Genomic DNA, 60,948 nt, shown 5'->3' on the forward strand with positions numbered 1-60,948 from the left:
ACATCACTAAAGGGGCTGAGTAATGGCTGCCCTCCCCTTCTCTCAGAGTACTGACTTGGTTCTGAAAACTTCTAATAATCATAACTGGGCTTGAGAACCTAGCAGAATATCGGCAGAACCATCATTCATCTTATATTGAAGTTAGCTTTCTAAGGACTCCAGACACTGGCTGTCAAGTCACCTTGGTTTAGGAGTAATCCATTTCTCTGGTTCTGTTGGCACTGGAACCGTGAAAAAACATGGGCTATGAAGCTCAGTCGACGCACGTCCCAAATATGTGGTTTTCATATATCTGTCACAACCTCATACTATTTTATGACCAAATGATTAGATTCTCATTATTGTCTATGGGGAGTGAGAGCACATGAGAGGACAAAGAAGCCCCCTGCTATGAGGCGGGAATTCAGTCACTGGTACTTGAGGTTACACTGATTGTGTGTGTGAGCTGAGGGGGGAGGCACAAAGGGAGTGAGTGGCTGTAGTCTCATGTTACAGGCTGCGAGTGAGCTGAAATTTGCAGGCAAAGGGAAAAGAACAGGGGGGTCAGACCCTCACCACTGACATAGCAGAGTTCAGTGTATGAATAGAAGAGTCTTGACTGTTCCAGAAAATGTGATCATCAGGGAAATCTTACGTCATATTTTACATTATCGTTACAGTGACGACACGGAAGTGTTGCCTGTTAGCAGTCTGATATGCATTGGGCTAACTTTATGTTGCGCTGTTTCCCGTGACCATCTCATAATAAACATTTTCGGTGACAGTCATTATTGGTTGGTGACACTACTAGACCCATGCTACAAGGAGAACTTTCAATCTCTTCTTCCAGAGGCAGAGAGGTGTACAAAAATGTTGCTGTACCATAAGGCCCTTGTAGCGGAATTAGTGAAAAAATTCCCATGTGAGAACGCTGGCAGCAGACGTCAGAGTTTGTTATACAACCAAACAGTCCAAGCGAGAGAGACAGAAGTACAATCCAGCTCAGGCAGGGGAACAATGGCAAAGTTCTGGGCCACTTTTCTCAGACACTCACATCGTGCTGGCACAGAGACAAGGGGTGCTGGCACAAGAAGTGCAATGTTTGGGAAGATGCTGAGGGAGTACCTTGCAGATCGTACAAATATCCTCTGGGATTCCTCTGTGCCTTTTAATTATTGGGTATCCAAGCTGGACACATGGCATCAACGGGCTCTCTATGTCTTGGAGGTCCTAGCCTGCCCTTCTGCTAGCGTTCTGTCAGACGGGGTTTTTAGTGCCGCTGGTAGAATTATAACAGATAAGTGCATCCACCTGTCATCTGACAATGCTGACAGGCTGACTTTTATAAAAATGAACAAGGTCTGAGTTGGGAAAGACTTCTGTACACCACCAAATTTAAACAGCGAAATATAACCTCAAATACATTGTCTTTTTTGTGGAGGTGTATTCTCATGCACCTCTTGACAACCACACATGGGTGTCCGCTTCATGATTTGGTCTGTTTGGTGTTATCCTCCTCCTTATCCTCATCATCCACAATCAGTAGAACACCAGGGTGAACGTATTCCGTGATGCAAAAGTCACTCAATTTTTGTGCAAGGATGTTCTTATGATGCCTGTAAATAATTTGAAACCAAAACAAATGTTACTCCCCCAAGGGGAACTGTCATAAAAATGAGATGTACGTATATTCTACCCATTTATTCTTATATTTTCCAGTTTTACTATCTCTAGACCATCCTCTTAGGACGTAGTGTATACCTCTCCAATAGAAAAATATTGAAATACTATTATATTTTAATTTATATCCCTGTCTCTGAGCTGTTGCTAGGGACAAACATACCTTGTTGGACACATTCTGGCTTTGCATCTATGAACCTCCCTTTTGTTCTTTTCTTTCATAGGTGGATTCACATTTTTTATCTATTTGTTTGATTTCAGTATGATTTATCATTATGCCTCCTCATTCTCCCCCACAAGATCACCAGGATTAATGTGTTCTGTGCAGCTACAGGCAGTTCAATTTTTGGCAAGGGTGTCTATGATGTCCATAGTATATTTTTTTAAAATGTACCCCCCATGGGGAAATGTTTGTCAGCCTAGGCACTGCGTATATATAACGAGAGTGGCAGACTGGCCAAAAAAGGGAATTTAGGCCTAAAATGCCACAATTTTTGGAACACGGATGTATGAGGCGTGTCAGAGATAGACCCCACTCTAAAATGTGGCCTGTTTTTTAAATAATGCAACATAGTGCTGTATATAACTTGAGTACCAGACAGGAAATGACTGGAATACCGGTCTAAAATCCACAAATTTTTATCACACAGACATATGAGGCGTGTCACAGATAAACAACACTGTCAATTATGTTTGCTTTTGGGTGGATGCAAAAGACTGCTGGATATAACGAGAGTGACAGACTTCCAAAAAAAGGGAATTTAGGCCTAAAATGCCTCAATTTTTGGCACACGGATGTATGAGGCGTGTCAGAGATAGACACCACTCTAAAATGTGGCCAGTTTTTTTAAATCATGCAACATAGTGCTGTATATAAGTAATTTCACCCAGGAAAAATAAAGAAAAGTGCTGCAAACGGGAAAGACTTTGAGCACATAGAGCCGCCACGGAGATACCACTATGATGAATTTTTAAAAAATTTTTGGCCTAACTAGTGCTATATATAAGTACAGTTTGACCCAGGAAAAATAAAGAAAAGTGCTGTAAACTGGTAAAACTTTGAGCACACATAGATATGAGCTGCCACGGAGATACCACGACAAATGGTTTTTTTTTTTTGGCCTAACTATTGCTGAATATAAGTACAGTTTCACCCATGAAAAATAAAGAAATGAGCCGTAAACTGGCAAAACTTTGAGCACACACAAATATGGGCTAACACTACAATAAATGTGTGGCCTGTATTTTTTGGGGGGCTAAATACTGCTGTATTTCACCAAAAGTGACAGCCAACCCCCTGAAAAAACAGCCGTAAACTGGCCAAACTTTGAGCATGCACAGATATGAGCTGGCATGGAGATTCTACACCAATAAATGTGGCCTGTATTCCAATTACACCTGGGGCTAGCTATATATGGATAATATATCCCACAGGTAGCAGCAGCAGCACCAGAACACAGGAAGGGAATGGACCCTCTTGATATATTCAATGATCTATATACTCACATACAGTGCCTGCAGGCCTTGCACTGATGTGTATACAGTGACACACACTACCCTGCCTGCCTAACGCTGGAACCTATATACTCCAGAATTAGTCCTTAGAAAGACTGTTGGTTTAGCTGGATGTGAGTATTTAGGACGGTAGACCCCACACTAACTAAGAAAATTCTGACCCTATCAAGGCAGTCGCTCTACCTACACTCTCTCAATCCGGAGCTGAATGCGCCTAGCAGGGCTGTGTCCGGTCTCATACCTCTGATGATGCTGTGCAGCTAGCCAATCACTTCTCGACCACAGTAAAGATGGCTGCGGTGTTTCAAGGCCTGGCAGACAATCCCTGCATCATGATTTGGTCTCTAAAGTCCACCAAAAATGCTGGTTGGAGACCAGAGTTCCGTCCGAGTAATCCCGGAAATGCTCGGTGCTCGCCGAGTATACTGAGTTCAGTGATACTCGGGTGAGTACCAAGTAGTGGTGAGCACGTTTGCTCATCACTAGTTACCATGGCAGCGATCGGGACCCCAAGTCACGCCACAGGGTCTCCGATTCAAAGGCAAAGGGGCTGTCAGCCCTCTGCCTGCTACAGGAATGCTGTGATCATGTTCAATCGCAGCATTTTGGGGGTTAAAGTGCCAGGAGCGGTCTGTGACTGCATTGGCCAGAGCATGGCTGATATTGTGTAACACGTGCTTCTGTATCATGGGGATGGTACACCGGGAAAAATAGTGGCAGCTGGTAAGCGAGTTCCATGGGACTGCAACCGCCAAGAGCCTGCGGAAAGACTCAGTTCCCACAAGCCAAAACGGCAACATTTCCAGGGCTAGCAATCTGGCGTTTAGCATTTGGGCCTGTGGGTGGATATTTCTGCTTCCTGATAAACATCTGGGGCACGGACAACTTGAACGGGGCACTAGGACAATGAACTGGACATGGTTGTTGACTGTTGTCTCTGTGCAACTGCAGGTTGTGGGTAGGAGGCATCAACGCCTGGACATCAGACTGGGAAGGTCATAACACAGGGCAAGGGGCTGTGGTTACACCCTCAGACAGATTTTGTACCCAGGCATTCCACCAACCTACTGGGGTGCATGGCTGCCATGTGATTCTGCATGCTGGAGATGCTCAGGTTGGCAGTGTTCTTGCCTCTTCTCAGCTGGGTAAGGCAGATGCTGCAAATTACTTGTTTTGTGTGAAGGACTTTTAGAACAAAACTGCCATGCAGAGGGACAATGTACCCTTGGCCTGTTATATAGCCAATTGGGGGGGCACTGTAAAACAGTTGACCGAGTTCTCCCTCTGATCATACTGCCTGTTTTCATGCTACGGATCCATCCCTTGCACTGCTCTTCTCGCTATGCGTGCCACAGTGCCAGATTGGATCAGTAGCCTCATCATCGATTATGTTGTCTTCCAATTCATCAATCTGATCGTCCTTCTGTGTTGAGAATTTAGGTTGACCTGATGGCAACTGTGTGTCATCATTATACTCCACCTCTTCAGACATGAATTGATGCTCCAAACAGAGGCGTATCTAGGGGGGACAGGCAGGGTATTTGCCCCGGGCTCAGCCGGCAGGGAAATGCAGTCTGGCCGCCTAATGTGGTGATCTGCAGTGTCTCCCCTGGTGGCTGCATTCTGCCCCCCCAGACTGTGAGTCAGCTGTTCTCTATGTCGGCTGTCAAACTGACAGCCGATGCAGGGAAGCTGCTGCGCGTTGGCTCCCAGGAATCAATTGTACTTGCGTTTGTACAGATGAGATTACAATTGAAGCTCTGACCACAGCAGCATGATCAGGTCATGTGATCACACTACTGACATCACTTGCCGGTGCCCAGAAGCTTCGGTGTTAAGTTTGCTCCACTCTAGAGCTGAAGAAACCACCGAGGATTAAGGGGGGAGATTTAGAGTGGGTAATATGTTAAAACCTTGTTTAAAAGAGCAGTTCCTTCCCTGACTGAGCTCCAACTTACCGTGGATAGGATCCACAGGTTGCCTCGTCCAAGAGGCATCCCCGCTGACAAACCAAGAGATACGATTCTGTGTCTCCACTTTTTCCAAACAAAAGAACAAATTCTGAAATTCATAAGACAGGAGGGCTCATTTCCGCCTCCTCATAAGAACATTAAAATTTTTTCAGACTTCTCAAAGGTTACGATGGACGTAAGGAAAGCTTTTAGAGAAGTCACATTTAAATATAGAGATATGGGAACCCCATATAGATGGAGTTTTCTTACCAAATTGTTAGTCATGCACAAGGGTAAAAATATCTCGTTGCTGACGGTGGCAGAGGGCGTGGACTTGGCGCACTTTCTTAGAGAACAACGGCCTCATAAAGATAAGGGTTGATTATTTGGTATGACCTGAAAATTTACTTTTCAGGACTCAATTCTCTGCTTCAGCTACCTTACATGTTGAGGTGGTTGTGTGGGTCCTTTGTCACAATTTTTTTTCATCCCTCACAGAAAGGTGAGATTTCACAGTTGGTGAGATCCTTCAGGGGAACTCTGTTAAGTCTATTGGATTAAACTTATTATTGTCTTATTTGCTAAACCTGGTTATTTAGATTTGAAGTTCTAATAATTAATATAGACTATCAGTATCCAGATTAGAGGTTAAAGTTTGCAAGGACTAATTAGAATGAAAATTAAAATGTTATCATTTAATGTTTTGGGGCTTAAATAGCCCATACAAAAGATATGCCACATGGAAAGAGATAAAACAAACACAGGCCGATGTTATCTGTCTGTAAGAAGTTAAATTGACTAGAGAGGGCTACCCTTTTTTTCAGCATAAAAATTACCCCATATGTACAAGTCACTTAGGGACAAAAAAGAAGACAGGGGTCATTACTATTGTACACAAGGACGTTCCATTTCAATTAATTAGTGAGGAGATTGATCCTCAAGGAAGGTTTCACGCATTGGTCTGCAAGCTAAACTTCAAAATATGCACAATTGTCAACATACATGCTCCTAACAAGAGACAATTCCCTTTTTTTAACAAGATTATAAAAAAATAGATGAGGTGAAGGGAGAATTGGTGATAGTGGGTGACTTTAATATAGTACCAGACGGACATATGGATTCATCGTCTTCTGTACGTCATTTAGCCCATACCCTAAACAATTTGATTAATCAACACAAACTATTCGACATTTTTCGCTGCCTCAATTAAACATCAAAATAATTTGCACACTACTCAGATGTGCACAAAACGTCATCTAGGATCAATTTATTTATGACCAATTTTTTCCTTGCCTATATTTAAAAAAATAGAAATATGAAATAAATCATTTTCGGACCACTCCCCGGTTATGGTGGAATTTATACTAGGGGCCCCAACAGAAAATACGTTTCTCTGGAGAACAAATTTAACTCTCCTTAAAATACCTGAATAAAAAGAGATAATTGGGAACACTATAAACAATTATTTCAAAGAAAATTCCTCACATGATACTGACCCATTTACATTATGGCAAGCACACAAGGTGGTTTTAAGAAGATGTTTGATACAACTTTTGGCCAGATACAAGAAAGGGAAAAGAGCTAAAATTCTAGACTTACAATCCCAGATTAAAATCAAGGAAGACCAACAAAATAAGCTAAGACCACCCATCACACGAGATCCACCTAGAATTACTAAAATTAAGACAGGCACTTAACGAAGAAATCATAACTGAATACGACTCAATTATTCGAGCCTCAAAATCTAATGCGTACTCGTCAACAAACAAACCGACTAAATATATGCTATCTAAACTAAAACAGAAATGGGTACATAGAAGGATAATTAAAATTAGAAATGCCTTAGGTGATCCTAAATATCATCCTTCTGATATCGCGGAGGTTTTTGCAGATTTCTTCAGCAAACTATATAATTTAAAACAAGACCCTGTCACTTTAACTCCAAATCAATCAGACAGACTCTTTTCTTTTTGATCTGGACCTTCTGCGTATAGACTCTCTGGATCTGGAGATATTAAACTCACCTTTCACTACCAAGGAAATTTCAGATACAATAAATAAGATGGGATAATTAATGAATATTTTAAGATTTTTTCAGATTCCATTTTCCCACATTTAAAGAATTTTTTTGATTATGCCTCATCTATAGGCACATTTCCCAAGGACATGCTGGAAGCGTCCATTATAATGATACCAAAAGAAAAGGGAGACAATGAAAAAGTTCAGGACTACAGGCCCATTTCACTCACAAACAGTGACATCAAAATATACTCAAAAATACTCGCAGAACGACTAAAGAATATCATGCCCTGTTTATTTAGTTAAGGATGACCAGATTGGATTTATATCAGGAAGACAGGCTTCAGACGGGACTAGGCGGGTTGTAAATATCATTAATCTAATCAAATCATCTAATATTCCCTCTCTACTGGTGAGTTCAGATGCAGAGAAAGCCTTTGACAGGCTAAATTGGCAGTATCTCAAAACCGTCCTATCGAAATTTGGCTTTGACAATAAATCTATTTCCTCCATTTTCTCCCTATATTCGGAACCCAACGCAAAAATTTACCTGAATAATCATCTCTCTAAACATTTCTGCATATAAAACGGCACTAGACAAGGCTGCCCCTTGTGACCCTTACTATTTGCCCTTGCAGTCGAACCACTAGCTGAAAAAATTAGAGCAAATGTTTCTATATCTGGGATTAAAACGCAACAACACCAGCACAAGATAAATTTGTTCGCTGATGATCTTGTTGTGACAATATCTGATCCAGTAGTATCACTTAAGGCCTTGACATTGGTATTAGACCAATTCTCAACAGTTTCTTACTTCAAAATTAATGCCAATAAATCCAAAATAATGCAGTTTAATCTAAGCAATGCAATGATAGCAGAAACCGAAAAACAAACAAACTTCATATGGGAACAAAAAGAGATCAATTATCTGGGTATTACTTTAACTAGTAAGTTGCAATCAATTATCCCTGTCAATATAGATAAACTTATCAGAGATATTACCAAAGATTTCCTTAGATTCAAAACATTAAGGCCCCGTCACACTAAGCGATCTCGGTAGCGAGATTGCTGCTGAGTCACAACTTTTGTGACGTAACAGCGATCTCACCAGCGAGATCGCTGTGTATGACAGCGATCAGCGAGCGGCCCCCCTGCCGGTATCACTGATCGCTGGAAGAAACCTCTGGACATTTCTTTGGTCGCTGGTCTCCCGCTGGCCAGCACGCATCGCTGCGTTTGACAGGCGGGAGACCAGCGATCAGCTGTAAAAAATAATAAAAAAATAAAAAATATAGTTATTCTCACCTTCCGATGTCCCGTTCAGCCATCCTGCCTCTCTCCACGCTCCGGTCCCAGTGATCCTTTGCACGAATGACCGCGAGACTTCGCGCTCCCGCGAGACCGTGACATCTCGCGGTCATTCGTGCAAAGGATCACTATAGGATAGAAAATACCCAAAAGTGACACCATTCTAAAAACTGCACCCCTTAAGGTGCTCAAAACCACATTCAAGAAGTTTATTAACCCTTTAGGTGCGTCACAGGAATTTTTTTGAATATTTAAAAAAAAAATGAACATCTAACTTTTTTTCACAAAAAAAGTACTTCAGGTTCAATTTTTTTTATTTTACCAAGGGTAACAGGAGAAATTGGACTGCAAAAGTTATTGTGCAATTTGTCCTGCGGTACAATTAAAAAATCATATTTTTTCCACAAAAATGATCTTTTCACCCCAATTTTTATTTTCCCAAGGGTAACAGGACCCTAAAAGTTATTGTGCAATTTGTCCTGAGTATGCTGATACCCCACATGTGGGGGTAAACCACTATTTGGGCACATGGCAGAGCTCGGAAGGGAAGCAGCGCCATTTGACGTTTTTGGCTGGAATTGAGATCGGACATCATGTCGCGATTGGAAAACCTCTGATGTACCAAAACAGTGGAAACCCCCCACAAAAGACACCATTTTGGAAACTAGACCCCCTAAGGAACTTATCTAGATGTGTGGTGAGAACTTTGAACCCCCAAGGACTTCACAGAAGTTTATAACATAAAGCCGTACAATTAAAAAATCATATTTTTTCCACAAAAATGATCTTTTCACCCTCAATTCTTATTTTTACAAGGGTAACAGCACCCTAAAAGTTATTGTGCAATTTGTTCTGAGTACGCTGATACCCCACATGTGGGGGTAAACCACTATTTGGACGCATGGCAGAGCTCGGAAGGGAAGCAGCGCCATTTGACGTTTTAGGCTGGAATTGAGATCGGACACCAGATCGCGATTGGAAAACCCCTGATGTACCTAAACAGTGGAAACCCCCCACAAATGACACCATTTTGGAAACTAGACCCCCTAAGGAACTTATCTAGATGTGTCGTGAGAACTTTGAACCCCCCAGTGCTTCACAGAAGTTTATAACGCCCGGGCGTGAAAATAAAAAATTCGTATTTTTTCCACAAACATGATCTTTTAGTCACCATTTTTTTATTTTCCCAAGGGTAACAGGAGAAATTAGACCCCAAAAGTTGTTGTCCAATTTGTCCTGAGTATGCTGATACCCCATATGTGGGAGAAAACTACTGTATGGGCACACGTCGGGGCTCGGAAGGGAAGTAGTGATGTTTTGGAATACAGACATTGATGGAATGGTCTGCGGGTGTCATGTTGCCTTTGGAGAGCCCCTAATGTACCTAAACAGTGGAAACCCCCCACAAATGACCCCATTTTGAAAACTAGACCCCCTAAGGAACTTATCTAGATGTGAGGTGAGCACTTTGAACCCCCAAGGGCTTCACAGAAGTTTATAATGCCAGGGCATGAAAATAAAAAAATCATATTTTTTCCACAAACATGATCAATTAGTCCCCAATTTTTTTATTTTCCCAAGGGTAACAGGAGAAATTGAACCCCAAAAGTTGTTGTCCAATTTGTCCTGAGTAAGCTGACACCCCATATGTGGGAGAAAACTACTGTATGGACACACGTCAGGGCTCGGAAGGGAAGTAGTGACGTTTTGGAATGCAGACATTGATGGAATGGTCTGCGGGTGTCATGTTGCCTTTGGAGAGCCCCTAATGTACCTAAACAGTGGAAACCCCCCACAAATGACCCCATTTTGAAAACTAGACCCCCTAAGGAACTTATCTAGATGTGAGGTGAGCACTCTGAACCCCCAAGGGCTTCACAGAAGTTTATAATGCCAGGGCATGGAAATAAAAAAATCGTATTTTTTCCACAAACATGATCAATTAGTCCCCAATTTTTTTATTTTCCCAAGGGTAACAGGAGAAATTGAACCCCAAAAGTTGTTGTCCAATTTGTCCTGAGTAAGCTGACACCCCATATGTGGGAGAAAACTACTGTATGGACACACGTCAGGGCTCGGAAGGGAAGTAGTGACGTTTTGGAATGCAGACATTGATGGAATGGTCTGCGGGTGTCATGTTGCCTTTGGAGAGCCCCTAATGTACCTAAACAGTGGAAACCCCCCACAAATGACCCCATTTTGAAAACTAGACCCCCTAAGGAACTTATCTAGATGTGAGGTGAGCACTCTGAACCCCCAAGGGCTTCACAGAAGTTTATAATGCCAGGGCATGGAAATAAAAAAATCGTATTTTTTCCACAAACATGATCAATTAGTCCCCAATTTTTTTATTTTCCCAAGGGTAACAGGAGAAATTGAACCCCAAAAGTTGTTGTCCAATTTGTCCTGAGTAAGCTGATGCCCCATATGTGGGAGAAAACTACTGTATGGACACACGTCAGGGCTCGGAAGGGAAGTAGTGACGTTTTGGAATGCAGACATTGATGGAATGGTCTGCGGGTGTCATGTTGCCTTTGGAGAGCCCCTAATGTACCTAAACAGTGGAAACCCCCCACAAATGACCCCATTTTGAAAACTAGACCCCCTAAGGAACTTATTTAGATGTGAGGTGAGCACTTTGAACCCCCAAGGGCTTCACAGAAGTTTATAATGCCAGGGCATGAAAATAAAAAAATCGTATTTTTTCCACAAACATGATCAATTAGTCCCCAATTTTTTTATTTTCCCAAGGGTAACAGGAGAAATTGAACCCCAAAAGTTGTTGTCCAATTTGTCCTGAGTAGGCTGATTCCCCACATGTGGGAGAAAACTACTGTATGGACACACGTCAGGGCTCGGAAGGGAAGTACTGACGTTTTGGAATGCAGACATTGATGGAATGGTCTGTGGGTGTCATGTTGCCTTTGGAGAGCCCCTAATGTACCTAAACAGTGGAAACCCCCCACAAATGACCCCATTTTGAAAACTAGACCCCCTAAGGAACTTATCTAGATGTGTGGTGAGCACTTTGAACCCCCAAGGGCTTCACAGAAGTTTATAATGCCCGGGCATGAAAATAAAAAAAATCGTATTTTTTCCACAAACATGATCAATTAGTCCCCAATTTTTTCATTTTCCTAAGGGTAACAGGAGAAATTGGACCCCAAAAGTTGTTGTCCAATTTGTCATGAGTACGCTGACACCCCATATGTGGGAGAAAACTACTGTATGGACACACGTCGGGGCTCGGAAGTGAAGCAGTGCCATTTTGGAATGCAGACTTTGATGGAATGGTCTGCGGGTGTCATGTGCGTTTGGAGAGCCCCTGATGTACCTAAACTATTGAAACTCCCCACAAGTGACCCCATTTTGGACACTAGACCCCCCCACGGAACTTATCTAGATGTGTGGTGAGCACTTTGAACCCCCAAGTGCTTCACAGAAGTTTATAACGCTCGGACGTGAAAATAAAAAAATCATTTTTTTCCACAAAAATGATATTTTTGCCCCCAAGTTTTTATTTTCCCAAGGGTAACAGGAGAAATTGGACCCCAAAAATTGGTTTGCAATTTGTCCTGAGTAGGCTGATACCCTACATGTGGGGGTAAAACACTGTTTGGGCGCATGGCAGAGCTTGGAAGGGAAGGAGCACCATATGACTTTTTCAACTAAGAATTGGCTGGAATTGAGATCAGACGCAATGTTGCATTTGGAGAGCCCCTGATGTGCCCAAACAGTGGAAACCCCCAATTCTAACTCCAACCCGAACCCCAACACACCCCTAACCCTAATCTCAGCCCTAACCCTAACCCTAGCCCTAACCCTAACCCTAACCCTAACCCTAGCCCTAACCCTAACCCTAACCCTAATGGAAAAATGGAAATAAATACATTTTTTTAATTTTATTATTTTTCCCTAACTAAGGGGGTGATAACGGGGGTTTTGATTTACTATTTATGGCGGTTTTTATGTTTGGCGGCTGTCGCACGCTGAAAGACGCTTTTTATTGTAAAAATAGTTTTTGCATCACCACATATTGAGAGCTATAATTTTTCCGTATTTTGACCCACCGAGTCATGTGAGGTCTTATTTTTTGCAGGACAAGTTGACGTTTTTATCGGTACCATTTTCGGGCACGTGACATTTTTTGATCGCTTTTTATTCCGATTTTTGGGACGCAGAATGAACAAAAACCAGCGTTTCATGAATTTCTTTTGGGGGGGTGCGTTTACACCGTTCCGCGTGTGGTAAAATTGATAAAGCGGTTTTATTCTTTGGGTCAGTACGGTTACAGCCATACCTCATTTAGGTCGTTTTTTTATGTTTTGTCGGTTTTATGCAATGAAAACTATTTTATATAAAAAATAATTATTTTTGCATCGCTTTATTCTGCGAGCTATAACTTTTTTATTTTTTCGCTGATGATGCTGTGTGGCAGCTTGTTTTTTGCGGGACAAGATGACGTTTTCAGCGGTACCATGGATATTTATATGCGTCTTTTTGATCGCGCGTTATTACACTTTTTGTTTGGCGGTATGATAATAAATCATTATTTTTTGCTTCGTTTTTTATTTTTATTTTTTAAGGGGTTTGCTAAAGGGGTTAACTAATGGGACAGTTTTATAGGGCGGGTCGTTACGGACGCGGCGATACCTAATATGTGTACTTTTATTGTTTTGGGTTTTTTTTATTTTCAAAAAATGAATTTATTGGGGAATATTTTTTTTTTTTTTACTAATTTATTTGGCGATTTTTTTTAAATTATTTTTACACTTTTTTTTAATTTTTTTTTACTTTATTACATAGTCCCAGGTGGGACATCACTGTATCTTCTGTGGCTACTGCTATACCAGTGTGCAAACGGCCTTCTTGGTCTGCATACCTTGGTCTATCCACAAAGAGCATCAGGTCAGGATCTTCCAGGTGTTCTCTTGCCTCATGACAGCAAGACAATCGCGTTCAGCCATTTCAGAGTCGACTACCTCTTCCACTAATGTGTCAGAGATGTGGTTTTCATCCTCCATCTTCCTCCCCCCTTTGGCAGAGGTAGAAGAGTAGCTGGATTATGGACAGCACATCTGGAGATGGTGACGTTGTCCGGGAGCAGAGTAGGGCTTTGGGCCAGGATCTTCAACTGGTGACCCATAAAAATATCAGAAGCTTTGTCCAGCACAGGTGGGTTGCAAACACGGTTCTCATGCAGGTTTGGACTTCATGAGTCACTTGGTCAAGTCTTGGAGAGTAGAAGCCAGGAGGGCATTGTCTTCCTCCGTGAAGCTGTGTTAGGACTCCATTTACATGGTCAGGCTTCTTCATGACAAACAGACAAAACAGTTCGGTATAGCCTGGCAGTCCTAGAGCTGTGAAAATGTGATTGCAATTTAGTATATAAAACACACTGATTACCTTCTTGGAAAGTCTTGAAATAATTATAAAAAGGTTGCATGTGTAGAAGAGCAGTATTGGCTTGGCTGCCTTCAGTCAGGGGAAGAGGTCATCCATATATATTGTAAAACGAAGTGGCTGTGGGATGTATCCTCTTCCAGGGCTCCAGGACCGTGGTCATGGCTCGGGTGAACATAGAGAGGCTATACTGTGCCCCTTGAGGCATCATAGTCCAAATATATTGCTGGCCCTCGTGTGAAAACAAACAGGTACTGGCTTGCAGCATGTAGAAATAAACTGAAGAAAGCATTGGCCAGGTCAATCACCGTGAACCATAGAAAAATAAATAGAATTGATAAAAACAAAACATAGTGTGTGGGTTTGATACCATAGATGTGTTCAGTACTATAACTTCATTGACAGCACATAAGTCATGTATTATCCATATCTTCATAGAAATAATTGCAAATTATGAAATGGAGGGTGAAATAGGATGAATATTGCAATTTCCTTGGCAGCAGGGCTACTGGCTTCGGCCCCACCTTTACAAACTGGATTTTCAGCCTGCCAATATTGAGTCTGGGATCAGTGCCATTAGTTCAACGCCCACATGATCTACAGATGTGTCCTGTAAAAAAGAAAAGACTACATACTTCTTCAGCAAGTAGATCAATATCCCTGATTACTCTTCTGATTGCATGAGGACCCACCAGGAATTTGAGAGGAGTATCCTCAACCTCTGTCTGGGTGAGAGATGTTGTTTCTCTACTGTATTTTTGTGGGGGGCGGGCTGTAAGAGCATGTACTTTCATGGGTTGTGGAATCAGTATGCCAATACCCTATTAAAATCTGGAGCTCGATGTTGGTGGGTGTCAAGCTTCTTCCAACTTGGAACTAATTTGCATTTCAAATCTGAGATCCAGAAACTTTTTGTTACATCGGTGGAAGAAACTATCCACAGGTTCTCCTTTTCCCTGCATGACATCCTGGAGAATGGGGGGTCTGGCAAGCTGCTTACTAGGGTATCTGTCTCCTGGTATTTCCAGGAGTCCTTGCATGTAGTAGATTGTGTACAAAAGTATGAGCTTTGAGGCTTAAAAGATGATGATGATGATAATTATGTCCCCTCACCATATAACGATAAATACTGTAGATTATCAGTCTGAGCTATTTATTTCCTGTCTCCTCCGGTTCTATTTACTTATATACCTCCATGTCATATTCATCTTTTTCTTCATTATTCTTTTCATAAACTACATTAATTAATAAAACTATAATGGATGCTGGACAGGATGTAGCATAAGACGTGCCGTCTATATAAATAGTTGGAAAGAAGGTACGGCTCTTTGGGTTGGTCATCTGACAGTCAGAACAAGTCTCACGATATTCTGCATTCTGCGTTTGACAGCTGGCACACGTCCAGTCATCGGGAATGTATATAGAAGTATAAATGAATGTAATGCAGGTATTGCAACTGACATCTTCCTGTGTAAATATTTGTTTTGCACAAAATTCAGCAATCTTGTTATATTCCTCTCCTCATGCCCTTTTTTCCTAACTTCCTCTGCCATCTTTATAAAATGCTTCAGTGTCCTGTAACACCTCATAATACCTGAGGCTGGGACGCTGCTCTCCACTCATTAACACATTCTTCTATCCCTTCTTATCTAATGCTCCTCCCCTCGTGATCAGAGGGTTTCTTAACGTACATTTTCTTTCTCACTCCACTATGGGTCATATCTGTCTTATAGATATTGACTGACTGCTCCCACCCATTCTATCATCTGAATTCTGAGTATATCTGAAAAACATATGTATGTGGGCGTCTTGAAACAAATTCTCACGGGGTTATGAACAGTTGGATATGTGACTGTAAAAGCTGTATGTACTCCTTATGTCTGAGTAAAGGGGTCTTCAATGAACATAGTGATGTCTAGCTATCTTGAACACAGTAATATAGGGAATTAACCAACAACTAACACCAGAGAATTTCACAAATCTTGTGTATCCAGAAACTGCGTAGTATAAAAATACCTTAGAAATTGTTAAAATTTCTGTTCCCTCAAAACTTTCGCTCTAAAACATTGCAAAGAAAACATCTCACAGAGAAATGTAGTGACATTAGTAAAACAATAACTAAAAAGTAACAATAGACCTCGGATCTCACAGAGATATCTGTATCAAGCAATTACCATTCAAGTAATTCTCTTTCTACCTGAAAAAATTTTTTTAACAACTAACCTTATAATTATAGTATACAGAACAAAACTAGTTTATCCAATTCTCTAATTTCACAACTTATATATATGTATACACACATAGAATGTATTCAAAAAATTTTAACCACATGCTAGTACGCCTCCTGCCGGCAAATCATACACACTACAAAAGACAAAAGACAATGAATTTAAAACTGGTACTGACATCAAATACTGTGAATCCTTGACACCAAAACAATTCACAATTTACCTATCCATATGCCAGCCTGATTTGTAGAGGTGAAAAATCTACACCTGGGCAAACCATACTTTTCAGGGAGAGAGCAATCACTGTCACATCAACACGGTAATTGTAATTAGTATAATTACCCTTCCACCCGTATAACTTATGAACCTATGCTGCAGCTAAAACACCATCATCTTAGCCAGATGATGTCCGGTGGGAAACCCGCAAGAAGTCACCAACCACTTAGAGGTTGGAAAATCACTCAGAGTAATCAAGCCCCTACTCCCACTTGCCCACTGGGAGAGACACAGTTCAGACTTCTGCGATCATCGGTCAAGCCGAGAGCAGGACCGGAACCAGAGTGACAGTGAATTTGCTCAGTACGTCTCCCTATCTATATTTTTTTCCTTTTCAGGCTGGCTGAAGTAACAATCACGTATGCAAACAGCCAAAACAGCAAAGCAGAGAGGCAAAGCAGATAAGGCAGACAATTAAACTTTTAGATTACCGTAATTATAAATATGCTTGAAGGGTTACTGTGTGTATACTATAAAACAACTTATTACACTCTATATTTTATATCCTCCGGACTGAATACAGATAATGTAGCGTGATTGTTAAACACTTTGGATTCAGGAAATGCAGCTGAAATAGCAGTCTAACCAGTATGGCAGTATATTCAATATGAGAGCTGCGGACAGGCGTGTCTCAACAATGCATCAATACTTCAAAACATAAAAACTATTATGAATGTATTCCTTATCCCTTTCACTGTTCTTTGTTACCAAGGCAACTAGGGCTAGGCTTTTTGTCACTTTAGGTGTAGTAAATAGTGGTAATCACCTATAAATAGGTGGTTGATATTTCAGCAGAGGGGGAAAAATTAGTAATCACCTCTTTCCTTAAAAATATATATACCGTGTCATTCACGTCACCGGGCCCAGTTTATACCGTGGGCGTATGGCCGGACGTGAGCACCTATATGTATATATCTGATATATATACCTATATATAACTTCTTCGACCGTCTAAGGTCGGAACCAGGGTGATAACCCAGTGTGAACACCCCCTTTGTACTCTGCTCTGTTTTGTTTCTAGTAGCCCTAGTGCAGTATGAAATAGTTTTTATCAGATACTAGATGAATTCTAGATACACCCTCCGAATTGGTTAGACCGGATAATACACACAGACAATTAAGGAATTATATACCTGACCGGGTCCGTAGGCTCAGGACTTTCAAACGTGGTCAGTTTAAGGGTTCAGAGAAGACAGCCAACTATCTCCTCCCAGCCGGACGTGAATACAGAAGGGTAGGTAAGATGATATATTTTCTCACCAGGTCTCGAGCTGCAGCCTCGTCCTGCTGGAAAGACGTCCGTCCTGGGGGAGATTTTGTTGCGGCTGTGATCGTCTGGTATCGTCCTGAGCCCCACTGTTTGAGCGCCAACTGTTGATTCTGCCGCACTAGGGTGTGGCCCGTCTTAATTGTCTGTGGCCAAATTGGATCTTTGGTAGAGATTTTACGTGCACGGAGAAAAGAATACACAAGACAAGGTGTATCATGTCAATATGATTCTTCTCTGTCTTTAATTCAGAGTGCGCAGCTTTTATAACAGAAATTATGTTATCTCATCGTGTTACATCATGGGTACATTTCTAAGTTACTATTTACCGTTCCCATGTCACTACATATCACTATGTACGTTTCTGAGTTACTGTTTACTGTTCCCATATGCTACATAATCACCGTGTACATAAGTATTGTTCTTTAGCCCGATCCACCCTAGTCCACCCAGTATTGCGGTTTTACATGAAGCCTAGGTGGGTCATGCACAGAAATAACTCAGCAGAAAATCAGAAGTATCTTAAAGCAACATGGTCCTATTATTCAGCAAAGCGTCTATATAATGGTACAATTTTGATTCTTGTATATATTCATGTGCCATACATATTCATGTGCCATATATTCTCCCCTTAACACCCCAAGGGCTTCACAGAAGTTTATAATGCCCGGGCATGAAAATAAAAAAATCGTATTTTTTCCACAAACATGATCAATTAGTCCCCAATTTTTTCATTTTCCTAAGGGTAACAGGAGAAATTGGACCCCAAAAGTTGTTGTCCAATTTGTCATGAGTATGCTGACACCCCATATGTGGGAGAAAACTACTGTATGGACACACGTCGGGGCTCGGAAGTGAAGCAGTGCCATTTTGGAATGCAGACTTTGATGGAATGGTCTGCGGGTGTCATGTGCGTTTGGAGAGCCCCTGATGTACCTAAACTATTGAAACTCCCCACAAGTGACCCCATTTTGGACACTAGACCCCCCCACGGAACTTATCTAGATGTGTGGTGAGCACTTTGAACCCCCAAGTGCTTCACAGAAGTTTATAACGCTCGGACGTGAAAATAAAAAAATCATTTTTTTCCACAAAAATGATATTTTTGCCCCCAATTTTTTATTTTCCCAAGGGTAACAGGAGAAATTGGACCCTAAAAATTGTTTTGCAATTTGTCCTGAGTAGGCTGATACCCTACATGTGGGGGTAAAACACTGTTTGGGCGCATGGCAGAGCTTGGAAGGGAAGGAGCACCATATGACTTTTTCAACTCAGAATTGGCTGGAATTGAGATCAGACGCAATGTTGCATTTGGAGAGCCCCTGATGTGCCCAAACAGTGAAAACCCCCAATTCTAACTCCAACCCGAACCCCAACACACCCCTAACCCTAATATCAGCCCTAACCCTAACCCTAGCCCTAACCCTAGCCCTAACCCTAACCCTAACCCTAGCCCTAACCCTAACCCTAATGGAAAAATGGAAATAAATACATTTTTTTAATTTTATTATTTTTTCCTAACTAAAGGGGTGATAACGGGGGGTTTGATTTACTATTTATGGCGGTTTTTATGTTTGGCGGCTGTCGCACGCTGAAAGACGCTTTTTATTGTAAAAATAGTTTTTGCATCACCACATATTGAGAGCTATAATTTTTCCGTATTTTGACCCACCGAGTCATGTGAGGTCTTATTTTTTGCAGGCCAAGTTGACGTATTTATCGGTACCATTTTCGGGCACGTGACATTTTTTGATCGCTTTTTATTCCGATTTTTGGGACGCAGAATGAACAAAAACCAACGTTTCATGAATTTCTTTTGGGAGGGTGCGTTTACACCGTTCCGCGTGTGGTAAAATTGATAAAGCGGTTTTATTCTTCGGGTCAGTACGGTTACAGCGATACCTCATTTAGGTCGTTTTTTTATGTTTTGTCGGTTTCATGCAATGAAAACTATTTTATATAAAAAATAATTATTTTTGCATCGCTTTATTCTGCAAGCTATAACTTTTTTATTTTTTCGCTGATGATGCTGTGTGGCAGCTCGTTTTTTGCGGGACAAGATGACGTTTTCAGCGGTACCATGGATATTTATATGCGTCTTTTTGATCGCGCGTTATTACACTTTTTGTTTGGCGGTATGATAATAAATTATTATTTTTTGCTTCGTTTTTTATTTTTATTTTTTAAGAGGTTCGCTAAAGGGGTTAACTAATGGGACAGTTTTATAGGGCGGGTCGTTACGGACGCGGCGATACCTAATATGTGTACTTTTATTGTTTTGGGGTTTTTTTATTTTCAAAAAATGAATTTATTGGGGAATATATTTTTTTTTTTTTACTAATTTATTTGGCGATTTTTTTAAAATTATTTTTACACTTTTTTTTAATTTTTTTTTTACTTTATTACATAGTCCCAGGTGGGACATCACTGTCCTGTGACAGATCGCTGATCTGTCACATCACAGATCACTGTGACAGATCAGCAATCTGTCACAGGCATTGAAGAAGACTTCCTCTTGCCTGCGCTTTGCAGGCACTGAGGAAGCCAGCTTCCTGCAGGCCCCCGAAGGCCCCCGTCGCCATCTTGGATTCGGGGGCCTGGAGGAAAGGAGTCCCCCGCAGCAGCGCTGCACATTGCGCTGCCGTGGGGGGCTCAGGGAAGCACGGAGGGAGCCCCCTCCCTGCCGATGCTTCCCTTTAACCCCCGGTACACCGCGATCGTGTTTGACCGCGGTGTGCAAGGGGTTAACGTGTCCGGGGCGGTCCGTGACCGCCCCTGACACATTGTGCCGGGTGTCAGCTGTGATAATCAGCTGACACCCGACCGCGATCAGCGGCGCTCACCACGTGGGCGCCGCTGATCGCGGTAGACGTACTCTCCCGTCCATGGGCATAGGGGCCCGGGTCCCATGGACGGGATAGTACGTCTCATGTAAGGAAGGGGTTAAAAGAATCTCTTTATAAGGTTCTCAATAGGTGGTATTACACACCAACGAGATTATCACATATTAATTCTGAAATCTCCTCCAGATGCTGGAGAGGTTGTGGGCAAATGGGGAATCAACATCATATATTCTGGAGCTGCCCTATGCTAAAAACTCTTTGGAGGGAGGTTAAATCACATATTTAACTGACAATTATAATCACTCCTCAGATGGCGCTCCTGTCTCTAGACCTTGAAGGCACCATCCGTTCGATTAAATATATTCTGATACACATCTTCTGAGTGGTCAAAATTTCATTAGCACAATGGTGGAAAAAATCTGATGTTTCCGACTTCACAGATATATTAGAAAAATTACGCACTCATAGTTCAATTGAAAGACTAGCTTTCAATAACAATTCTTTATCCAAATATCATATGAAACACTTGGAATACAAAATCTGCATTAGTGTAAAACCCGTTCTATGTTCTTGCAAGACTGAGTTGGAATCTAGTTCTGGATCGGCAGGAATATTCAGTTTAATTTAATACTGTAATTGTGACATCGGCGGCCGTGGCCGCCAACGTCCCATCTGCGGCGGCACCCAGAGCAGCCTCCCCTCACCTGCGCGCCTCCGTCCGTCCGCACGCCCGCTCTGTCTTCCTTCCTGCTGCAACTACTCATGCCGGTCTTAGGTCGCGGGCGCGCGCCCGCCCGTCCTCTTCATCCAACGGTGGGCGTCGCTAGGGGCAGGGTCTGGGGCGCACTTCCGTGTACTAAGGTATTTCAGGCGTCTTCCCTATGAGGAAGACACCTGGTGATTGTGTGGAATTCACGCACTGCTTTGGCCTGTATTCTACCCTGCTGCGCTACCTGTTGGCTCCCAGTTCTTGGGCTCTTGCCGCTTTCCTGGTCTGTCCCCACTTCTCCTTGTCTCCCGGGCTCCTCCGGCCTGTCACCTGCCATACTTCCTCCTGGTCATTCCCCTCTTGGTTTCCCTGTCATTATCCTTCTGTATATATATATATTTCTCCCTGGGGCTGTCATCTGCTCTCTCTCGCCTTCGGTGCCTTCTCCTGCAGCCTCTACGTATATAACTGCCTGGTTCCTCTCCTCTTAGTTGGTCTTTGGGTAGGGAACCTGGTCTCTGTCCGTTTTTCCGGTCCTACCTCTTGCCTTGCTTGTCCTACGAGCCGTCCCTCTTGGTACCGGCTGTCGCGGTTCTGTCCTCTGTGGTCTTGCCCCTAAAGATCCCTGTATAGGGGTCGGTCATCACCTGGCGCGCTCGACCCAGGGGCTCCAGATTCGCGACCCAGAGGGTCCACTCTCTGACGTAGTCCGCCCTGAGCATCACAGTAATATACTGACTTGTTAAAATGTATGTAGCAGACTAATATGTTTTTTTCATTCTAATACTAAAGAATGGAGCTCTATAAATTTTAATGTATTTACCTTTCTTTCCCCCTACTTCTCCTGTTAAAAATTTGAAAAATTCATTAAAAATATTTGAAAGAAAAAAAATATGAAGGTCTTCCCCACCTTAAAAGTGAATACACGTCAGCTGACAGAATTAACCCATAGAAGCGTCAGTCAAAACGCGAAACGGCCACAGTCTGTTTCTTCTCTCCCCTACTTGCCATGAACAATTATGTCTGTGTGTGTGGAATACAGGAATTTTAATTCACAAGGATATGGGTGAGTGCTGCATTTCTATTACTACATTTTGAATTTATGCTATACTTTTAGCTGAGCACCACCCAGACATATCCTATAATTTGAATATGGACAGCCATCCAAACCAATATTTGCAGATCAAAAAGTTGGTGCCTCTTTACTCCTCTGCGTGATCAATATAAGCAGAACCAACTTGATGAGGTGTTAATATTATCTCTTATATGAACCAAATAATTATGTGTGTGCTAGAGGAATGTAAAGAAGAAAGGATGAGGACTGAAAGAGAAAGAATAAACGAAAAGGAAGTGGGGGGGACAAAAAAACCCACAAAACCACAAATTATTGAAACCAGCACTTCAGAGGAGTCCACATCTACCACAACATTCTATATTAAACATTTTCTGAGAAACAGATTGCCAGGTCATTCCCTTCACTGAATAATGTCCATCATGTCCATTGGTGACACTGTTCTACAGTACATATTTTCAAAAGATGTCAGGTTCAGTTATGAAATGGGCCATTTTGTAATTATTACGAGCTCCTGAATTCAAATCTGACAATGTACATTTTTATTTCGCTCTTGTTGCTTTGATAGAGTTTTTCTTTTATTATTACATATAATTTATGTTTTGTTACTTTGAAATATTTTTGCAAAAGTAAAGATGCAGAATATTTTATTATGCCAATTTTCGATATTTATTTAGAAGAAACTTAGCAATGATTCAAATAACTAAAACATATCTAAACTCTACTGCAAATTATATCTAGTTACTGAAATTGCACTACAAGATTTCGTACTCATCAATGACCACTCATTTTTGCTTTTCTCTTGTATTCCTGCATTGGATGAGGCTGGTTTCACATTAGCGCTTTTTAAGCGCACGCACGGCCGGGGGTAGCTCCGCCCCCGAGCCGGCTCTCTGCCCGGCGTGCCCGCCCCTTGCTTGTAGCGCCGCCTCCTAGCGCACAGCGGCGCCTGCGATCGGCGCACCCTATCTTTAGCATAGGGTGCGCAGATCGTGCGCAGGACGTGCGCTAGTTGCGCTTTGACCTGCGCTGCGCACTTTTGACGGTGCGACGTGCGCGCCAAAATCAAACTTTTCGGATTTTGGCGCGCACAGCGCACCGTCAAAAGTGCGCAGCGCAGGTCAAAGCGCAACTAGCGCACGGCCTGCGCACGATCTGCGCACCCCATGCTAAAGATAGGGTGCGCCGATCGCAGGCGCCGCTGTGCGCTAGGAGGCGGCGCTACAAGCAAGGGGCGGGCACGCCGGGCAGAGAGCCGGCTCGGGGGCGGAGCTACCCCGGCCGTGCGTGCGCTTAAAAAGCGCTAATGTGAAACCAGCCTAATCTCTTACAATTGTCAAACAGTAGTCTGCAAGCATTGATGGATTCCATTTTCCATGATATCTTTTCTCCATAGCCACAATATCTTGGTGAAATCTGACACTGTGCTCGCTGCTCACTGCTCTGCAGTTTGTCGGAAATAAATCTAGATGCCAGTGTAAGAAATTAATCTTTAAGGACATGTTACATCTAAGATCCTTATATGTTTTGAGGTGATTTTCCACCAGCTCGTCACAGTTATCTACTTTTGAGTGTCCTAAAAAATTAATGTGAATGCTTCCCATGCAGCCTTTTCCTTGCCCGTCAACAAACTGAGAAACTGCTCATCTTGAGGAAGCTTATGAATCTGAGATCCAATAAAGATCCTTCATTTATTTTATTCACTTATATAGCGGCATTAATTCCAAAGTGTTTTACAGACATCACTGGCACTGTCCCTAATGGGGCTCACAATCTAGATTCCCGATCACTATATTTTTGGCATGTGGAAGGAAACTGGTGAACCTGGATGAAACCCACAAAAACACAGGGATAACATACAAATTTCTTGCAGATGTTGTCCTTGGTGTGATTTGAACCCAGGACTCCAGGGCTGCAAAACTGCAATGCAACCACTTAGCCACCTGTGCTGCCCTTTATCTTTGCTTCATTCAACCTTGGAAATGTATCAATGAGATACTTGAAAGCTTTTGAATTTTTATCCACTGCATTTATAGATATTTTAATGTGCCTGCTAAAGCTTTGGTATAATTCATTTGTGCACTGTATTTAATACTTACTGCTTATATCCGTGACTGGGGCCTCTCTAGATCTATAGAAGGTGCTATAGCATATAGATGCAACCTGGTCTTGTGCCTTTGATCATCTAACCACCCCCTGGTGTGCTGGCCCCAGCTGCCAAATGATTCCAAACCAGCTCCCACAATCCCTCTCTCCTGACCCTGTAGTGTGGCCTATATATGTAGTAGTTCCTAAGGGGAAGCTCGCAGTGTGGGGTGCATGCAGGCATCCCATAAGCAAAGCATCACAGAAGCTAAGCATCAAGCAAACAACAGTTATCCATGGCAGTTAATCAGGGCAGGAGTCAGGTAACCCACACTTTGCATTCCCTTTTAACCATGTGCTTTATTTCTATCCTCCTGTGCTCCCTTGCCATCCACATTCACCACCCCATACCCCCTCCATCAAGACTCATACACATCAGCCACTCTATACTTCCCTCTCCCATGTATAGCTCCCATGCACTCCTCACCTTCCTGAGAAACCTCAGCCCATCTTGCCCAAACACATCGCAGAAAAAACTACTTACAATTCCAACAACTAAATGCTCTTTATCTGCCTACTCCGACTGATTTCAGATGACATCTCTCTAACCCTGGTCCACCATCCCCCAACCTCAACCCCTACCCTACCTCATATCGAAACCATAATCTTATTAATATTACTTGCACTCCCTCATCTCCATCTTTTAATTGTGCCCTCTGGAATCCATGGTCTGTTTGTAACAAGCTTCCTTTCCTGCACAACAACTCTCTTGATCTGTTGGCCCTCACTGAAACCTGGATTCAGGATTCTGACACTGTCTCTCTTGCCGGCATTTCCTATGGTGGCTTACAATTCTCTCATTCCCCAAGACCCACAAACAGACATGGTGGTGGAGTCGGCATACTCCTGTCCCAACAATGCACTTTCCAAGTCATCCCCCAGTTCCATCACTCTCATTCCCTTCTTTTGAGGTCCACACCATTAGGCTTTTCCGTCCCCTCTCACTCAGAGTAGCGGTCATATATCGGCCCCCAGGCTTACCCACCCACTTCCTTGACCACTTTTCAGCCTGGCTGCTGCACTTCATGTCCTCAGAACTACCAACTCTTATCCTGGAAGACTTCAACATCCCCATTAACAGCCCTACTTCCACATCTGCATCCCAGCTTCTATCACTAACCACCTCTCTAGGCCTCTCGCAGCTTTCAACTTCTGAGACACACAAGGATGGTAACACCCTTGGATCTGGTCTTTGTCTGGCTCTGTTCAATCTCCCACCTAAATAACTCACCACTTCCACTCTCTGACCACAACATACTCTCCTTCACGCTCACAAATCCTCACCCACCCAAGCTCACTCCTACCTACCACACAATCAGAAATCTACAAGCCATTAACCCTCAGACACTTTCAGACTGCCTACACATCACTGTCCCCAATCTCCTCTTTTACCTGTCCTGATCTAGCTGTTCATCACTACAACACTCTAAGGCCTCTTTCACACATCAGGTTTTCGCCGTCAGGCGCGATCCGGCGCTTTTGACAGAAACCGGATCCGGCGAAATGCAATGCCGGATCCGGTTTCCCCCCATTGACTTGCATTTGCGCCGGATCGCGCCGGATGGCCATGCGTTTCATCCGGTTTTCGCCGGATCCGGCAATGTGTCGCGATCCGGCGTCTGGAAAAAACGGCTACTGTAACGTTTTTTGTCTCCGGCGAAAAAGCCGGACACGCCGGATCCGGCGCGTCCGGCTTTTTCACACAATGAAAGCCTATGAGCGCCGCAATGCGCCTGATCCGGCGAAAGCCGGATCCGGTGGCCGGATCCGTTTTTTTTGGTCTGAGCATGCTCAGTAGCTCTGCCCACAAGACATATATAAAAGCAAGACAGTGGGACCCACAGCCACACCCAACATGCCACCCAAGCCAAGAACCAGGAGAAGGCAGCAGACATCTGCAGCACCATCAGCACCACCACCACCACCCCAAATGGAGCAGCAAATGGAACATGCTGAGGAGGGGAGTCCAGAAGCAGATGAGAGACGGTAATTATCAAATCCCCCATTCCTCCAAACTAGGGCCATGGAATATCAAGATATTCATTGGCCCTTTGTTTCTCTTTATTCAACAGCCGCCAAAGAGATGCAGCAGCAGCAGCAGCAGAAATGGCATCACTGGCAGCAGCAACAGCAGCAGCAATACCCACAGCCATGGAGTCTGGCCATCAACAGGACAGCACATCTTCTTCTGGGAGCCCTCCCTCGCATTGTCAGCGTTTGACGGTAAGTTTTTATTTCCAAAATCCATCATCTCTGAAATATATGTCTATTCATTGCCTTTTATTTCAAAACAGGAATCACAAGATGAAGAGGAGCTCCCAGAAGAAGAAGGAAGGGGTGGACAGACACCTGGAGTGGGCTCACAATTGGTAAGTTTTTTGCATCAAACGCAGAAACACAACATCACACTACACACAACACATAGAAAACAATGTTCTGCAGACCACACACAGCAAACAAATACCTACATCCAAAGACATAACATTTTTTGTTTTCTTCTCTAGTCTTCCCAATCTGGTGCTCGGCCAAGAGGTCCTCGCAGTGCCTCCCAGGGTCGTCGGCGACAGCAACGCGGCGGTCACCAGCGTGTAAGTATAAATATTTTTGCTTTGTTTTTTTGCACTTTTTATTTCATTTCTTTTGTGGAGGCTAATTATGTTATTTTTGTCTTTTTCTTTAACAGCCTTCACAGCGTGCTCCCGACTCTGACGGTGAGGATGGAGGACTCGATGTGGACCACCTCATCGATCTCGTCAGAGAAAGGGAGCCGCTCTGGAATATGGCTGACCACCGCCACGCTGACCTTATCGTTACCCGACGACTCTGGGAGGAAATCTGTTCACTCCTTGTGGGCCGCTGGGAGGACCTCGATGTTCGGGCCCAGATTAAAGAGCGTAAGTATATACAGTACCGGTTGCTTGATGTAAACCAGTGTTTCCCGAACTCCAGTCCTCGTGGTCCCCACGGATCATGTGTTCAGGATTTCTATTTACTATGGAAATCCTGAAAACATGACCCCTGGGGACCATGAGGACTGGAGTTTGGGAAACACTGATGTTGTATACTAACCACTCCTTTCTCGTTTCAGGGAACAGAATTGTGAATCGGTGGTGGTCTGTGAGGGATCGTTTCAAGAAGGAGTTCAATAAAGAGATGCGGGCCCCGAGTGGATCTGGAGGACGCAGGAGCAAGTACAAGTACGCACAAGCCCTGTCGTTCCTCCGGGAGACAATGCTCACCAGAAGGTAAATATTACACACCACATGTGACAAAAAAATGTTTAGATGTAACTTTTTTTTTCAGCCAGGGCCATACCATGTCACTGTTTTAATTGTTTTTTTTTCTCTTTATTCCACAGCACGGTGAGCAGCACTCGGGAGCCTGCACGATTGGACCCTTCTGAGGCGATCCCTGAGGAGACCGGCACCGAGGGACACTTCGACCGCCCCGGTACATCTGCACCTTCCCAGCCTTCCCACACATTCGACCCATCTGTCCCATCCACCAGCACAGGAGCATCGTGGCTGCCTACATTACATGAAGCTGATGGTGAGGAGATCGCTTTCCCTTTACCCCACCCTTCTGCCCCTGCCACCTCTAGTACACCTGCGGGTACTGGGCGACAGCGGCAGAGGGGTCAGGAAAAGAGTTATGCGCAAGAGTTCTTGCATCTGAATGCATCTTTCCAGAACTGTCTAAAAGTCTTGTCAGAGCAAATCTCCGCAGGCTTTCAGCAGATCAACTCCAGCATTCTGGAGGTGAAGACACTTCTGCAAACCATGCATTCAGAAGCAAGATCTTCGCCAAACCACACCTTTTTCAGGTCTGTTGTGGAGCGCATGGCAACACTATCTCCAACCCAGCAGATGCATGTAATGCATTCGTGCCACGGTGCTCTACAGCAGGTTACCTCCCAACCTCCACCTCCCACCACTGTAGTTCCTCCACCTGCACCCCCTCCAGCCACTTTCCATCCTCCCCCTATTACATCTGCACCCCCTCCAGCCACTTTCCATCCTCCCCCTCCTATTACATACCAGCAACCTCCCCAGTACCAGACATCTCCCCACTTCCAGCAACCTGCCCCGTACCAAACTCCTTCCCCGTACCAAACTCCTTCCCCGTACCAAACTCCTTCCCCATACAACTTTCCATCAACATCATCTGCTCCTACAGTCCCTGCCCAACCCTCCACTCCACCGCCCACCACCTCTTCTGCCTCCCACATGTCCACCCATTCTGTAGATTTTTCCACACCTTCACCTCTAACTGTTCCTTCCCCACCACGATCCCAGTCCTCTCTCCACACACCCAGTGTCGAAGTGTCCCGCAGCCCCTCCAGCAGTATTTCCACCCCACACTACACAGATTTGTAATGTGTGTTTTTAAATAAAAATGCCCATTGGGTTTAAAACCTTTATTAAAAAAGTTTTTTTGCACTTTAAAAACATTTTACAAAAAAAAAAATGTTAAATAAAAGTTAAATTATCGTTTCACAATGGTTGTCTGTCATTTCTTTCTGCGGCGAACTATGTTTAAAAAAAAGGTTAAATACAGGGTATTTCAAAGGTAAAAAGGTATTCAAAACCAGGTATATAACTGTGGGTAAATTTTAGCTTTTTGCCACAGTTGTGTTCCTGGTTGTGTTTGAAGCAAAGTATTTCACCTAAAAAGTTGTGTTTATTGTTGGTGATTTCCTAACAATGTACACAACTTTTGTTAAAAGGTGAAATACTTTGCATAAAACACAACCAGGTACACACCTGTGGCCTAAAGCTAAAAATAGTAAGACCATGACAAGATAGCCAACTTTGGTTGGCAAAGGTATATACTGTTGGTCCAGAAGGTACACAAGTTTGGTTAGGGCACAAATCTTTCACACTCTGTCATCCTGCCAGTGTACTCTGCCTTGAGGTGACATAAAGTATAGTGCAAAATTGTCCCTCATTACTGAAACCATCACAGAACTTCTAGTGGTAATGTCATGGTAATCTTGCAAGGTGGTTTCTTCAGAGGTGTCCTCAATGGAAATGGGTTCCTTGCAGATAACAAAATTGTGGAGTACCACGCACGCTTTGATCACCTCGTCCACAGTTTCTGTCTTGAGGTTGATCGCAGTCAATAGGACCCGCCATTTGGCTGTCAGAATACCAAAGGTACATTCAACCATTCTTCTTGCTCTTGTGAGGCGGTAATTAAAAATGCGTTTTGGTCTTGTCAATCCTCTGCTAGAGTACGGTTTCAAAAGGTGTTCTGACAGCTGGAAGGCTTCATCCCCTACACAGACAAATGGCATAGGTGGACCAGATGTTTGCGGCAGCGGTCTAGGTGATGGGAACTGGAAGGTGTTTCCATACAGTTTACGCCCCATGGCAGACAGTTTGAAAACTTGAGAGTCATTGGAGCGGCCATAGGCCCCAATATCAACCGCAATAAATTTGTATTCCGCGTCAGCGATGGCCATGAGGACAATTGAAAAATATTTCTTGTAATTGAAATATTCCGATCCCGATCCAGCTGGCTTTACAATGTGGATATGTTTCCCGTCCACAGCGCCCAAGCAGTTTGGAAACTGACATATCTGTTGAAACTTGTCAGCAATTTCAATCCACCTCTCTGTTGTGGGCTCTGGTAAAAACTCTTCAGCTAAGGAGTCCCACAGCGCACGGCATGTGTACTTCACAATTCCAGATATGGTGGAAATCCCGAGTCTGTACTGGAAATGCAGTGACGAAAGGGATTCTCCAGTTGCAAGAAATCTGTGGGGAATTAAAAAACAATAAATTAGTTTTATATCACAGCATTACATACCAAAACTGAGCTATAACACTTGGAGATACAAACTACCACCAACAAGATTGCAGTGAAAGTGTGCTCTGATGCGATCACATCCAATAAATGTGGCTTACCTTAAAGTCACCATCAGACGCTCTGCGGGTGAAACAGAGAAGCGGCAATAGGTGTCCGCTTTTCTTATGAGGTGTGCAATGCGCTCCACCAAGTAATCAAAATTCTCCATTTTCATCCGAACATATCCAAAAAATTTATCCGGGTTTCGTCGAAGGTCCATGCAGAGTGTAGAATAGACCCCACGCGTCATTCTCTTGGCTGTGATGGGGTGGATCCACAAACGTCGTCTACGATGCCTGATGCGCTGCTGTCTCGCTCTCTCCTTCTCCAGAACAATCACCCTCAAACGATTCGCCTCCGCTATAAAATCCGCCAAATTCTTCAAAATATTTCCAATGACAACATCCATCTTCGCCAGTAACTTGCTCTTCTCTCCAACCTGCACTTTCTCCTCTACAACCTGTCAAAGAAGGGCTGTAGGAACATGCTATATATAGTTTTCCAGTAGCCAATCCCGTTCGGAAGGCCACAAGGGTCAATTTTAAAAACCGGATCCGGCGTAATCCGTCGAAAAACGGATAGAAAAACGGATGTACCGGATGAGACGGATCCGGTTTTGTCTGTCAAGAAAAAGACGGATCCGGCAGAAAACCGGATCCGTCACATCCGGTTTTACGAAACATTTGCCGGATCCGGCGTTCCGGCACGACGCTGGATCGCGCCTGACGCCGAAAACCTGATGTGTGAAAGTAAAGGCACCCTTGACATAGTAGCTCCCCTCACCCTCAGAACCTCCAAGCACAGAGTAAAACAGCCATGGCTCACACCGCAAACTCAATTTCTCCAGCCATGCTCTTGGAGTGCTGAACACCTATGGAGAAAAACCCGCACACCAGAAGACTTCATCCACTTCAAATTTATGTTAAGAACCTATAACGCTGCCCTTCACCTTGCAAAACAGACCTACTTCACCACCCTGATCTCCTCACTAGCCAACAACCCCAAGAAACTTTTTGACACCTTTCACTCCCTCCTCAGGCCAAAAGCACAAGCCCCTATCACAGACATTTGTGCTGATGACCTGGCCTCCCACTTTACAGAAAAAATAGATAATATCCATCAGGAATATGCTCCCAACACCAAGTGCTGTGACTCCCATCCCTTCCTGCATCTCCCCTGGCTCACTTTCCACATTTGATCCCAACACAGAAGTCTCCAGACTCCTCTCTTCCTCTCGTTCGACCACATGCACTACCGACCCCATTCCCTCACATATCCTCCAGTCTCTCTCTCCAGTCGTCACAACTCACCTAACTGCAATCTTTAATCTCTCCCTCTCCTTTGGCATTTTCCCATCCTCCTTCAAACACGCCATCATTACTCCATTACTAAAGAAACTCACTCTCGACCCATCCTGCATAAACAACTACAGACCAGTCTCCAATCTCCCCTTCATCTCTAAACTTTTGGAGCGCCTAGTTTACTCCTGCCTTACCCGTTACCTCTCCACTCACTCCCTTCTAGACCCATCACAGTCCGGCTTCCGATCCCTACATTCGACTGAGACTGCACTCATCAAAGTTAACAATGACCTTCTGACAGCAAAACGTAACAGTGACCACTCTCTGCTCATTCTTCTTCACCTATCTGCAGCTTTCGACACTGTTGACCACCATCTCTTACTCTCTAGGCTCTAGTCACTAGGCATTAAGGACACTGCTCTCTCCTGCTTCTCTTGCTATCTTTCTGACTGCTCCTTCAGTGTTTTGTTCTCTGGCTCCACATCATCTCCTCTTCCTCTCGCTGTCAGGGTACCTCAGGGCTCAGTCCTTGGCCCCCTTCTCTTCTCTCTCTACACAGCCCCAATTGGACAGACCATCAGCAGATTTGGCTTTCAGTACCATCTTTATGCTGATGACACACAACAATATACGTCATTCCCCGACCTTACCCCCGCTGTACTACAGAATGCCAGTCACTGTCTGACCACAGTCTCCAACATCATGTCCGCTCTGTATCTGAAATTCAACCTCTCCAAAACTGAACTTCTTCTGCTCCCGCCGTCTACTAACCTCCCTAAATCTGACATTTCCCTCTGTGGGTGGCACCATAATAATACCCCGTCAGCAGGCGTGCTGTCTGGGTGTTGTTTGACACCAATTTCTCCTTCACATCCCATATACAATCTCTTACCTGCTCTTGCCGCTTACACCTAAAGAACATCTCTAGAATCTGCCCTTTTCTCACCATGGAAACAACATGATTACTGTAACGCTCTATTAATTGGTCACCCCGTTACTCGACTATCCACTCTCCAGTCCATACTTAATGCAGCAGCCAGGGTCATCTATCTGGCTAATCGGTACTCGGATGCAGACGATCTTCGCCAGTCCTTACATTGGCTGCCCATTCACTATAGGTTCCAATTCAAAGTACTTGTTCTCACCTACAAAGCTATCCACAGTGCAGCACCCTCTACATCTCATCCCTCATTTCTGTCTATAGTACTAACCGATGTCTGCGCTCTGCAAACGACTTTCGGTTAACCTTTGCACTAAACCGTACCTCCCACTCCTGACTCCAAGACTTCTCCCGCACTGTGCCAATCCTGTGGAATGCTCTACCCCAAGAAATTAGGACGATCCACAATTTGCATATTTTAGGCGCTCCCTCAAAACACATTTGTTCCGTGCGGCCTATCACACTCACTAATCAAAATCATTCTATGTGTAAGTGTGCATGAGTAGCCCATTCACTATTTCCATCCATTCCTCACTCCCTCAAGATGGCTGGACCATCATTGTAAATACACCATTGTAAATACACACCTGTACTTTGTATCTTCCCCACCGCATTGTAGATTGTAAGCTCTCACGAGCAGGGTTGTCTATTTTGCTTTAATTAATTATTGTATTGTCAACGTTGTTACTTATGACTTGTGTTTTGAAACTGTTAAACTGTAAAGCGCTGCAAAATTTGTTGACGCTATATAAATAAAGATTATTATTATTATTATTACAGAGTTCCTCATTAGGCCCAATATGAAATGCACTGGTAACAAAATCTTATGTGGGTCAAGAAGTGCTAAATGCAGGAGAGACAAGTCTCTTATTGTAGTGATATTCTCCTGCATGACTATCCTACTCAATTAGAGCCAATCAGAAAATGTAAGAATATTCGTTTTCAGCACCACAAAGTTAGTTAAGTTGAATGGTTTTATGCACATGTAATCGAAGTACATGTATCAAAGTACTGGCAGTTACAACATGGATGAATGGGACACGCATCTCTATTCTCTTCATACAGGTAACCAGCTCTTTCAGTCTCTGCTCTGAATCAACTCCTGTGTTTCTCCACTCCATTCAATGTCAGCAAGCAGTTAATCCTGGATGCTATATACAGTTTGGTCCATATATATTTGGACAGCGACCACATTTTTCTAATTTTGGTTCTAGACATTACCACAATGAATTTTAAACAAAACAATTCAGATGCAGTTGAAGTTCAGACTTTCAGCTTTCATTTGAGGGTATCCACATTAAAATTGGATGAAGGGTTTAGGCGTTTCAGCTCCTTAACATGTGCCACCCTGTTTTTAAAGGGACCAAAAGTAATTGGACAATTGACTCCAATGCTATTTCATGGACAGGTGTGGGCAATCCCTTCGTTATGTTATTATCAATTAAGCAGATAAAAGGCCTGGAGTTGATTTGAGGTGTGGTGCTTGCACTTGGAAGGTTTTGTTGTGAAGGAAACATGCGGTCAAAGGAGCTCTCCATGCAGGTGAAAAAAGCCTTCCTTAAGCTGCAAAAACAGAAAAAACCCATCCGAGAAATTGCTACATTAGGAGTGGCAAAATCTACAGTTTGGTACATCCTGAGAAAGAAAGCAAGCACTGGTGAACTCATCAATGCAAAAAGACCTGGGCTCCCACAGAAGACAACAGTGGTGGATGATCGCAGAATAATCTCCATGGTGAAGAGAAACCCCTTCACAACAGCCAACCAAGTGAACAACACTCTCCCGGAGGTAGGCGTATCAATATCCAAATCTACCATAAAGAGAAGACTGCATGAAAGTAAATACAGAGGCTTCACTGCACGGTGCAAGCCACTCATAAGCATCAAGAATAAAAAGGCTAGATTGGACTTTGCTAAAAAAAATCTAAAAAAGCCAGCACAGTTCTGGAAGAGCATTCTTTGGACAGATGAAACCAAGATCAACCTCTACCAGAATGATGGAAAGAGAAAAGTATGGCGAAGGCATGGTACAGCTCATGATCCAAATCATACCACATCATCTGTAAAACATGGCGGAGGCAGTGTGATGGCTTGGGCATGCATGGTTGCCAGTGGCACTGGGTCACTAGTGATTATTGATGATGTGACACAGGACAGAAGCATCCGAATGAATTCTGAGGTATTCAGAGCCAAACTGTGTGCTCAGATCCAGCCAAATGCAGCCAAACTGATTGGTCATTGTTTCATACTACAGATGGACAATGACCCAAAACATAAAGCCAAAGAAACCCAGGAGTTTATTAAAGCAAAGAAGTGGAATATTCTTGAATGACCAAGTCAGTCACCTGATCTCAACCCAATTGAGCATGCATTTCACTTGTTAAAGACTAAACTTCAGACAGAAAGGCCCAGAAACTGAAAACCACTGCAGTGAAGGCCTGGCAGAGCATCAAAAAGGAGGAAACACAGCGTCTGGTAATGTCCATGAGTTCAAGACTTCAGGCAGTCATTGCCAACAAAGGGTTTTCAACCAAGTACTAGAAATGAACATTTTATTTACAATTATTTAATCTGTCCAATTACTTTTCGTCCCTTTTAAAAACAGGGTGGCGCATGTTAAGAAGCTGAAACTCCTAAACCCTTCATCCAATTTTAATGTGGATCCCTCAAATGAAAGCTGAAAGTCTGAATTTCAACTGCATCTGAATTGTTTTGTTTAAAATTCATTGTGGTAATGTCTAGAACCAAAATTAGAAAATTGTTGTGTCTGTCCAAATATATATGGACCTAACTGTATGTGTTTTCAACTATGCAAGCTTATATCTGGTATAAAGTTATTTCAACTTACTCTGCTTGTCCCCTTGTTGTGAGGTCAAGAAACTTTTCAAAGTGCTTTATGATCCATGTAGTGATGGACATCTGTTTATCTGACCACAACATTTTATTGGGTCCTGCTGTCTCAATTTAGTTTGATTGATTAACGAGAAGAGAGAGAGCAAAAAAAAAAATCTAAGCCTTAGCCTCCTATATATTCAGACATAGCTTGGGGAAGGCATTTATGCAGGGAGCATTTATGCACATGTAATCGAAGTGCATGTATCAAAGTACTGGCAGTTATAACATGGATGAGTGTGAAACGCATCTCTATTCTCTTCATACAGGTAACCAGCTCTTTCAATCTCTGCTCTGAATCAACTCCTGTGTTTCTCCACTCCATTCAATGTCAGCAAGCAGTTAATCCTGAATGCTATATACAGTTGTGGCCAAAAGAATTGACACCCCTGCAATTCTGTCAGATAATACTCAATTTCTTCCTGAAAATAATTGAAAACACAAATTCTTTGGCATTATTATCTTCATTTAATTTGTCTTAAATGAAAAAACACAAAAAGAATTGTCCTAAAGCCAAATTGGATATAATTCCACACCAAACATAAAAAAGAGGGTGGACAAACGTATTGGCACTGTTTGAAAAATCATGTGATGCTTCTCTAATTTGTGTAATTAACAGCACCTGTAACTTACCTGTGGCACCTAACAGGTGTTGGCAATAACTAAATTACACTTGCAGCCAGTTGACATGGATTAAAGTTGACTCAACCTCTTTCCTGTGTCATTGTGTGTACCACATTGAGCATGGAGAAAAGAAAGAAGACCAAAGAACTGTCTGAGGACTTGAGAAACCAAATTGTGAGGAAGCATGAGCAATCTCAAGGCTACAAGTCCATCTCCAAAGACCTGAATGTTCCAGTGTCGACCGTGCGCAGTGTCATCAAGAAGTTTAAAGCCCATGGCACTGTGGCTAACCTCCCTAGATGTGGAAGGAAAAGAAAAATTGACAAGAGATTTCAACGCAAGATTGTGCGGATGTTGGATAAAGAACTTCGACTAACATCCAAACAAGTTCAAGCTGCCCTGCAGTTCGAGGGTACAACAGTGTCAACCCGTACTATCCGTCGGCGTCTGAATGAAAAGGGACTCTATGGTAGGAGACCCAGGAAGACCCCACTTCTTACCCCAAGACATAAAAAAGCCAGGCTGGAGTTTGCCAAAACTTACCTTAAAAAGCCTAAAACGTTTTGGAAAAATGTTCTCTGGTCAGATGAGACAAAAGTAGAGCTTTTTGGGCAAACGCATCAACATAGAGTTTACAGGAGAAAAAAAGAGGCATTCAAAGAAAAGAACATGTCCCTACAGTCAAACATGGCGGAGCTTCCCTGATGTTTTGGGGTTGCTTTGCTGCCTCTGGCACTGGACTGCTTGACCGTGTGCATGGCATTATGAAGTCTGAAGACTACCAACAAATTTTGCAGCATAATGTAGGGCCCAGTGTGAGAAAGCTGGGTCTCCCTCAGAGATTATGGGTCTTCCAGCAGGACAATGACCCAAGACACACTTCAAAAAGTACTAGAAAATGGTTTGAGAGAAAGCACTGGAGACTTCTAAGGTGGCCAGCAATGAGTCCAGACATGAATCCCATAGAACACCTGTGGAGAGATCTAAAAATGGCAGTTTGGAGAAGGCACCCTTCAAATATCAGGGACCTGGAGCAGTTTGCCAAAGAAGAATGGTCTAAAATTCCAGCAGAGCATTGTAAGAAACTCATTGATGGTTACCGGAAGCGGTTGGTCACAGTTATTTTGGCTAAAGGTTGTGCAACCAAGTATTAGGCTGAGGGTGCCAATACTTTTGTCTGGCCCATTTTTGGAGTTTTGTGTGAAATGATCAATGTTTTGCTTTTTGCCTCATTCTCTTTTGTGTTTTTTCCTTTAAGACAAATTAAATGAAGATAATAATACCAAAGAATTTGTGTTTGCAATCATTTTCAGGAAGAAACTGAGTATTATCTGACAGAATTGCAGGGGTGTCAATACTTTTGGCCACAACTGTATGTGTTTTCAACTATGCAAGCTTATATCTGGTATATAGTTATTTCAACTTACTCTGCTTGTCCCCTTATGTTGTGAGGTCAAGAAACTTTTCAAAGTGCTTTATGATCCATGAAGTGCTGGACATCTGTTTATCTGACCACAACATTTTATTGGGTCCTGCTGTCTCAATTTAGTTTGATTGATGAACGAGAAGAGAAAGAGCAAAAAAAAATCTAAGCCTTAGCCTCCAAGACATAGCTTGGGGAAGGCATTTATGCACATGTAATCGAACTACATGTATCAAGGTACTGGCAGTTATAACATGGCAGTTAGACAGGTAAGACATTTATATACATCTATTATATACATCTACTCACCTCCGCCTCAAAACTGTTCCTTAACATACAATCCTCTGTCTCCAAACACAGACAGCCCCCTCATGCCCTCTCCTGCTCCCACCTGCTAACACTTTCTCTGCTCCTTCTCACTGCTGGTGATATCTCTCCAAATCCTGGTCCTCCTCACCACATTCCCACAGTCATTTCTACCTCCCATCCACGCTCTATCACAACCTTCCGTAACCTCTCCAACCTTATACCCATTCACCCAGCCCCCACTTCACCAGTCCCACTAACATGAGCTCTGTGGAACGCTCGCTCTGTCTGCAACAAGCTTTCCTACATCCATGATCTTTTTGTTACTACCAAGCTTTCCTTCCTCGCCATCACCGAAACCTGGCTCACCCCTTCTGACACAGCCTCTCCTGCTGCACTTTCGTATGGCGGCTTCCACCTTTCTCACACCCCCCGCCCCAGCAGCAAACATGGCGGAGGAGTTGGTTTTTTCCTGTCAGATACCTGCTCCTTCACCCCAATCCCACTGCCACCCTCTATTACCCTCCCTTCCTTTGAGGTGCACTATGTGCGCATCTACTCCCCCTCCAACCTCCCACTGGCTGTCATCTACCGCCCCCCAGGGCCAGCCACCACCTTCTTTGACCACTTCACCACCTGGTTACTTTATTTCCTTTCCGCGGACATCCCTACTATCATCATGGGCGACTTCAACATCCCCATTGACACTTCCCTCTCAGCTGCCACTAAACTTCCATCTCTCACTTCCTCCTTCGGCCTCACTCAATGGTCTTCTACATCCACCCATAAAGATGGCCACACACTGGACCTCATCTTCACCCGCCTCTGCTCCCTATCTAACCTCTCTAACTCACCTCTTCCTCTCTCTGACCACAACCTGCTCACATTCTCTTCCCTCTTCACTCCATGTCTACAATCCCCACCCCACAAACTTTCACACCCTCGCAGGAATCTTAAACACCTTGACCTACACTCATTCTCTGAATCCCTCCTCCCTCTCACAGACATAAGTTCCTTACACAATGCAGATGACGCTGCTGCTCTATATAACACCACAATAGCTGTAGCTTTGGAATCCGCTGCCCCACTTACACATACCAAAACTCGCAAAATCAACAGACAGCCCCGGCACACCAGCCTGACCAAAGAGCTGAGGCGAGCTTCCAGGGCTGCTGAGCGCAGATGGAAAAGATCCCACTCCAACGAGCACTTCATCGCATTCAAACAGTTCCTCACTACTTTCAAGACCACACTCGCCACAGCTAAACAAACCTACTTCTCATCTCTCATATCCTCCCTGTCTCACAACCATAAACAGTTATTCAACACCTTCAATTCTCTCCTCCGCCCCCCAGCACCTCCTCCCTCCCCACTCATCTCAGCTGAAGACTTTGCCTCATTTTTCAAGCAGAAAATTGATAACATCAGGGACAGTTTTGGTCAACAACCCCCAGAGCCCTTCCTCCTGACTTCCCAGCCCTCCACCTTCAAAACCAACTTCTCCACCATTACAGAAGATCGACTCTCCACTCTACTCTCAAGATCACATCTCACCACCTGTGCACTCGACCCGATCCCATCCCACTTCATACCAAACCTCACCACAGTCTTCATCCCAACCCTAACCCATCTCTTCAACCTATCACTAACAACTGGTGTTTTCCCCTCAAGCTTTAAACATGCCTCCATCACACCTATCCTCAAAAAGCCCTCTCTTGACCCATCCTCCGTATCTAGCTATCGCCCTATATCACTTCTCCCCTACGCCTCCAAGCTACTGGAACAACACGTCTACCTTGAACTGTCCTCCCATCTCTCTTCTTGCTCCCTCTTCGACCGCTTACAATCTGGCTTCCGGTCACACCACTCCACTTAAACTGCCCTTACTAAGGTCACCAATGACCTCTTAACCGCCAAGAGCAAGCGACACTACTCTGTCCTCCTCCTCCTGGACCTGTCGGCTGCCTTTGACACAGTGGACCATTCCCTATTATAACAGACCCTCTCATCCCTCGGCATCACAGACTTGGCCCTATCCTGGATCTCATCATACCTAACAGACCGGACATTCAGCGTCTCCCACTCACACACCACCTCCTCACCTCGCCCCCTATCTGTCGGAGTCCCACAAGGTTCAGTCCTTGGGCCCCTGCTGTTCTCTATTTACACCTTTGGCCTGGGACAGCTCATAGAATCTCATGGCTTTCAGTATCATCTTTACGCTGATGACACACAGATCTACATCTCTGGACCAGATATCACCTCCCTACTAAACAGAATCCCTCAATGTCTGTCCACTATTTAATCCTTCTTCTCCACTAGATTTCTGAAACTCAACATGGACAAAACAGAATTCATCATCTTTCCCCCATCTCACGTGACCCCCCCTACGAACCTATCAATTACAGTAAATGACTGCCCACTCTCCCCAGTCCCACAAGCTCGCTGCCTCGGAGTAATCCTTGACACTGATCTCTCCTTCAAACCACATATCCAAGCCCTTTCCACTTCCTGCCGACTTCAACTCAAAAATATTTCACGAATCCGTTCATTCCTCACCCAAGAATCTGCAAAAACCCTAGTCCATGCCCTCATCATCTCTCGCCTTGACTACTGCAACCTCATGCTCTGTGGCCTCCCCTCAAACACTCTCGCACCCCTCCAATCTATTCTAAACTCTGCTGCCCGACTAATCCACCTGTCCCCCCGCTATTCCCCAGCTTCTCCCCTCTGTCAATCCCTTCACTGGCTCCCAATTGCCCAGAGACTCCATTACAAAACCCTAACCATGACATACAAAGCCATCCACAACCTGTCTCCTCCATACATCTGTGACCTCGTCTCCCGGTATTTTCCCGCACGCAACCTCCGATCCTCACAAGATCTCCTTCTCTACTCCCTTCTTACCTCCTCTTCCCACAATCGCATACAAGATTTCTCTCGCGCATCACCCCTACTCTGGAACTCTCTACCACAACATATCAGACTCTCACCTACCATCGAAACCTTCAAAAAGAGCCTGAAGACCCACCTCTTCCGACAAGCCTACAACCTGCAGTAACCACCGATCGACCAAACCGCTGCACGACCAGCTCTACCCTCGCCTACTGTTTTATCACCCATCCCTTGAAGATTGTGAGCCCTCGCGGGCAGGGTCCTCTCTCCTCCTGTACCAGTTATGACTTGTATTGTTTAAGATTATTGTACTTGTTTTTATGTATACTCCTCCTTACATGTAAAGCGCCATGGAATAAATGGCGCTATAACAATAAATAATAATAATAATAATAATAATAATTCCCTGTACATTTGGATTACAACAAATATATACCATACGCATTTGTGTAATTTATATCCTGGCTTCTGCATTCACACACATCCACCGCCCTGGCATTAACTCTCTACACTCCATCCATATCGGCCCTTCACTCCTTTCCTCTCCAATGTATAGCACTCACGCTCTTTTCACATTGGTAAATTGCACAGATCCAGTCAGTCCCACCATTCAACATAAGAGACGCTCTCACAAATCACTTAACCATCTGCTCACTCTTTCTATCCTCCTTCTCCTAGTCGCAGGCGACATTGCTCCCAACCCTGGTCCCCCATGTTATAGAAAGTCAAACCCCCCAACTGCTACACTCAGAAACACCTCTAATCTTATTAATATTCCCTGCATGCCAACTGTCTCTCTTAATTTTGCACTTTGGAATTCTCGCTCAGTGTGTAACAAACTCTCCTTCACGCATGACTTTTTCCTTTCTAATTCTCTCAACCTCCTGGCTCTTACTGAAACCTGGATCCAGCAGTCAGACACTACCGCTGCTGCTGCTCTTTCATACGGGGGACTACACTTCTCTCATACCCCAAGATCAGACAATAGAGCAGGTGGAGGCGTTTAGTCTGCTCCTATCACCAAAATGTACCTTTCAGGTTATCCCACAACTACCCTCACTAGTCTACCCTTCTTTTGAGGTCCATGCCATCAGACTCCACACCCCTTTCTCCATGCGAGTGGCGGTGGTGTATCATCCTCCCGGCCTCTCCCATCAGTTCCTGGATCATTTTGCCACTTCGCTTCCACATTTTCTCTCCTGTGACATCCCTACCCTCATCATGGGAGATTTTAACATCCCCATTGCTCTTCCCCTCTCCCCATCTGCTACTCACCTTTTATCTCTAACCTCCTCGTTTGGTCTTTCGCAGCTTACTAATTCTCCAATGCATGAAGACGGAAACTCCCTCGACTTGGTCTTCTCTCGGCTTTGTGCAGTGGATGATTTTGCCAACTCCCCTCTCCCGCTCTCTGACCATAATCTTCTTTCATTCTCTATCAAGAACTGCCAGGCTGCTCAGGTCACCCCCACTGTCCATACTTTACTTATAGAAACATACAGGCCACTAACACCCAAAAACTTATGAAGAACTTGCAGTCTTCATTGGCCCCTATCTCCTCCCTCTCATGTCCTGATCCTGCATTGAAGCATTACAATGAAACAATTCAAAGTGCCCTGGATGAATTTGCACCCCATATAAATAGAACACCACAACACAGACAGCGACAACCCTGACACACCCTGCAAACACGTTTCCTGCAGCGGTGCTCCAGGTGCGCCGAACGTCTGTGGAGAAAATCCAATCTACACGAAGATTTCATCCATTATAAGTTTATGCTTAGAACATACAACACTGCCCTTCACCTATCCAAACAAACCTATTTCAACACCCTCATCACCTCACTGTCCAATAGCCTTAAACGTCTCTTTGACACTTTTCATTCTCTACTCAACCCAAGAGTACAGGCCCCAACCACGGAGTTCCGAGCTGACGATCTGGCCAATTACTTCAACGAAAAAATTGACCAAATTCGACAGGAAATTATCTCCCAATCACCTCATACCATGCACTATCCTCCCTCCCCCACTGCATCTAGCTCACTCTCTGATTTTGAACCAGTCACAGAAGAAGAAGTAAGCATGCTCCTTGCATCTTCTCACCCAACCACTTGCACCAGTGACCCATTTCTGTCACATCTCCTCCAGTCCCTTTCCCCTGCTGTCACCCCTCACCAAACTAAAATATTTAACTTCTCTCTCTCTTCTGGTATCTTTCCCTCCTCATTTAAGCATGCCATCATACATCCACTACTTAAAAAAACATCCCTCGACTAAAACTGTGCCACTAACTATAGACCTGTCTAATTTTCCCTTCGTCTCTAAACTCCTGGAACGCCTGGGTCCACTCCCGTCGTATCCGCTATCTCTTTGATAACTCTCTTCTTGACCCTCTCCAATCCGGTTTCTGCTCTTTACACTCTACTGAAACTGCCCTCACTAAAGTCTCTAATGATCTACTAACAGCTAAATCAAATGGTCACTACTCCATGCTAATTCTCTTGGATCTCTCTGCAGCATTCGACACTGTGGATCATCAGCTCCTCCTCACTATGCTCCGCTCCATTGGCCTCAAGGACACCGTTCTCTCCTGGTTCTCCTATCTCTCTGACCGCTCCTTTACTGTATCTTTTGCCAGTTCCTCCTCCTCTCACCTTCCCCTTACTGTTGGGGTTCCTCAAGGATCGGTTCTAGGCCCCCTCCTCTTCTCCTTGTACACTGCCCCTATTGGTCAAACAATCAGTAGATTTGGTTTCCAGTACCATCTCTATGCTGATGACACCCAATTATACGCTTCTTCTCCAAACATCACGCCAGCCTTTCTAGAAAACACCGGCAATTGTCTAAACACTGTGTCTAACATCATGTCCTCACTATATCTGAAACTGAACCTGTCAAAGACTGAACTCCTTGTGTTTCCTCCCTCTACTAATGTACCTATACCCGATATTTCCATTTCTGTGTGTGGTTCCACTATTACTCCCCAGCAACATGCCCGCTGTCTTGGGGTTATACTTGACTCCGAGCTTTCCTTTGCCCCCCACATTCAATCGCTGGCTCGCTCTTATCATCTGCACCTCAAAAACATTTCTAGAATTTGACCTTTTCTTACTTTTGACTCTGCAAAAACTCTTACTGTTTCTCTTATTCATTCTCGTCTCGACTATTGTAACTCTCTTCTAATCGGTCTCCCTCTTACCAAACTCTCCCCTCTCTAATCTGTTTTGAATGCTGCAGCCAGGATCATACTCCTCACCAATCGTTACACCGATGCCTCTACCTTGTGCCAGTCATTACACTGGTTACCCATCCACTCCAGAATTCAGGATAAACTTATTACCCTCACCCACAAAGCCCTCCATGGCTCAGTACCACTCTACATCTCCTCCCTTGTTTCAGCATACCACCCTACCCGCGCCCTCCATTCTGCTGATGACCTGAGGTTAGCATCCTCAATAATCAGAACCTCCCACTCTCGTCTCCAAGACTTTACACATGCTACGTCAATTCTTTGGAATGCACTTCCCAGGTCAATATGATTAGTCCCCAATCCATTTATTCAGACTGGCCTATCGCCTCAACACATTAACCTAATCTATCCCTGTGTGGCACAGTCAAAAGTTTTACCATAACCAGGTTCCCGCATCATGTTCTCACATGTTGTATGCATCCTTTAGCCCTCTTTGTCTGTACTGTTACACACTTAACACTATGGCTGGTCCATACAATCAGGCAACTGTTACCACCCACCTTTCGTGTCTACCTCTTTCCTCAAAGACTGTAAGCTTGCGAGCAGGGCCCTCATTCCTCTTGGTATTTGTTATAATCTATGTGATTATTGTTATGCTGTAATGTCTATTGTCTGTACAAATCCCCTCTGAAATGTAAAGTGCTGCGGAATATGTCGGCGCTATAGAAATAAAATTTATTATTATCTCTGAACCAATCTGGCTGTAGAACAGTGAGATGAAAAGCTCTGAGGCAATTTTTATCATGTGCAATCATGTTTTCCATTTTCATAATATTGTTAACCTCTTCCACCCATTTGGCCAAAGTGGGAGCTTTTGTGGATTTCCAGTGACGTGGAATTTACTTAACAGCTTTTAGAAAGGGCCCAAGGATATCTTTCTTTGCCTTTGAGATTGAATCTAGAGTAATGGAAAGTAGGTTTATTCGGGGGGAGGGTGTGACTCTGCTACCAGTGAGACTACCGTAAGGTGAGAAAATTGAAATCCATAAACCACAAACCAATAGGCATTCCCACCATATATGTAACATAGTCCCGGTAGCACCGGCACACCGCCAGCACAAATCCAACACAGAGAGGAAGATCCTATGTCGCACAGTGGGATAATGATATAAGCTAGATAGAATCTTATATTTTTCCTCCTGAACACGGCAAGTAATAGGTAATTTGTGGGAGAGTATGAATGCCATTTGCCAACCCTCCTCTGAAAATTAATTACCCAATTCCCACTCAAAAGGATCATTGCAGCTGTAACTTTGTATATACTTTATATTTTAGGACTGGCTGGGATAGCACGTGTGCAGGGTCCGACGTGCAACAGATATTAAATGCAACAGGATTAAGTACTTGGCAGTTAGACAATGGCATTGAAGCTGATGTTCATCTCTTCTCTTCTTCACACAGTCACACAGGTATTTAATCCATCATCCGTGTGTGCTGTCTGACAAGTGTGAACTGAATCATATGTAGCAAGATTTTTTCATGGTATTTAATCCATCATCCGTGTGTGCTGTCTGACAAGTGTGAACTGAATCATATGTAGCAAGATTTTTTCATGGTATTTAAACCATCACTCCTGTGGTGGTTCTTTCTTTCTTTTTTTTCTGGCTTCTGCTTTAAAGTGTTCAAAGCTATTTATTTTTTTATTTCTTTCACTGTTTTATGGCCTTGTTCAGCATTGATTGTTTACCCTGCATAGTAATGCCTGCTCTGGCCTTGTGGTATTTGGTTAATTACTGATTGCGGCCATTTGGTGCCTGATGCTAGCAGACATTTCATTTCATATATATTTAGCTCTGGCTGGGATAGCACGCGTGCGGGGTCATGCGTGCAACAGATATTAAATGCAACAGGATAAAGTGCTTGGCAGTTAGAGAATGGCATTGAAGCTGATGTTCCGCTCTTCTCTTCTTCACACAGGTATTTAATCCATCATCCGTGTGTGCTGTCTGAGAAGTGTGAACTGAATCAAGTGTAGCCAGATTTTTTCATGTTATTTAATCCATCATCCATGTGTGCTGTCTGACAAGTGTGAACTGAATCATATGTAGCAAGATTTTTTCATGGTATTTAAACCATCACTCATGTGGTGGTTCTTTCTTTTTTTTCTGGTTTCTGCTTTAAAGTGTTCAAAGCTATTTATTTTTTTCTTTCTTTCACTTTTTTATGGCCTTGTTCAGCATTGGTTGTTTACCCTGCATAGTAATGCCTGCTCTGTCCTTGTGCTAATTGGATAATTACTAATTGTGGCCACTTGGTGCCTGATGCTAGCAGACATTTCATTTCATATATATTTAGCTCTGGCTGGGATAGCACGCGTGCAACAGATATTAAGTGCAACAGGATAAAGTGCTTGGAAGTTAGACAGTGGCAGTTGGACAGGAGACAGGTAAGGTGCATAAGTTTTTCATACAAACATGCATCTTGGTCAGTCATACTACATTATGCATTGATTATATCAGTCTGCTGCTTATTTGTTTTAACGTCTGCTTTCTCACAACTCGCCCGCCCTTTAACACATTCTGTGCACTCTCTCCATATCCACCCCTACCTTCTCCCTCTCCCATGTATAACTCTGAGGCTCCACTGACATTCCTTACCCACTCCAAACCATCCAATACCTCCATGCAGCACTCAAAACGTTCATACAAATCATCCCACCACCTGCTCTTTTTGTTTTTTCTCCTTTTACTAGTTGCAGGCGACATCTCCCCCAACCTTGGGCCTCCCTCCACCAGCATACATTACTCTCCTCCACCTGCATATGGAAACCCTGCTAATTTTATTAACATTCAGTGCATGCCTTCTCCTATCGCTCTCTGGAATACACAGACTGTGTGTAACAAACTAACTTACATTCACTATTTTTTCCTCTCTAATTCCCTTAACCTTCTGGCTATTACAGAAACCCGGATCCAGCATTCAGACACCACCGCTGCTGCCACTGTCTCGTTTGGTGGGCTGAAATTTTCACATACTGCCAGACCTGAGAACAGACAAGGTGGAGGTGTTGGTTTGCTCCTTTCATCACAATGTGCTTTCCAGGTCATCCCCCCGGTTCCCTTACTTACATTTCCTTCCTTTGAAGTCCACGCCGTCAGACTCTTTAAGCTCTTCTCCTTACGAGTGGCAGTTGTTTATCGCCCTCCACGCTCCTCCCCCTAGTTTCTAGACCACTTCACCACCTGGCTTACTCACTTTCTATCCTGTGACATCCCCATCCTCATCATGGGAGACTTGAAAATCCCCATCAATGATCCCCTCTCCCAATCTGCCTCTAATCTTCTTTCTCTAACTTCTTCATTCGGCCTCTCACAGTTTACCAATTCTCCTACACATGAGGACAGGAATACTTTGGACCTGGTTTTCTCCTGTCCCGGCTCACTGCACGACTTTGCTAACTCCCCTCTCGCGCTCTCGGACCACAACCTTCTTTCCTTCTCTGTCAAGAATCGTCTCCTCACCTGGGACACCCCCACTTACCACACTTATCAGAATACACGCACCATTAATACCCAGCATCTTATGGACAATCTCCACACATCTTTAGCCCCCATCTTCTCTCTCTCCTGTCCAGACTTAGCATTGTCACACTTCAATAATACACTGAAGAATGCCCTAGATGAAGCAGCACCTTCTACACGCAGAAAGACCCGACACAGACAACGGCAGCCCTGGCACACAATGCAAACACGCTTTCTTCAGTGCTGCTCAAGGTGTGCAGAGCGGCAGTGGAGAAAATCTCTCTTAGCAGAAGACTTTGTCCACTATAAGTTCATGCTTAAAACCTATAATTCTGCCCTTCATCTGGCCAAACAATCCTACTTCACCACCCTCATCACTTCACTATCCAACAACCCAAAACGACTTTTTGAAAACTCCCTCCTGAAACCTAAAGTACAGGCCCCCATCACCAACCTCAGTGGTGAGGATCTGGCCACTTACTTTCTAGAAATAAATCAACCACATCCATCAGGATATCTAAGCCCAATCTCCTCAGTGCCTGGATCCCCTTCCCTGCCGCACCTCAAGCTCACTAGACATCTTTGAGCCTGTTTCAGAAGAAGTTTCCAAGTTCCTCACTTCTGCTCGGCCTACAACCTGCAACAGTGACCCCATTCCTTTACATCTCCTGCAGTCTCTCTCACCGTGGTCACCACTCACCTGACTAAAATATTTAACCTCTCTTTCTTCAGGTATATTTCCATCCTCATTTAAACATGTCATCATAACCCGTTTACTTAAAAAGCCATCCCTGGATCAGAACTGCATTGCTAACTATAGACCTGTCTCTAACCTTTCCTTCATCTCTAAACTCCTGGAATGCTTGGTCCACTCCCGTCTAATCCGCTATCTCTCGGATAACTCTCTTCTTGACCCCTTACAATCTGGTTTCTACTATTTACACTCCACTGGAACTGCCCTCACTAAAGTCTCTAATGATCTAATAACAGCTAAATCGAAAGGTCATTGCTCCCTGCTGATTCTCCTGGATCTCTCTGCTGCATTTGATACTGTGGATCACCAGCTCCTCCTCACTATGCTCCGCTCTATAGGCCTCAAGGACACAGCCCTCTCCTGGTTCTCTCCTACCTCTCTGACCGCTCCTTCACTGTATCTTTTGCTGGCTCCTCTTCCTCTCCTCATCCCATTACCATCGAGGTCCCGCAGGGCTCAGTCCTAGGCCCCCTCCTCTTCTCTCTATACACTGCCCCATTGGAAAAACAATCAGATTTGGGTTTCAGTATCATCTCTATGCTGATGACACCGAATTATACACTTCTTCCCCTGACATCACCCCTACCCTAATTCAAAATACCAAGGATTGTCTGTCTGCTGTCTCTAACATCATGTCCTCCCTCTATCTGAAACTAAATCTCTCCAAAACTGAACTACTAACCTCACTCTACATAACATCGAAATAACCCTGGAGGGTTCAACCATAACTCCCAAGCAGCATGCCCACTGTCTTGGGGTCATATTCGACACCGAACTTTCTTTAACTCCCTATATCCAATCACTCACTCGCTCTTGTCACCTGCATCTTAAAAACATCTCCAGAATCCGACCTTTTCTCACCTTTGAAACTGCTATTTATTGTCTGTACATGTCCCCGCTTAATTGTAAAGTGCTGTGGAATATGTTGATATGTTGGTGCTATATAAATAAAAATTATTATTATATACACATTTAAAGTTTAGCACAAGGACCTACTTGAGTGATTAAGATCCCAAACAAAGTTAGTTAATCCATTCCTTTATACTAGTCAGAGAGATGTGACACTTTATAAATTACTTGAGCTGGAAATATGCCAGCCATGAAAGACGCCTACCTGTACAAGAGACAACAAGCTCTGTAAAGGAAGGAATGCTACACAGGAATTAATGTAAAGTGGAATGAAAAAAATAAATTGTAAGCTTTCCTCTAAAATGTTGCTTTAGCCACAATGTTTTCACTTTTACAATGAACCCCAAGAAAATGGACCCCAAAATGTGTTACCTAGTTTCTTCTGAGTGTGCCGATACCCCAAATGCGGTCAGAGAATTCTATTTAGAAGAACGGCAGGGCTCAGAAGGAAAGGAGCACCATATGAATTTTGGGAAACAAATTTGGCCGAAATAGAGGGCGCCATGTCTCATTTGCAAAGTCCCTAAGGTGCTTAAAAAGCAGAAACCCTATAAAAAATTACCTCCATTTTGTTAACTACACCACTACGGATTTTATCCCTGAGCATAGTGACCGGTTTGAGCCTACAGATACTACACAGAATTTGATAAAATTTGGTTGTCATATTGAACACTTGAATTTTTTTTATTTTTACGAAAATGTTCCTTTATCCCCAAATTTTTCACTGTTACAAGAGAAAACACAAAAGAGTAGTCCCAAAGTTTGTTACCCATTTTCTTCTGAGACCAGCAATACACCACATGTAGTCAAAAAGTATTATTTGGACATACAGCAGGGCTCAGAACAGAAGAAACGACATTAGGCATTTGGAATATAAATTTGGCTGCAATAGATTGCAGACACCAAGTCTCATTTGCAAAGCCCCCTGAATACCAAAATAGGAGAAACCCCCACTAGTGATCCAACTTTGGAAACTAAACCCATCAAGGAATTAATCTAGGGTTGCCTTGAGCATGTTAAACCCATAGGTGCTTCAATGAACTTATTAAATTGTAGTTGTGAAATTGAAAATTACATTTTTTTCTGCTAAAATGTTTTGGAACCAAATTTGTTGTTTTTACAATGGATAATAGGAGAATAGGATGCTATAATTTTTATGCAATTTCTTCCTATACTACTCCAAATATGGTCAAAAACTTCAGTTTGGGCAGAAAAAAAGGGGTGCCATTTGAATTTTAGAGTATAAATTTGTCTGGAATATATTGTGAATGCCATGTTGCATTTGCAAAGCCACTGACATGCCAAAAAAGCATACACACCCCACAAATGACCCTATTTTGAAACCTAGACCCCTCAAAGAATTAATCTAGTGGTGTACTGAGCATTTTTTTTACCTACAGATGATTCGCAAAACTTTATAACATTTACATGTGAAAATAAAAAATTACTTTTCCACTAAATTACTGTTTTAGCACCAAATTTATAATTTACACAAGGGACCTCAGAAATAGACCCCATACTTTTTATGCAACAAAAATGGACCCTATAATTTGAAAATGGACCCCATAATTTGTTATGCAATTTTTACTGAACATGACAGTACACCACATGTTGTACACTACTGTTTAAGCATATGGTAGGGATCAAATGGGAAGGAGAACTGCTTGGCTTTTAAGAACACAGATATCGCTTGAACAGATAGTAGGCTCCATCAACCGAGCCCCTGAAGTGCCAAAACAGCAAAATCCCCCCACAAGTGACCCCATTTTGGAAACTAGACTACTCAAGGAATTCAACTATGGGTGTACTGGGCATTTTTATCTTACAGGTGATTCACAAAACGTTATAACATTTCAATATAAAAACAAAAAAAAATATTTTTTTCCACTACTGGTTTAGCACCAATTTTATAATTTACACAAAGTGTAGTAGGAGAAAATGGACCTCATAATTTGTTATACAACCTTTACCAAACCTGGCAGTATTCCATATGGGATCGGATGGGAAGAAACGCTCTTGGCATTTAGAAAGCAGGTTCTGTTTGAACAGCCAAATCAGTGAGATGGAAGATCAGCAGAAATCCCATAGGTGCATTATAAAATTTTACTACATTGGGACATGAAAATGTAATTTTACCACAAAAATGTCAATTTTTTTATTACCTGCAAATTTGTCAGTTTCACAAAGGTTAATAGGAGAAACTGGACCCAGCAAGGTCTCCTGAAGGCAGTGATGCCCTGTATGTTGTCAGAAACTACTGTTACAGCACAGATCAGGACTGAGACAGCAAAAGCGCGATTTGGATAGACTAGTTAATGGACAACATTTGCGGAGCCCCTAAGGTGCCAGAACAGCAGAAAAAAACAACAGTGACGCCATTGTACAAATTACACCTATCAATGAAATAATCTACAGCTGCAGTGACTATTTTGTAATATCCACACGATGCTTTATTCAGGAGAATTACAAATAAAGCAGTTTAGTGTCCATACATTTTGCCCAGCTTGCTCCTGGCAACGTACCCAGTAAATTAATAATCTGGCTCACCCCACTACAATAATGCCAAACATATGACTGGTTACTATGGTTTAGGCATAGTGGGGCTCAGAAGGAGAGGGCATTTGCATTTTAGAGCTCATATTTCACTGGATTTTTTTTGAGGCGGTGTTGGAGATGTGTAGCTTTTCCAGAGTCTTTGTTCTACCGGTAACATGGGAATCCCTATATTTCCAGTAACAGATGATAGACCTGAGCGGGGGTTAGTTTTGTGCTGGATAAGTTAGGGTGTTTATTGATATTTTGGGGTACATAACATTTTTTGATCGCTTCCAATATAAGCCTGGGATCAAGTTCTTGTGTATTACGCTGAGCACTTACGGGGAGGTTTTCGTCTTAATCCCCCAAAAATGCGATTTAGTCCTCCAACGGAACCATCCACCATAATGTGGCAGATGGAGATACCTTGGAGTCCATTTGGTGTCTGTTCTGGTGGTATCTTTCTATTTAGGCATGCACAGAACTGTCCAGAAGAAGCAGAGTTAGCAGCTCACCTTTTCAGTTCAATATAGTGGGAGCATGGAATGTTTGTCCTGACAAGACAAAGAAATATCCAGGCAAATAGGTGAATTCCAGCTCCACTTAAAATAATGATGATACTTTATTGAAAAGAATTAAAATACATAATCCATGAGATCATCTTGGGGAAGATGGATCAAGGATTAACAGACATGCTGTAACGCGTTTCAGACACACACTGGAGTCCTTTGTCAAAACTAGCCTGCACTAGCGTAAAGGATCCTTAGTCTTGCAGTGAATTAAGTGCAGGTTAGTAGAGAATCACATTTCGTGATGGAACATGGATCAATGAATAAATAAAATCAATTAACTTATGATAAAATTAAAACCATATTAACCATAACAAAACATATATTGAAAAACATACAAAGAGCAAAATCTTCATGTTTTAATAATGAAACCTGATTTCTCTACGCATTGTAGATGCAAAAGGCTTGACTAGTAAGTGGGTGTCTCCTACGTTCCCCTCTCCAAGCGGATCTTGTAACTTTCTCAACTGCAAAGATTTGATGATGGGTAATGAAATGATTAGATGCATGTGATACCTTGCGGTTGGTACAGGCAACACTGTCTGTAAAGTGTTCTGAAATGCTAACTTAAGTTTGCATGAAGTCCATCCAAAATACATCATCTTAGACTGTGAACAATTTATAACATAGATGACAGCATGGATGATACAACTGATATATTGTTTAACCCCTTAGTGACAGAGCCAATTTGGTACTTCATGACCAGGCCAATTTTTACAATTTTGATCACTGCCACTTTATGAGGTTATAGCTCTGTAACACTTCACCGAATCCCACTGATTCTGAGATTGTTTTTTGTGAAACATTGTACTTCATGTTAGAGGTAAAATTTATTTGATATAACTGGTGTTTATTTTTGAAAAAATTGGAAATTTGGCAAAAATTTTGAAAATTTTGCAATTTTCAAACTTAATTTTTGTACACTTAAATCAGAGAGTGGTGTCACACAAAATAGTTAATATATAATATTTTCCACATGTGTACTTTACATCAGCACAATTTTGGAAACAATTTTTTTTTCTTAGGACGTTATAATGGTTAAAAGTTGACCAGCGATTTCAAAATTTACAAAACCATTTTTCTTAGAGACAGCTTACATTTGAAGTGAGTTTGGGGGGGTCAATATAAGAGAAAATACCCAAAAGTGACACCATTCTAATAACTGCACCACTCAAGGTACGCAAAACCACATTCAAGAAGTTTATTAACCCTTCAGGTGCCCCAGAAGTACTAAAGCAATGTGGAAGGAAAAAATGAGAATTTCACTGTTTTCACAAAAAATTTACTTTGGAACCAATTTTTTATTTTTACAAGGGTATCAGGAGAAAATGAACGACAACATTTGTTGTGCAATTTCTCCCAAGTATGCTGATGCCTCATATGTGGGGAAAAGCCACTGTTTAGGTGCATGGCAGGGCACTGTTTGACTTTTTGAATGCAAAATTGGCTGGAAACAATGGTGGCACCATGTCACGTTTGGAGACCCCCTTAGGTACCCAAACAATGGAACCCCCCAATTCTAATTCCAACCCTAACCCCAACACACCCCTAACCCCAACTCTAACCATAGCCACAAACCTAACCCTAATACACCCCTAACCATAATCCCAACCCTAATCAAACTTTAACTTTAGCCCAACCCTAATGTCAGGGTTATGTCACCAATTTGTCAGGGTTATAACCCATATACCAATTTGTCATGGAAACCCCACAACTTTTATTATCAGATTCAGTTCAGGTTAGGAACTTGCAGCTCCCTGGCATCTCCCTTACCCTCAGGTCAGTCAGGATAAGTAGTCACCGGAAAGGCTGCCTTGTCATGTACTGGCTACCGAGCATTCTGCAGTGAGGGCAGTATGTATATCACCAATCCCACGCAGGGAATAGACACATAACCTCCGATCCGTCACTACCAGGTTTCCCCAATACCATCAGGATGCTAAGGTGCCACCAGTTCATTTGATATCAAAACCTATATCGGGCCAGGAACCAACCCAAAAGAACAGAACAGAGTACATGTCGGTTCGATCATAGAGCAAAGGAATCAAACCAGTAAATTTAGTTTACTCCTGAAAATAAAGGTAGTGTTTACAAAAATACAAAGATATTATACATTTCTATAGCGCCATTTATTACATGGCACTTTACATGTGAAAAGGGGCAAATATAGACAAGTACAATAAACATGAGCAATACAAGACACACACAAGTACAGAAGGAGAGCGGACCCTGCCCGCAAGGGCTCACAGTCTACAGGGGATGGGTGAGGATACACTAGGAAAGGGTAGAGCTGGTCGTGCGGCAGTTCAGTAGACTGAGCATCATTGCAAGTTGTAGACTTGTCGGAAGAAGTGGGTCTTCAGGTTCTTTTTGAAGGTTTCCATGGTAGGCGAGAGTCTGATGTGTTTGTGTAGAGTTCCAGAGTATGGGGGAGGCACAGGAGAAGTCTTGTATGCGGTTGTGGGAAGAAGAGATAAGAGGGGAATAGAGAAGGAGATCTTGAGAGGATCGAAGGTTGCATGTGGGTGCGTACTGGAAGACCATGTCACAGATGTATGGAGGAGACAGGTTGTGGATGGCTTTGTATGTCATAGTTAGGGTTTTGAACAGGAGCCTCTGGACGATAGGAAGCCAATGAAGGGCTTGGCAGAGAGGAGAGGCTGGGGAATAACGAGGAGACAGGCAGGACCGTATTTGCCATTAGGCACTGGAGGCCCATGCCTAAGGTGGGGCTTAGCAGGGGGCGGCACCTGAGCAATTTTTTTTTTTGGTCTGGGGGTCAGCCCTCCCCCTCATTCACAACCCCCCCATCGCCACCCCCCTGCAATCATACTCCCCTCCTCCAGGCTCCAGCAGTGCCTGTTGCAGCTCCAATGGTCCTGCACGGCTGCGCCAATATCTGTCTTCCTGTGTCAGTGTGTGGTCACATGGTACCGCTCATTAAGGCATGAATATGGATGCCCATATTCATGATCTTGATGAGCGGTACCACGTGACCGCACGCTAACACAAACAGGAAGTTCAAGATACCGTCACCTCCTGGCTAGACATGGGGACAGTCAGACTACATATGCAATCACATGATGCAGCAGCAGCAGGAGCAGGGACCAGATCGCGCCAGACAGGTGAGCTGGAAGGAGAATTGGAGCCGGGGGGAAGACTGAGCAGCGGGGGGGATGAGCACCAGGGGGGCAATGATCCAGGGGGAGAATGGGGGATGGGGGGAGAATGGGGGCCGGCGAGACTGAGCAGCGGGGAGAGGAATGAACCGGGGGAGGGGGGATGACTGAGCAGCGGGGGGGATGAGCGCAGGCGGGGCAATGATCCAGGGGGAGAATGGGGGCCGGAGGATACTGAGCAGCGGGGCAGATAAGCGCCGGGGGGTAATGATCCAGGGGGAGAATGGGGGAGACTGAGCAGCAGGGAGGATGAGCGCCAGGGTGGTCAATAATCCAGGGGGAGAATGGGGGCCAGGAGGATACTGAGCAGTGGGGGGATAAGCGCCGGGGGGCAGTGATCCAGGGGGAGAATGGGGGGGAATGGGGATACTGAGCATCAGGGGATGAGCACAGGGGAATGAGTGCCAGGGGGCAATGATACAGGGGGAGAATGAGCAGCGGGGAGAGGAATGAACAGGGGGGATGAGCGCCAGGGGGAGAACAGGGGATGGGGGGAGACTGAGCAGCAGGGGGAATGCGCGCCGGGGGGCAATGATCAAGGGGAGAATGGAGGCCGGGGGAGATTGAGCAGCGGGGGGTGGATGAGCACGGGGCAATGATCCAGGGGGAGAATGAGCAGCGGGGAGGATAAGCGCAGGGGGAATGAGCACCTGGGGGAGCAATAATCCAGGGGGAGAATGGGGGCTGGGGGGATACTGAGCATCGGGGGGATGAGCGTGGGGGGAATGAGCACCAGGGGGGCAATGATCCAGGGGGAAAGAGCGCTGGGGGGGCAATGATCCAGGGGGAGAATGGGGGCTGGAAGAGAATGAGCAGCGGTGGGAATGAGCACCGGGGGCAATTATCCAGGGGGAGAATGGGGGCCGGGGGGATGAGTGCCAGGGGCAATGATCCAGGGGGAGAATGGGGGGAGAATGGGGGCCGGGGGAGACTGAGCAGTGGGGAGGTTGAGCGTGGGGGGAATGAGTGCCGGGGGAATGAGCCAGGGGGAGACTGAGCAGCGGGGTGGAGAATGAGCGCTGGGGGGGATGAGCACTGGGGGGGCAATGAGCAGCAGGGTGGAGAATGAGCACTGGGTGGGATGAGCCAGGCGGAGAATGAGCTGAGCTCCGGGGGCAATGAGCCAGGGGGAGACTGAGCAGCGGGGTGGAGAATGAGCACAGGGGGCCATGAGCCCGGGGGAGAATGGGGAGACTAAGCTGCGGGGTGGAGAATGAGCACTGGGGGGAGGGAATGAGCCGGGGGAGATTGAGCAGCAGGGTGGAGAATGAGCACCGAGGGGCATTGAGCCAGGAGGAGACTGAGCAGCGGGGTGGAGAATGAGCGCTGGGGGAATGAGCCAGGGGAGACAGAGCAGCGGGGTGGAGAATGAACGCGGGGGGAATGAGCACCGGGGGGAGCATTGAGCCAGGGGGAGAACGAGGGGAGAATGGGGGCCGGGGGAAACTGAGCAGCGAGGTGGAGAATGAGCCCTGGGGGGCAATGAGCCAGTGGGAGACTGAGCAGCGGGGTGGAGAATGAGCGCTGGGAGGAATGAGCGCTGGGGTACAATGAGCCAGTGGGAGACTGAGTAGCGGGGTGGAGAATGAGCGCTGGGAGGAATGAGCACTGGGGGGCATTGAGCCAGGGGGAGACTGAGCAGCAGGGTGGAGAATGAGAGCTGGGGGGAATGAGCCAGGGGGGACTGAGCAGCGGGGTGGAGAATGAGCGCCGGGGGGGCAATGAGCCAGGGGGAGACAGCAGTGTGGTGGAGAATGAGCGTGGAGAATGAGCCGGGGGAATGAGCCCGGTGGAGAATGGGTGCCAGGGTGGAATGAGCAGCGGGGGTGGGGGGAAATGAGCCGGGTAGAGAATGAGCACCTGAATAACAGGCCAGATTAACCCCCGCCCAGAATATACCCAGGGTTAAAGTGGCCTAGGCCAGTTTATACCCCTCTGGGCCAGGATATAGCCCAGATGCTGTAGATTGGATTTTTCATGCTTTTGAGAACCATCAAAAACGGGGCCCCAGACAGCACACGGGGGGACAGAGACAGCAAACGGGGCCTCAGACAGCGCACAGGGGGCAGAGACAGCGCACAGGGGGCAGAGACAGCGCACAGGGGGCAGAGACAGCGCTGCCTCTTACCCTTTTGTGTGCTGTCGCTGTCCCCTGTGCGTTGCCTGGGGCCACTATGTGTTGCCTCTGCCCCCTGTGCGCTGCCTGGGGCCCCCCGTGTGCTGCCTGGGGCCCTGTGTGCGGCATGGCCGGGGCCCCATTTTTGATGGTTCTCAAAAGCGTGAAAAATCCAATCTACAGCAGCTGGGGGGAGGGGGAATGAGCCGGGTGGAGAATGAGCGGCGGGGAATGAGCCCAGCAGGGGAGATGAGAATGAGCCCGGGGGTAGATAAATGAAGAGGTTGAACGAGACATGACATCACAATTCTTTTTTTTTTTTGGTAAATACCGTATATACTCACGTATAAGCCGAGATTTTCAGGGGGGAGCAGGGTTGTCAGATCACACTGACCCCCCTGACGTGTCTCTGCAGCCCCCCTGCTTGTCCCACGGTCTCCTTTCCTTCCTACTGCGGTCAAATGGTACCGCTCATTAAAGTGATGAATATGCACATATTTATGACTTTAATGAGCGGTACCACGTGACCACTGAAGGAAAGGAGACCGTAGGAGAATGGGGCTGCAGAGACCACGCCAGGTGGAGTTAAGTATATGCTATATTCACCTGTCGCGGTTCCAACGCTGCTCGCCGCTGTCTGCCCGCCAGGTCACTGTCAGTCACTGACAGAGGGACTCGGCGGGCAGACACAGCCAAGCAGCGGTGGAACCGGGACATGCGAATATATCAGGTGCCGGGTCCTGAGCCAGCGGTGACACCTGTCCCCCATAGAGCGCTGGTGTCTGCCTGCTCAGCACATTGGCACCTGACCCCCAGCGACGAGAGGTGAGTATGTTTTTTTAATACCTGCAGTAGCGGCAGCAGCAATATATGGGGGCATAATTTATGGGGCATCTTATGTGGGCATATTCAATGGAGCATCTTATGAGGGCAGCATATGGAAGCATATTCAATGGAGCATCATATGAGGGCAGCATATGGGGGCATATTCAGTGGAGCATCTTATCGGGGCATATTCAGTGGAGCATCTTATGGGGGCATATTCAGTGGAGCATCTTATGGGGCAGCATATGGGGCATAATCTATGGAGCATCTTATGGGGCCTATTCTATGGAACATTTTATGGGGCAGCATATGGGGCATAATCTATGGAACGTCTTATGGGGCCATAACCTTTATGGAGCAGCATATGGGGCATATTATTCTATGGAGCATCTTATGGGGCCATTATTAACCTTTGTGCAGCATTATATGGGGCGTATTTTGTATGGAGCATCTTATGGGGCCTATCATGAACTCTATGGAGTATTATATGGGGCTCCTGATTCAATATGGCTATTCAAAAACATTTAACCTACTGATGTCTCAATTAATTTTACTTTTATTGGTATCTATTTTTATTTTTGAAATTTACCAGTAGCTGCTGCATTTTCTACCCTATGCTTATACGCGAGTCAATAAGTTTTCCCAGTTTTTTGAGGCAAAATTAAGGGGGGCGGCTTATAATCGAGTATATACGGTAATCCTCCAATGTCTGCTGGACATGGTATGGGGAAAGTTTATAGTTCAGTTAGTACAGACACCATACTTCTTGCTGTTAACCAGTTAATGTTTTTTTGCCACCTCACTGCAGTGTCAAAAGAGGAAGACAGAGAGACAGGCAGCAACATCGCATCAGAGAGCTCTTGACCTCGAAACAGAAGATCCTCAGATCCTGGTATTGTGACATAATATTAAGAATAATATTTATTCATTGATATTGCGCTATTGTGCTTGAAAAACTCCAACACAATTGGACAGACGTGGATCCGTAGCTTTCTGAGTCAAATAACATGTATGTCCATGGAGACGGATCTGTACAGATCCGTGAAAAAAAAACAGATCTGAGAAATCAGCATTTCAATTGATATATAATAAAGCCTAACGACTATGGTGGATCTTAACCCTTTATCACTCCAGCTCTATTTCCCGCAGAGTGCCACCTCCTTCACTGACCGCCTCCATGGTGTGTTTCCTTTTAGAAAAATGAGCTGTAAGTCGATCCATAAGAGGTGGCACTGAGTGGGTATAGAGCTGGAGTAACAGACCTACTCCCCCATTTGCATATGTATGCAAACCGATTTCAGATGAATGGACTGAACATGTAAAATATTGCTGGAATTGTCTTTGAAAGAGCTACATGGTAAGACAGGATGTTGAGAAGGCTGAACTTTTAAATTCCTATTTTGCATCTGTTTTCTCTCAGAAAGGAAATGTAACATCAACTGTTCTTCACTGTCCTAAGGGAATAGAAGAATAGAAGAATCCAGGATATCTATAAACAGAAAGATAGTGAGGAAACACTTAGCTAACCTAAATGAATTCAAGTCTCCAGGTCCAGATGAATTACACCCCAGAGTACTGAAGGAAATAGCAGAAGAAATTTTTGAACCCCTCTCCATAATCTTTGAAAATTCTTGGAGAACAGGAGAAGTCCCAGAAGACTGGAGAAGAGCAAATGTTGTTCCTATCTTCAAAAAGGGGAAGAAGGTGGACCCAGGCAACTATAGGCCGGTGAGTCTGACTTCTATACCAGGAAAGATCTTTGAACAAATAATTAAACAACATGTATGTCAGTACCTGGATAAGAATGAAGTGATTAAACAGAGTCAGCATGGGTTTGTAACTAATAAGTCATGTCAGACTAACTTAATTTCCTTCTATGACGGAATCACTGATTGGGTGGATCAAGGAAATGCTGTAGATATAGTATATCTTGACTTCAGCAAAGCATTTGACAAAGTATCTCATACAATCCTTATTGAAAAAATGGCTAAGTATGGAATGGACAAGGCAACTGTTAGGTGAATTCATAACTGGCTTAGTGATCGGACCCAAAGAGTGGTCATAAATGGCTGCACATCCAGTTGGAAGAATGTCTCAAGTGGGGTACCACAGGGCTCTGTCCTGGGCCCTGTATTGTTTAACATCTTTATCAACGATTTAGATGAAGGAATTGAGGGTAAACTGATTAAATTTGCTGATGACACAAAGCTAGGAGGGATAGCTAATACTAGAGAAGAGAGAGGATTCAAGAAGATATAAATAAACTGGAGAAGTGGGCAGCAACTAACAGAATGGTTTTTAACAGGGAGAAATGCAAAGTACTACATCTGGGCAATAAAAATGAAAAAAGCATATACAGAATGGGAGGAATAGGGCTAAGTGACAGCACATGTGAAAAAGACTTGGGTATACTAATAGATCACAGACTGAATATGAGTCAACAGTGTGATGCAGCAGCAAAAAAGGCAAATGCAATTCTAGGATGTATTAACAGAAGCATACAGTCGAGATCACGTGAAGTCATTATTTCCCTCTACTCCTCTTTGGTCAGACCTCATCTGGAATACTGTGTCCAGTTTTTGGCACCACATTTTAAAAAAGACATCAACAAACTGGAGCAAGTTCAGAAAAGAGCAACCAGAATGGCGACCGGTCTGCAAACCCTGTCTTATGAGGAAAGGTTGTAGGATTTGGGAATGTTTAGTTTGCAAAAGAGAAGACTGAG

General features: G+C 44.1%; 1 long non-coding RNA gene across 1 annotated transcript; it reads left to right on the forward strand.

Annotated features, from left to right (window-relative positions):
• Positions 1-14,397: 14,397 nt before the first annotated feature.
• LOC141098478 (uncharacterized) lies at positions 14,398-60,116 on the forward strand. Its single transcript, XR_012234251.1, has 4 exons — positions 14,398-14,585; positions 45,151-45,284; positions 59,032-59,115; positions 59,644-60,116. It is a non-coding gene; the product is annotated as an uncharacterized lncRNA (long non-coding RNA).
• The last annotated feature ends 832 nt before the right edge of the window (positions 60,117-60,948 follow it).

The sequence above is a fragment of the Dendrobates tinctorius genome, unplaced genomic scaffold, assembly GCF_039654945.1.
Source record: "Dendrobates tinctorius isolate UK_male_01 unplaced genomic scaffold, ASM3965494v1 ptg000092l, whole genome shotgun sequence".
Taxonomy (NCBI): Eukaryota; Metazoa; Chordata; class Amphibia; order Anura; family Dendrobatidae; genus Dendrobates; species Dendrobates tinctorius.